The 70,641-nt window shown below is 48.0% G+C and overlaps 2 protein-coding genes across 8 annotated transcripts; both read right to left on the minus strand.

Moving 5' to 3' along the window:
• Positions 1-2,836: 2,836 nt before the first annotated feature.
• On the minus strand, positions 2,837-16,126 carry TTLL2 (tubulin tyrosine ligase like 2). Of its 6 annotated transcripts, XM_058435675.1 has the most exons (4): positions 15,991-16,126; positions 12,826-13,209; positions 5,950-6,099; positions 2,837-4,623 (listed from the first exon to the last, which is right to left on the minus strand). In XM_058435675.1, the coding sequence occupies exons 3-4, from the start codon at positions 5,959-5,961 to the stop codon at positions 3,046-3,048; spliced, it is 1,590 nt and encodes a 529-aa protein (XP_058291658.1). In that variant the 5' UTR covers positions 5,962-6,099; positions 12,826-13,209; positions 15,991-16,126; the 3' UTR covers positions 2,837-3,045. The 6 variants fall into 6 exon arrangements, with proteins under 6 accessions (XP_058291658.1, XP_032022006.1, XP_032021996.1 ...); XM_032166115.1 differs by lacking the exon at positions 12,826-13,209; XM_032166105.2 differs by lacking the exon at positions 12,826-13,209 and having other exon boundaries at positions 5,946-6,099.
• An 8,952-nt stretch (positions 16,127-25,078) lies between these two features.
• On the minus strand, positions 25,079-49,273 carry UNC93A (unc-93 homolog A). 2 transcript variants are annotated; one of them, XM_032166129.1, is made up of 8 exons: positions 49,012-49,273; positions 45,918-46,099; positions 44,710-44,939; positions 42,910-43,035; positions 36,826-37,040; positions 34,906-35,041; positions 33,201-33,332; positions 25,079-25,921 (listed from the first exon to the last, which is right to left on the minus strand). In XM_032166129.1, exons 1-8 carry the CDS (start codon positions 49,114-49,116, stop codon positions 25,656-25,658), a joined length of 1,392 nt encoding a protein of 463 aa, XP_032022020.1. In that variant the 5' UTR covers positions 49,117-49,273; the 3' UTR covers positions 25,079-25,655. The 2 variants fall into 2 exon arrangements, with proteins under 2 accessions (XP_032022020.1, XP_032022031.1); XM_032166140.1 differs by lacking the exon at positions 42,910-43,035.
• Positions 49,274-70,641: the final 21,368 nt, after the last annotated feature.

Below are 70,641 nucleotides of genomic sequence, written 5' to 3' on the forward strand. Positions count from 1 at the left end.
AATGAACAAGAAAATTCAACAGTTGCAGAAATGTCACTAGCTGTGGTTCCTCTGATCGCTGGATGGATTTTGTCCTGGATAGCTTTCTGAGACTTTTCTCTGGGTGCACTGTCCTCCTTTTTCTGGGTGCACTGTCGTCTTTTCTCTGGGTTCACTGTCATCTTTTCTCTGGGTTACCTGTCGTCCTTTCTCTGGGTGTGCTGTCTGTTCTCTGGGTGCACCGTCATCTTTTGCAGTCTTGTCACACTCAGTATCAAAGTGCCTTCCTTCAAGGACATCACCACTTTCAATATTTGCAATGACTGTGGCCAGTTTATGAACTGAACATTTGTATAGCCAATCCTTTGGTTGTTCGAGCACATTATTTAGGTATTGCATGAGCACAGGATCAGTAGTTACAAGCAAGGTGAGTCTGTACTCTGCACTCCAGTGAAGGCTTCAGATGGGTATGTGCTGTGCTGATATAAAATGCTATTGATACCAAATGGGAAGAACTCAGCCAGGATTCCACGCTCCTGCCAGGGTGATTCTCTGCTCCCGGGAGAGCTGCATCGCCTCAGCCAGGCCCACAGACTTTATTGTGTTGAGGTAACTTCTTTGATTCTACTTTGCTGAGAATTTTTATCATGAAAGGTTTTTGAATTTGTCAAATCCTTTTTTTTGTATGTGTATCTATCAAGATGACCAAATGATTTTTGCCCTTTGTTCTGTTAATATGGGGTACTATATTTATTAATTTGCCTATGTTGAACCATCCTCAAATCGCAGGGGAAAATCCCCTTGATTCTGATCCTTTGAAGTGCTGTTGAATTCAGTTTGCTAGTATTTTATTGAGGATTTTTGCATCTATGTTCATCAGAGATATTGATCTATAATTTTCTTTCTTGTAGTGTCCTTGTCTGGCCTTGTAAAATGAGTTTGGAAGTATTTTCTTCAGGTTTTTGGAAGAGTTGAGGAGTATTGGTATTTGTTCTTCTCTAAATATTTGGTAGAATTTGAAGTGAAGTCAACAGGTCCTGGACTTTTCTTTAATGAGCGACTTTCTATTATGGATTCAATATCCTTACTTGTTATTGGTCTATTCAGGCTTTCCATTTCTTCATGATTAAGTCTTGGTAGGTTGTATGTGTCTAGAAGTTTATCCATTTCTCTTAGGTTATCCAATTACTTGGAATGTAATTATTCACAACAGTCACCCAGAGGCTTGCAGTGGGTCTTGTTCCACAGCAGATGCTGACGGGACCCTCTCTTGGCTCTAGGCCCTCTCAGCTGTGACCCAGGAACCCTCTTAACAACACAGGGGCCTGCGAGGAGACTCGCTGGTCTAGGCCACCAGGATAGGGTTGCTGGCCTCCGTCCCATTGCAGAGCCTGAACAAGCCCTGAATGCTGACTCCAGCCCCATTCTACTGCCACCCAGGAGAAGTTCCAGTCACATAGGGAACTGCTGGAGTCTCACCCACCAGTGCCCCTGGATGGAGCTTAATGAACTTGGACCCTTGCAGATCCTGACACAGCCCTGGGGCTCGGGTCTAGCCCTTCTTACCAGGCTATGATCTGAGAGAGTTCTGCCCAGCCGGGGTCCTGCCAGGAGACACACCATTCCGTCCCCAGAGTAGGCTTGCCAACCTCTGTCCTACGGCAGATCTTCAAAGGGCCCTGGACCTCGGTCCTGGCCCATCCTGCCTGCAGACTGAGAGTGGTTCTGTCCACCTGGGGACCCTGGAGGCATGCGTCCAGCAGTGCCCTTGAAGGCTGACTTCTGACCTTGGTCCACAGTGGGTCTTCTCAACTGGCTCCAGCTCTTCTCAGCTATGACCTGTGACCAGGACTGCCCACCCAGGAACCCGCTGGGAGATATGCCTGTCTGCACTTCCCCATCCCTACCTTTTTTTTTTTTTTAAAATAAAAAAAAAATTTCTTTTTTTTAAGTGAGAAGAGTCTTGTTATGTTGCCCAGGCTGGTTTTAAACACCTGGGCTTAAGAGATCTTCCCACCTTGTCCTCCCAAAATGCTGGGATTGAAGACATGAGCCACCATGGCCAGCTTTTAACTTTTTTATTGTGGTAAAACACACATAACATAAAATGTACCATGAGTGATATTTAGTGAATTCCCCGTGCTGTGCAACCATCACCTCTATATAGTTCCAGAACATTTCTGTCACCCCAAAGGGAAGCCCTCTACCCATCAGCAGGCACTCCTCATTATCCTTCCCCTAAGCCACCAATCTGTTTTTGATGGATTTGCCAACTCTGACATTCCATATCAGTGGAGTCATACAACATGTGGCCTTTTGTGTCTGACTACTTTCACTAGAATAATGTTTTCAAGTAACCTACTGGAATTTTTATGTCTTAGGACTGCAGATGCTTTTTATGTGGCAGGAATGACAGCATACTTTGATCTGGGAGGCCGTGACCTCGCATGCTGTGATGGTAACCAAATGGTGACAAGGCCAAGGAGCCACTATTTAAATAGTGGATGCCCCCACAGGGAGCTCTTTGGTACAAAGTCTGATTTCAAGCCCAGGATTTGTAAACAACAGAGTCATTAGGGCTTTCAGTGATTTATCTCACTCTGAATGATTGTCTGATCTTTAAGTTAACAAAATAATTTTCACAAATAAATGGTTGATTAAAAAAAAACACAGAAAGTTAACTCCTGGCTTCTTTTCTACTGTTTTCACTTAATAAAATCCTTTAAAAATATTAGAATAATCTTTTTCTCCTGTTTAAATACATACATAGCATAATTGCAGTGTAGCGTATTCAATTACCGGTAGGAGGCTGTGTGGTATTTGCAGAATTCTTTCAAGACACCTGAGCAAGTAAACATGGGATGTAATGTAGTTTAATCACCACTGGAACATATTATGCTTTGTCAGAGCTGTTACATTTATACATATGGCCACATCTTCAGTCCCAATGTCGTAGTTAACATGCTGGTGGCACAGGTAGGGACTTGAACTATTGCTTTCTCTAGGAGAGGAATCCTTGGTTTGTAAAAATCTGTGCCACTTTTTCTTAATTTGATTTTTTACCACTTAGGAATGTTGCTTATTCATTAGTTTCTGGAGCTCTTGGATTATTCTTTTGACATTTAATCCATTCCTGGAGGCTCCGAGAGTCGCTTCATTGAAAGGAAAAACAAGAACAAAGTTGCCTGCTTGGGGGTCTGGAGCTTTGCCGTGGTCTGAGAGGACACGTGGGGAGGTCTTCTTCTTGCAGGAGTGCAACTGGAAGAGGGACGCATACGGCATGAGTGTCTTGTGAGGCGTGTGCCTGCTCTGTAACTTGGGCTTGCTTTGTGACATCTCCCTTGTTGACAGATGAAAATCCTGCCCACTCATCTCTCCTTCCAGCTGGGAGGCAGGTGCAGCTTCAGGACGCACACTCACAGCTTTCTCCACCACAGAGTCATCCTTGTTGTACATTCTGCTTGTGAACGAAAGAGAATCATAAGGAAGACAGTCATGAGCATCAAGCCCAACTCTGTCACTTTTTGCAGCGTCGATGTTGGAATTTCCATGTGTGGCATTACTGGCTTCTCTCCCCTCATTTCTTAGACCATTTAAGTAAATCAGGTCAATAATATCATGGACAAGTTTTCTCTTCACCAACACATCTGTTGAACAATCCAAGGTCAAGGCTGGGCTGTAGTTGACCTCCAAAAGCCATGGTTTCAGGTTGTCATCAATCAAAATATCAAACCCAAAGAGCTCAAAGCAATTGGCAGCAAAGGGGACGGATGGTGCAATCGCGAGAATGGTGAGAATAACCATGTGGTGGATTTTCTTCCACAAAAGCAAATCGTCCACATCCCAGCTACGAAGGTAGGAAAAAAATCTGCTGAGCGTCCACTTACAACCACGACCAATCACTTCTTTGATCTTCTCATAAGAGGCCCCGGATTTATTGATGCTGCTGTTGGTCAAATGGGCGTAATTGTTTTGCAAGTCACTGAGGTCAAACTTTTCCGTGGCAAAGCGAACCAACCCTTCCTGATAAACATAAATGGTCAAAGGCTTAAAGCTGGTAACACAAACATAGATGCGGAGATCACACTTATATCTGCCAATAAGTAAAGGATTGGAGATATATTTCTGCACTATGCACATATCATCAAAGATGAAGTCTTTAAAGTCACTGAAAATTAGTATCCCCCTCCCACGAGATAGGTCGGCAGGCTTGCAAATCCAATAGCTACGCTTGGTGCCCAGCATCTGCCTCTCCTGAAAGTATTCAGCCACGAACTTGGTGTAGTCGTTGGGCATGACGAACGTCAGGGGGATGAACTGGTACAGGGAAGTGCCGTACATCCTCCTCATGTGCTTCAGGTGTTTGGCCAAACAATCTTTCCTGGTAAGCTTGGTGGTTCCGGGGTGGTGGTTTAGCTGCTGCCATGGTTTAACGTTGATGTGTTTGGCCATTCGGAAAGAGGACGTCCTCCAATACAGGTTCCAGTCCTCCGTGTTCTGCTCCTGCTTATCAAACTTATTCCACCCCCGCTCCAGGAGGACGCTTTGCACCACAGCCGGGGTGGTCTCGTCAACGCGAAAAATCAGCGGCTTCAAGAGGGCCCCTGAAGGTTCATCTTCCGCCATCAAATGAGGTTTTCTTTTCTAAAAATGGGTCATTGAGAAAGGTTAGGAGAGTGGTCAAGACTATAACCTAGTAGATTTTTCTGATGAAAGCATGCACCTGGTGCTGCCAGCTGTCCTGCCTGTCCACCCTCCCACTGTGCAGTCTCACCGGACACCCACATCTCTTCACCAATGCACCCATCTCTGCTCCCTTTATTAGAATAAATCCATCTTGTCCTGGGAACCCCTTTACTCTTTCTTCAGATTTTACCCTGCTATTGCATCGTGTTAGTAACATGTTAAAAATGTTTGCAAATACTCCATCATACTTTTGAGGGCTGAGTCCCTGCAGACCCATATCTGCGACACATCCTGTTGGCCTAAAAAGTGAGCATGATTAAGAACAAAACACGAATGTCAACTTTCATTTAGTTAAATGAATTCAAATATATTACAAGAGGTGTGAAACAATGATGTCATAAAATTAGTAAGAGTTCTATTGGCTTGAGAAATTTAAGAAGGCCAGGCACCTACCATAGTTCCCCATGCACCCACTCGACCTGTCAGGCCCACTGGAGGGATTTCGGTTCATAGAGGCTTGGGTCACTGAAATAAGTGGTTATTAGTGAGAGAGAGAGTCGGAAAGAACAACTTAAGTTTTTAAAACCTATTCAGTACAAATAATAATGTGGAGATTTTGCCTCACATTTTAAAAGATAAAAGGCGGATTTGAAATATTCTTTTGAACTTCGAAGAAGGAAAGCAGAATAATTCTTAAGAAGATCGTAACTGATTATGAAGTGTGATGTTTCATTAAGATCTAGAGAAAAGGTAAAAATGTCAAAGACTTGGTAAAAATGTACATATTTCAAAGTCCTGAGACAACGTGCTCATCAAAATTTTCAAGTTAAGGCAATTTTGATGTGTATTGTTCATGCAAAATTGATCACATAATGATATAAATAACTTACTTGGTGGAAATTCTATAGTGTTTGAAAATTTCTGATTGATATAAAAGAAGTAAATTTTGACAGATGCTGTACTTTCAGTGAAGGTTTTACATGAAAGGAAGGAGGGAGGGAGGGAAGGAAGGAAGGAGGAAATGAGGGAAGGAAAGAGTAGAAAAAGAGGAAGGAGGGAGGGTAGGAAGGACGGAGGGAAGGAAGAAGAGAAGGAAGGAGGGAGAACAGGAAGGAGGAAGGGAAGGAAGGAGAGAAGGAGGAAAGAAAAAGAAGAAGGAAGAGGGGAGGGAGGGGAAAAAAGAAGGAGGAAAGGAGGAAGGAAGGAAGGAAGGAAGGAAGGAAGGAAGGAAGGAAAGAAGGAACAAACGAATGAACGAATGAACAACCTGGCTTGCCCACCCACCTTTTTCTCCATGTTGGGAGGCCTCGCCAGGGAGCGATGGAGACACCTGCTTCCTGTAGCCTTGCTCCCAGGCCTGCAGGCGGCTGCTCAGTGTGGTTTGCCTCAGATGGAATATTAAGGGTACAGGCTGGGGTGGTGGTTCTCAAAGATCTGTGAACAAAGCAGCATCGACAATGAACACACAGCATCTCCAGTGTTGCTGTTGCATTGACAAGGAACATACAGAATTGATCAATCCATCATGGTTATTAAAATTCAGTTGTCCTAGTTTACAATAATGCTTTCAAACTCTGTTCCATGCTATTAACAAGTGTTTCAAGCAGAGTGCGTATGTGTGTGTGTGTGACTATGTTGTGCCTGTTGAGTGTGTTTGTTTCTGTGTTGTCTGTGCATGTTGTGTGTATTGTGTGTTTTGTGTGCATGTTGTGTGTATTGTGTGTCACATGTGGTATGTGTTGTCTGTATGTTGTGTTGTGTGAGTGGATTGTGTGTTGCATATGGCATGCATGTGTGTCGTGTGTTGTGTTGCATCTAGCATATATGTGTGCTGTGTGTTGTGTATGTTGTATGAGTTGTGTGTGTTGCTTGTGTTGTGTGTACGTTGTGTGTGTTGTGTGTTGCATGTGGTATGCATGAGTTGTGTGTTGTATGTGCTGTGTGTTTATGTTGTGTGTGTATTGTGTATTGTGTTGTATGTATCGTGTGTGTGTCGTGTGTTGCATGTGGTGTGTGTTTTGTTTGTGCTGTTTGTTGTATGTTTTATGTTGTGTATGTGTGTTGTATTGCATGTGGTGTGTTGTATGTGCTGTGTGTGTATATGTGAATGTGTATTGTGTGTCATATGTGGTATGTATGTATTGTGTGTTTCATGTGTTGTGTGTTGTATGTGCTGTGTATGTTGTGTGTCGTGTCTATGCTGCTTATATTGTGTGTATATTTTGTGTTGTGTGTGTGGTGCGTTGCGTGTCTGTGTGTTGTGTGTATGTTGTGTGTGTTATCTGTGTGTATGTGTTGTGTGTGTGCTGTGTGTGTGTGTGCATGTGTGTGAAGGAGGAAATCCAGAGTGGAATAACCATGGATACTGGATTAAACAAAGTTAAAAACGCTTCTTTTCTATCGCCAAGAAATATGCTGTTTTCCAGACTTATCTGATCACAGCTCCCTCTTGAATCTTGTAGAAGCTCAGTCGCCATTTCACAAACCAGTGTGGGGACACTGCGCCAGACTGCAGACTGAATGTTGTCCAGTCTCTGGCACCCCCACCTTTTCCCAGCCTTGAGAATGTTGCATCAGAGGCTCTAGAAGGTTGGCGCGCCCTGGCCTGAGCCCTGCTTCCCCTGGAATAGGCTTTTAGGGCCTGGCCTGGCCCCTCCAGGCTCCACGGTGCCTGGTCAGCGAGTGCCGTCCGAGACAGGGCAGGTCTGCAAACCTCAGTTCCTTCTTCCCACAGCAGCAAAAGGAGTGGCCGGCCCTCCCTGGAGCAGTCCACAAGGCTTTGCCCCTTCCCAGGGCTGCCCAGGCAAGCCATACCAGGTTGGGGACCCCATTTCAACTACACATCTGCCTTCCCACTGGGGAATGTCCTCCAGAGAGCAATGCATACTCAAGAGCTTTTTCTTCCCAAAGTCCTTTTGGAACTAGCTCAGACATCTTGTATCCTGCCTTTCTCAGACTTGAAGATGCTGACCACAGCCAGCGGTTGGTTTGATTGTGTGTGGAAAGCACGTGCAGTTTGTTAAAGTCGGCTGGGACACGTCTGCAGCCCCTGGCATGGGAGGGAGAGCCAGCACTTTGTCTTGTGGCCGTGAAGAGGGCCCGGGTGTGGGCTGGGGTGTGGGTGAGGGTGTGGCCTGCTTGGCCATCATCCCAGGGCGGGGGACAGAGGTGGGGAGGAGCCCCCCAAGGCCCACACAGAGGGGAGGAAATGCTTCTTTTCAGTTAAATGGCTCCACCTCCCACTTCTGAAGGAAGCAAATGCTGTTTTTGAAGCTGACTGAGGACGTTCCGTCACCCTAGCTGTAGTGGTGGAGTTTGCCTGTGGGGTAGAGACTGCCTGTTTGGAACAAACAAGACCACATCCTCTTCAGTGCAATTTTTAGCTCTGCACGGGTGAGGCCGAGCCCCTGTTCTGTAACAGGACAGCCGAGCCAATGAGCAAAACCACTGTCTTGTCTCGGAGGGACTCTCGTGCCTATGGTAACAGGACAGTTCTCCCTGCAGATTTTCTTCCTTGATCTGTGCTGAGGGGGACAAAGACCCCGTCACTGAGAAGGGGGATGGGGATGAGCAGTGCCACCCACGACCCATGGCAGGGAATTGATTTAATTATATATTTATATGCTTAATTTATTTTCTAAATAGTATATTATTAATACCTAATACAAATTAGTATACAACAATATCTTACATAATATGCTAAATAAATATAGAGCACAGTGATAATACCTAGTTATATTAATATTATATCATAATCGTATATTATTATTTCTTCTTTCAGTGAAGGAGGCTGGCTGGTGAGGGTGTGGAGAAAAGGGGACTCTTATACCCTGTTGGTGGGAATGGAAACCAGTACAGCCACTGTGGAGAGCAGCGTGGAGGCTCCTCATAAAATTACAAGCAGAACCCCCCACGATCCTGCAGCCCCCCCCACACTGGGCATCTGTCGGAAGGAAAGGAAACAGTTCATCCAGGAGGCAACCGCACCCCGTGTTTCCTGCAGCACAGTCACAATAGCCAAGATCCGGAATCTACCCAGGGGTCCATTCAGGGACAGATGGATACAGGAAATGTGGTATCTACTCTATCAAATTGAATTTAGCCTAACATTGCCTCCTTATAAGTTGGGTCTAAAGGTTTCTTCATACACAGGGAGCTGTCAGCTAATGGGAGGGTAAAGAGACTGTAACTTACTGTTGTACTAGTCACCAAGTAGTGATTAGTACACTACTAATCAGCCAATCACAGGCAGCCAACTGCTGAAACCGTGTTCAAAGAAGGCAAACCCCGTGCTGTAACAAACAGCAGGTTCTGTACTTCACTTCCGTTTTCCACGCCTCACTTTCCTTTTTCCTCCATGAATTCTCACCCACCCGGACACACTGTGTGGTCTTTGAACCTGTTCTGGTTTGGTGACGTCCAAATTCATGCAGAGTTCCTTCTTAGTTAAACTCTGTTACAGTTAATGTATCTAAGGTTTTTCTTTTAACAATGGAATTCTATTGTTAAAAGAAAAACTGCAGCCAAATTAAATTTAAAGGAGTTTAGTTGAGCAACGAAAGATTCACGAATCGAGCAGCCCCCAGAATCACAGCAGACTCAGAGAGACTCCAGGGGTGCCTCATCGTCAGAACAAAGTTAGAGACATCAAGAGTAAAGCGGCGTATAGAAATCGGGAGTGAGGTACAGAAACAGCTGGATTGGTTACAGGTTGCTGTTTGCCTGATTTGAACACGGTTTGGACACTCAGCAGTGTATGAGTGGTTGAAGTATGGCTGCTGGGATTGGCCAGGACTCAGCGATTGTTACAGGTGCGTACTCCTAAGTTGGGGTTTCAATCTTGTCTACCTATTAAGTTGGGTTACGGTTCATCCACAAGGACTCAAATATCGAAGTACGGAGCCCTTCTCTCAGGCCATATTTACTTCACTTTAACACAATTCAGCCACAAAACAGAATGAAATCCTGTCATTCATGCCATCATGGATGGAACTGGAGAACATTATGTAAGGTGAAATAAGCCGAGAACAGAAAGTTAAACACCGAATGTTCTTACTCATAGGTGGAAGCTAAAAAAACAGTGGATCTAATTGAAGTGAAAAGTACAACAGAGGATTCTAGAGGCTGGGAAGGTTAGGAGGAGGGGGCGTAAGGAGACATTTGGGGAAGCACACAAAGTCACATCCACACAGGAGGAAGAAGTCCTAGTGTTCTATGCCGCTGCAGAGTGACCAGGGTTAACAGTAGTGTAATATATAATAGTTTCAAATAGCTGGAAGGAGGATATTGAACATCCTCAGCACAGGAAATGATAAATATTTGAGACAATAGATATGCTAATTACTCTGATCAGCTCGCTATACATTATACATAACAAAACTTCACTAGGTACCCGATGAATATATACAATTGATATTTTTCAGTTAATAAAATAAAATAATGAAAATAAAGAGAAAATGACACTCATTTGTACTGAATAGCTCTTAGCGAACTTGTGCAGGAACAGGAAGGGCACTGGTGTACCACGACCTCACCCTGTGTTCTCCCAGCACACCCGGGGAGCGTCTGGGTTCGGCTGGACAAGGAGCTGAGCTGCGCAGGCTTGCCTAGTCAGGCGCTGTCAAGCTCGCGCTGCAGTGTTGCACACTGCAGAAGGGATCATGGGAATGCCCACGCTCCCGTCCTGGGTCTCTGGCTGAGCCTCCGTCCCAAATGCTCTCCCTCACTGCCCTTTTTGGTCCTGGGGCCTGTGTGATTTGGGAAATGTCCACTGGCTGCCTTGCTGGCTGAAATACAAGGCCACGGGTGTCCTTTTAATCTGTGTTCCTGGACAGGGTGCCCTCATGTTTGTGGAATAAATGAATGAACCAACACACCAAAGTGCAGGGAGGGAGGGGCACAGGGATCTAGATCTTTTCCTTTACATTAGTGGAATAAAACGTTTTGTATATTGTTTTCTTTCTTTCTTTTTTTTGTTGTTGTTGTTGTGAGATGGATTTTTGCTCTTGTCCCCCAGGCTGGACTGCAATGGCACACTTGGCTCACTGCAACCTTCGCCTCCCTGGTTCAAGCGATTCTCCTGCCTCAGCCTCTCAAGTAGCTGGGATTACAGGTGGGCACCACCATGCGTGGATAATTTGTTTTGTATTTTTAGTAGAGATGGGGTTTCACCATGTCGGTCAGGCTGGTCTCAAATCCCTGACCTCAGGTGATCCACCTGCCTCAGCCTCCCAAAGTCCTGGGACTACAGGAATGAGCCACCGCACCTGGCCAGTACATTGTTTTTATTTCAACCATTGAAAAACTATACTGAGTACAAGTAATACAGACACACAATTCCCATTCCATTGCTCATATCTGCCTAAATTTTTTCCTCCATTTTTATAACATCTGTTTTCTAGGTCGGAAGCCAGGAGATTTATGGCTAACTTAACCCCTTGGCTTTGAACCCAAAATTCAGTGCGATATCTACTATCAATGAAAACAAACATCACAAAACCTGACATTTTACCAAAGAGAGTGAGTGCTACAATTTTACTCTCAGTGCTTAAATCAGTGTGTGTGTGCGTGCGCACGTGTGCGTATGACATCTGAGTGTATATTTATATATATACATGGAAACATTTATATAATATAAAATATGCTTTTGAATATTTGGACTTCTAGCCTATAATACATCAGATGTGCTGGTGGGGAATTGGTGAGATGGTGCTGGGACCAGACAAGAATGACTACTAGCGTAAAAAAATTCACAAAAGATACAAATAACACATAAAACCACAGTGGTCTGGGGCACTTGATTGCAGAGGCTGGGTCGTGGCTAGGCCCTGAAGGCATCCATTTATATTTGCCAAAGCTTATAATCAATAATTAATTATCTAGAGAAGAATAAATTATGTTTACAGTACTCAGATTTAAAAGGCAAAGGGACGTGTAATATGATACAAATGTACTATACAAATATACAAATATATTACAGCAAAAATATAATGTGAATTTATGAATTATGTAACAGTATTTGCCACTTACTTGGGGCAGAAGCTGGGACACCTGTCAATTTAATCAACCCAGTTTTAACCCTGAGCATAGACAGAACAGCCCAACTAAAACAGCTCTCTGGGCCTGCAAGCTTTATCTGAAAAGAAGTCATTCAACATAATCTCAAAATGTCGAAAAACTGTATTTGGGTTTTCAGGGCCTCAGTGAGGGTTTTCAGCCTCACTGGGCAGTCACACGGTTGAGTTATGGTTGTCTCTGAAGTAGCTAAAAGTGTGATTTTGCTGATAATATGTCAACTACCAAGGAACTTTCTGATTATATCAGCAACGTCATGATCTCCATCTTGCACTGCCAAAAGCTTCCTGAGGTGGGAGCCTGTGTTTCAGGTGTGGTCCCTGGGAGGGCTTCTGTGAGCAGGTCCTTAACAAGGTTGGGGGCCATAGAGAGAGGGTTGGGCCCTTTGAACTGCAGACACTGAAAGTGCTCTTTTGTCAATGACACCTGGTATATAAAGAGTCCCTGACTGGGCAGCATCCCAGGAGAGTACAGTCAGACCTCCACATGGAAGCTTCCAGAAGGAAACTAGAGCACATCTGAGCTATTCCCCCAACCAGTGTTTAGGAAGGGAGGTGGGAGTACACATCCAGACAGTGCAGGCCCTTGTGCCTGTTTCCATGGGTAGGGGAGGCCCTGCCCAGAATCTCGCTGTCACTGGTGAAGCACTCAGTACCGAAGATGTAACCTCTGAGATCCTGGAGATTAAACAGAGTCATTGCCACATCACAGCCTACAAGAGCAGGCAATGGAGGTGGATGTCCTCTTTGTGTATGTCAGACTCCGTTACTATGAAATGCCACCTGCTGAAAAATTCAAAGGTCAGAGTCCTCATCTGGAAGGAAAACACCACCCATCATTCAGTACTGAGCCACCATTTAACCCAAGTGCATATGCACCTAGAACAAGGAAACACACGGCATCTTCCACCATGCAGCCCACAGACAGACACTTTGAAGCCGGCACAGCTCTTCCCTCTTCAAGGGCTAGAACACCAGTCAATGTCATCAGGGCACAGACAGCATTCCAATGACCAGGAGTGACCCAGTTTCTCAGGAGCCACAGCCTCCTGGCGTAGGAAGGGGGAAGAGCCCCCTTTTTCCATACCTTGATGATATTCCTGGGTGTATGGGGTCCCATGGCAAGGAAGTCAGCCAAAAATAATGTATTCCATCACTGTGGGAATCCTGATCTGTAGATGAGGGCCCACTGGTTTGCCCGGAAGACTGAGGGAAAACAGGTTGCAGTAGGAGAGAGAGGCTCCCAGGGACGGCAGCCTCCTTAGCCAACAGCTCCTAGTTTTGGTGCTTTCTTCCACCCAAGACAGGCTCTGCAAAAATAACTAAGAGTCTTTCTCTTCACATTTTATCTTTTCTGCACATTCACTGCTTAAAGGACAGACAGCCCCAGAGCAACTTTCCATTTGACCCGGGATCCAGCTGAAGTGTTAAACCACGTGCTTCAACACCAGGAATTTCAGGTGTCACTGAACTGAAATGAGGAGAAAATATTTTGGGGTCAAGGAGAGGGGCCCTTCTTAAATGACCTTGATACCCGATGCTGTAAAAGGAGTTTTCACCAACGTAGAGAACAAAAGAAAACATCCGCCAATGAATAGGCAATGCTGCTCTTTGCCTCTTTCATGTGCAAGAGATAGAAAGAAAACTGTACATTTTAATATAAAAAGACCTATACTTTTATGATTTCAGAGGTTAATTACAAAAGCATTTCCCTGCTTTACTTGGAATTCCTGGAGATTCACCATACATAACCTGTATGTTTCCGTTTCTCTTGTGCAAATATGGTTTCCTTCACTTTTTAACTATTAATAGCCACCCCTCTAGCCAAGCCGTAAATATGTAAAAACCTATATGCCATCTTGGTGTGAATGTAAAATTCATACACACAGCTGTTGTTCCACATAGCTTAGCACAGTGAGTTCCGAATTTAGGAGTGACTTGTTGTAAAAGGAAAATAAATCTCAAAATCACAAACCCACTAAGCCAAAGGGAAAAGTCAAGCTGGGAACTGCATCAGGCAAACCTGCCTCCCATTTTACTCCTAAATAAGATGGCTGCAAAGACGAAAAAGCTACATAGTGACCTCCCTCACAAGGAAATTCCTGGTGGCCTCCAAGATCTTTACCCAAGATCAGTTCTGCTGAATTTCACCCTGACAATGTAAGATGGTAATTCATCTTCACAGGCACGGGACAAAGGACAGAACTCAAAGTCATCCCTCCACTTACCTGAGGCAAATGCATAGCTGATGGCATCCTCTGTCCTATGTTTATTTCATCTTATATAAAAATGAAGTTTCACTAAGCAAGACGAATGCTAAGTGACTGTTCCTCTACCAGCCCCACTTATAAAATGTGTATTCAGTGAATGCTGACCAAAGATTCAAAAAATTGCAACTGCTTCCCTCTTAGGGACCCTCCTTTTTTTTTTCTTCCTCTTTCCCCAATACCCACTCTTTTCCCTTTACTTATTAAGGTCCCCAGACCCTCTTTGGGGGAAAAAGCATAAGCCACAGCCTTTTCCTGTGGTTCTGTGTTCTTTTTCCTGGGTGCGTCCTTAACTTTGGCACATAAACTTCTTAAATGATTGAGACTTGCGTTGGTCATTTTCATTGATTTACATGGTCTACCAGAGGTGTCCAGTCTTTTGGCTTCCCTGGGCCACATTGGAAGAAGAAGAATTGTCTTGGGCCACACATAAAATACACTAACATTAACGACAGCTGATGAGCTAAAAACAAAATAAAAAAAAAACTCATGATGTTTTAAGAAAGTTTACATATTGGTGTTGGGTCACATTCAAAGCTCTCCTGGGTTGCATGAGACCCGAGGGCTTCAGATCAGACAAGCTTGGTGTAGACATAGAAAATATCCCACTTTTATTGGGTAGGAATGCACAGTAGTTGCAGGCCTTGTGCGTGATTGTTCTAAGTCATTGAAGACATTTGTGGAGATCAGTCGCCCTCAAGCACTTGGCCTGTAAATGGTCAACATTCTGCTGGTCACCTTTCCTGATGCATAGTTGATAGCTGTGGCTTATAGTTTATATGGAATGTAGAATGCTTCTCACCCCAATTATGAGACAGTCCCGTTTTTTGAGTTGACCAACTTAAAAAAACTTCCTACATAAATGTTCTCTTGAATAAAAATTTGTATGGCTTGAAACACAGAATAATTATTTTATTATCAAACCAGAGATCATGCACTATTTATTCTGTTAATTATCAGGAAAGTTCTGTTTTCTCAAGAAAGTTCTAAGGTCCTGGAGGTCAAAGATCACGTCCCATGTGTACTTTGGGCTCAGCCCCGAGACACCCAGAGTAGCCTCATTTCCAACAAACCCAGGGTAGACGGAGCTGCTTGAAACGCAAACGCCGTCACTAGCCCAAGTTGGGAGAGCTGACTTTGCCTCTTTGAAGACTGGAGATGGGCAGGTGTGATCTCTTTCCTCATCGTGACCTCTGCCTGCGGTGTGGAGGCCACAGGCCGGCACGCACTCATGGCCTTGCACCCGTCCTCGGCCGCTGTTCGGCCTGTCACAGCCCACTTCCTGCTCGTGTGTGACGACAGGAGCCCCGTGCTTTGGCCCACCCTCCTCAGCCTCAAATGCCCCCAGAGCCCCTGAGTTTCTGCCGATGGAAGCCCACCTCTCTCAGGAAGCCCAGCATGAATGCCCACTCCTTCTCGAAGCCCTTCCTTTCTACCCTGGGGGGATTTTCTTCTCCCCATGTGGGGTCCATACCACTTCACACTTACCCTATGGAAGCAATTACGCTCGGCCCTAAATTACAGCCATGTGTGTTTCATAGATGATCCCGTTCAGTCTCATAACCCTAGCATCTGTCACAGTTCCCGGAACACAGCGGCCATTCAATTGGCTTTGGTTGAATTCAGTTGAATTTCCTGTACCCACTATAGGATGCAGTTAATTTACACTCCTCCTTTGGTAACTTTAGTCTCAGAATTGGGTCTACTTCATGCACTCTTATATAATGGGCACCTCAGCACGCAGGAGGCACTGCGTGCACCATAGGAACTTTTTGGATTGAAAAGTACCTGACTTCCTACAACCCTGGACTGCTTTTCCTTTGCAGGAGTATGAAGGGCTGACTACCAATTGCCCCCGGGGGTCCCAGTGCACACTTGCTGCTCCTAGTGACCCCGGCCCCTGTGCTCTCGGATATGGGCTGGTCCTGGGACGGAGGCGTGCTCAGGGCCACCCTCCCATCCTGCATGTCACCTCCTATGCTTACCCCAGCGCCTGGCTTGGTGTAGAGGAACACAGGTCCGGCCTTCTCATCGGGCGCTGGTTCCGAGGGTGGCTTCTGTAGGCCTCTGTGCAGCAGCAGCAGCGCCCAGCTGAAATGAGCGGAGGCTGGAGGGAGCGCTGGTTGCTGATGATGTAGGGCCTACTCTCCTCACAAAGGGGAGGCCAGTCATGGACTCAGGGCGGGGTCCAGAGTGTCAGGACCCCTTAGGGACACGGACCCAGGCTTCATCACACCTTCCTTCCTCCAAGCTTCAGAGTTTTCTCTCCGCCCCAGTGGGCCTCCTGCCAGTCCCCATGCCTGAGGCCTCAGAGGCCAGCACACAGGGGGCAGGCCTGTTGGGCTGCCTGGCAGGGTGGCATCTGTTCTTGCCAGGTTCTCCCGTTGCTTCACCTGCATGGAATCTTAAAATATTTAATGTGGGCCGGGCGCGGTGGCTCATGCCTGTAATCCTGGCACTTTGTGAGGCCGAGGCAGGCAGATTACAAGGTCAGGAGATGGAGATAATCGAGTTGAAATCTCGTCTCTACTAAAAAAATACAAAAGTTAGTTGGTCGTGGTGGCGGTGCCTGTAATCCCAGCTACTTGGGAAGCTGAGGCAGGAGAATTGCTTGAACCCAGGAGGTGGACATTGCAGTGAGCCAAGATTGCGCCGCTGCACTCCAGCCTGGAGACAGAGCAAGACTCCATCTCAAAAAAAAAAAAAAGAAAAGTTATGTCTACACAAAAGCAGTTGAGATTCCAAAACGAATTATGTATCTTTTTGTTTAAGCCATGTTTGTGTCAGAGATCCCAGTTGGACCCCTCCTTCCAGCACAGCCTGTGTCCTCGCTAATCTAACGGCCTCCGCCCACCACCCCTGAGGTTCAGGAACTGCAGGAACTAGAGAGGCCTTGCCAGGCGTCTCAGAGCCGTAGACTTTCTATCCTCGGCCCATGTTGGCTCTGGCAAGTGGCTGTGTCTGTGGATGACAGTTGAAGGCTTTATTGCCATCTATTTGATTACAGGCATCGCCACCATCTTCCAGGAACAATCAATTGCTTCACGTAACTCTGTAAAAACTGCACAGCAAGCCGCTGAAGAGATTGCTTAAGTTCTGTCAAGCACAGGGAAACATGGCTAATCTCCTTATCTGCAAACCAAGAACAAATTCATTCATAAGATATCTGAAAGGCATTTTTCTTTTTCCATTTGACATGCTCATGCACTGTTAATTATTTATTGTTTTCCTCCCGGCATGTGTGAGGGTAAATTTTGTAAAACTGAAGTGAAATGAGGTTCTTCCACAGGGACTGTCTTCCTGGGTGTGCGGGGAAGGGTGGCTGGGTGGGTATTTTATCTGGGGTTTCCTGCACTCCCAGGGAAGGCAGTCCAGGCACAAGCAAGAGCACCTGGGCTCAGATGACTGGTGTGTCAATTTGTCAATCATGCATTTACCCAGCCATGTTTCATCTGTCCCTTCCACTGGAGATGTGACACCTGCACCTCTGAGACTTCGTGCTAACTCTCCGCTTGGGTATCTGGCAGAAGAAGGGCAAAGCTATCAAGATGAGAGAAGACTGCTAAGGGCACTTCGGCAAGAAAAATATGCGGTGTGCATTTTTTATAAAAATGTATTTTTTTCTGAAGTGAGCACTAGGAGCAAACACATTCCCCCAAACCATTTGTTGTTCCCTTTGATTATTTCCCTGATTTCACATGGGGCTCAGTTTTCTCCTTGGCTTCAGTTCTCCATGCGACTCCTGGTTACTGGACATGGAAAGGCTTGAAGATGGGCTTTGCACCTCCTAGGGACTGACCACACAGATTCTGGACTTTGATGTCAGAGACCCAACCCAGAGGAGTGCTGGATCCCACCACGGTGTTGGTCCAGCGTCTCCTCCTGCCCTGGCTTCGTGCTGCAGTCAACGTGCTTGAGGGCTCTCTATGTTCTGTTGTGTGGACCTCACAAATGCCCACTATTATGGCATAAATCTATCCCCCGCTTCCCACTGTTGGCACCAGAAGACAGTTATTTTACGTGCCCTCCTGATGGGATCAAGAGGAGGTTATATTCATTATGATGTTTACATCTATAATTTTGGCAAAGTGCAAGAAAACTCTGTACCAATACGTAGGATTTCTTCATTTTATGACACCCCTATCCTATCCCTCAACCTAGCACCAAGACTCACATCCCAGGTGGTTGATGGAAGGAGAACCCTGTCTATCCTCTACCGAGCCTGAGGGAGAAAGACTGAAAAACAGCGTGGCTTAAGGGAACTCGGGGGGTCTTCTGAGGCTCCCGAAGATCTTCCCAACCCGGTGGCCAAAGCCTAGACATTTTTCCAGTTAGCATTCCTCAAAAACCCCACAACGAGCACAGTACCTGCTTCACTGGGGGAGATGGTCAATATTAACTGAGATTGGACTTTTATTACCGTCTTTACTTCAGTACTGCTTGAAGGACTATAATGAACATGATACACTCATAATAAACGTTAATGAAGACAGAGATACCTCAAATTAAGTACATAAAATGAGCCTCCAGTTTTGGAAGCTGTTGCCTTGGGGGAAGTGGTGGTGATGGGTCCCAGGGTCTCGGCTGCTGCTGGTGGCGTTCCATGACCTGCTCTGGGTGCTGGTTACGTAAGTGTGTTCCTTTTAAAATGCTTCTTGTAGCCAGAATGATTTTTTTATAAAGAAGTCACTTCATGCCTGCCACTCTTCTGATCAAGGCCTTCTAGCGGGTTCTGTACTGGGCTCAACAGTGTCCCCCAAAATTCATGTCTTCCCAGAGCCTCAGAGTGTGACCTTTGGAAATGGGGCTGTTGCAGATGTGGTTAATCCAATACGACTGGTGTCCTTCTGTGGACGCCAGTGACATGAAGTTCCTCTTCTTAGAGGAACTAGACACAGAGACACAGAGAGGAGAAGGCTGAGCAAAGACACAGACACATGGGGAAGAGGTTACGTGGAGATGGCAGCAGAGATTGGAGTGGTCCATCTACGGGCCAAGGAACACTGGGGATGGCCCGCAGCTCCGGAAGCTGAAGAACCAGGAAGGACCCTCCCTTAGGGTTTTCAGAAGGGCCTGGCCCTACTGCCATCTTGATAGAATTCTGGCCTCTAAGCTGTGAGAAAATGAATGAATTCCTGTTGTTTTTGCCACTCAAATTTGTGGTGCTTTATTATGACACCCTAGGAAATGAATACGGGTTCCCATGTGGCTCGGAATAAAGCTTAAGGGCCTTACCTTGGTGCTGGGCCCTGCGCAATCTGGGCCCCCTCCGTGGGCCTCCTCTCAGACCCCAGCCCCCCTTTACCTCCCTGGCTTTCCCGCTGGGTGCTCCAGCCTCTCCCACCACCTTGTCAGAGGGAGCGGTGTTTCCACCCTGCAGACGGCTGTGCCATGCCTGTCCTCATGCGCTCGCCCAATTCCATTGCTCTTCCTGCCTCTGGCCACCCACAAACTGATTTTACATTTTTTCTGTAGAATAGAAACTTATTGAGAACAAAACATTGCTGTTTAATGCCTGCCTGATTCACTATATCTAGGTCAATGTGTGGCACTTAGCAAATGCTTGATATTAAGTACATACTTGTTGGATGAATAAATAAATATCCTAATTTGCTTATTAATTTTCTTGCGTGATGAGAATGAGACCTGCTTGGAATTTGTCGGGGTTAAGGATGGAAGTCGAACAGATAGATGAAGTCTCAGGAAAGGTTGCTGCAAAAACAGAAATCACAATTGCCTTCTGCAGGGCTGGGCAGGTGAGGGCGCAGTGAGGGGAGGGCTCTCGAAGGGGGCTGGCCTGGCGGGAAGGCCTGGGAAGGAGGGACAGGCATGGTGGGTGGGGCTTTCTCCCGCACTTGGAGGCCGAGTGAGATCCGTGGCTCAGTATTGAATGTGATGTTCCCAAATCTGCTTCTTTTCAAGGCCGCTGGGCTCCCCTCGGAGCTGAGTGTGTGACTGTGCAGCTCATCGGATGTGCCCACACACACACTGGTGCCCACGGGCACACTTCCCAGTTGAACAGGTAAACCCTCTGGGTTTCAGGGTCATATTTTCAAAGGCCCACCCTGTCATTGGTGCCCTTTCAGGCCATGGCTGGACATGAAGCAAACCCTGGACTGCCAGCAATGGGCAGGAAAGAACTATTCCCTAAGGAAGGAGGCTTCCTATCGCCCACACGCGTCAGGACAGGCAGACGGAGGCGTCATGGGAGATAAGTAACTTGCTTTGCGTTCCCGGTGTGAGACTTTACCTTCCAAAGCAGTCTGGTCGAACGCCTCTGTAGATTTTTGTTTTGTCTTATTTTTGCAAACAGAATGACTAAGGAAAGGGATGGAGTCAGGGACTCAGGGAGGGAGCGTCGCGTTGGGAGTTAGACAGACGCACTCCGGACGGGGATGATGAGTCAGGCACAGGCCACAGGGAGCAGAGAGTGGGACATTTGCAACGTGGGTAGGATGGAGGCTTTATAGTCACCAGGGGCAACCCACGGTGGCATCTGTCTTTCCCCATTGGAGACTGTTCTCTGCCCATGCACGTTCCTTGAGGCCAAGGTGACAGCCCCTGTCCACCAGGGCACCACGTCCCTGGCCGCTGCTCCTTTGTGTGCTGGTCTGGCCGAGCAGGGGCCTGGGCAGGCGGTCTCGGGGGAAGGAGGGTGGCTGGCCCCATGGCACCCGCAGCTCTCTCAAGCACCATTCCCACCACACACGTGCTTCCTTTTGGACTTCCTGCCTTCCAGGGTGCTGACCCCATGGGAGGAAAGGGGGAAGGAGGAAGGAAGACAAGTTTCCTGATTTTTTCCCCAGACTCAGATCGTTTTTCAGCTGGCGTGATCTGCCCTCGGGGCGCTAGGAGAAGGTGGGCCGGGAACTTCTGAGAGAAAGAACATTCCAGAGGGACTGGAGTGGGGCCCCAGGGACTCAGGCAGTTTTGACTTGCGCATGGAAATGAACTTGGGAAGAAAAAGTAATGTCTGTTTGTTATTTGGGTGTGAAGCTGGAACAGACTCAGGTACCTTGACAAAGGCCAGACACCTCAGTGCTCTGGAGCTCTCCTGTGGGGTTACCTATCTCGGCATCATGGCTTTCACTGGGGTAAGGTAGCCATGACTCACTGACTAAACAGACCCAGGCTAGGGGGGTGCTACAGAGGCCCCAAGCCCAGGCGTGGATGGCTCTCATCTCAGGAGGGTGCACGCTCCTGGTCTCATTAGCAGACCTTGCTCACACACGTTCAGAGAATCACGTTCCAATGAGATCATTGCTGTTATCAAAGATCCCAATCACCAAACAGCCGTAACAACCCATCAGAGAACAGTGTCCACTACACTTGCTCCATGTTTTTTTGGCTAGGGACCCACATTAAAATCCCCTTACATTTTGGGACCTAGAAAACAAAGCTCTTTCTTGATGCTGGCAGGCCTCTTTTTATCAAAACTGACTATTTTATAATTTGCATTTATTTTTCTGCCGTGGCTGCCAGCAAGCTCAGGGCTAATCTTAGAATGCCATACTAACTGCAGACAGGCAACAGATCTGGGTCAGCGGCACCCTCCCTGGCTCTTCATTATATGCTCTTAACTTTTAAATTTCTATATTTAAGGGCTTTCTTATAGATAGATCTTTAGATTTTACAAAATTTTGTACAATATATTGTGGCATACATTATATTTTTTAAAATCATTGCCTTCATTAAATCTCTGATCAAGTAAAAACAGGGCATATTTGTCTCTGAGTCCTGGGAGTTGGGCCATGGAAACTTAAGACTGACGAATGAAATGTTATGAAAGCTTAGAAGAGCTCACTGCAGTTCAGGGATTGACAGAAAAGCACTGTATTTTAAGCTCGGTCTAGGGGATGGCTGTTCTTATTGTTCTGTTGTACAGCTCTTGATAGCATTTTATGACACACTGTTTTAATTTTTCTTTGTGAAGTAGGAATATTCCCATTTTACACACTGAATACTGAAAAAGAGCAAGGTTAACTAACTTGCATTGACACAATGGAAAGTGAGGCTCCTATTAAGAGTTTCGTAAATTGGACCCTTAACCTGGAAACTGGTTAGAAAGGTTTTGTGATCAAAGTGACCTGGATGCACTAGCAGTCATGCGAAAACTAGAGAGAGAAACTATTTTTTCTGTAGTGTTTAGATGATCTGATTGAAATAAATGCTATCTGGAGACCCCAAAAACCAAAAATTTGCTTTGAAGTCCCATTACTGTTTAACTTTCCCAACTAAACACGTGCTGGGCTGGCAATACTGATATGACCCAGGGACCCAGCCATACATCCTTACCCCTGGGACCAGGAAGAGATTAGAATCTGGTTTGCTCTCCTTCTCTAGGCTCTCACCAGGGCACTTGGGCTTCAGTTCCAAAATGCAAAGGATGAAGAAATCAGAAAAGTCCCCAATGCCACCGGCCACCTTCAGGGAGAGCCTGGCTGTCCAGACAAGCCACTGGTCAGGTGCATAGCAGTGGGGTAGTGCTGTGTGTTGAGGGCGTCTGCGTAGCTCCAGCTGGCCGCTCCCAACAACCAGACCCTCCGTCCAGCTAGATGGAACCCCCCCAGTGACTCGGAGGAGGCTCGGGCTCCTGTCACACAGACCCTCCGTCAAGCTCAAGTGAACCCCTCCAGTGACTTGGAGGAGGCTCGGGCTCCTGTCACACAGAGCCTGGCACTTTCCTGTGAGCATCAGCAGTAGCAGAACACGATCATGGCGAGTCTCCGAGCAGAATTCTGATGATCCTGCAACCTCAAGAGGACTGTTTTAAACTGGCAAGCTCTCTGTCCCAGGAGCACTTGGAGAGGCTGCCCTGCTCCACCTCACTTCTGAATGGCCGGCTGGAGCCACACAGACGCACACTGGTTTGGACACGTGCACACGCACTCCCCAACTCCTCTCAGCTCTGGGTCCTCCCCTCCAGCCTTAGGCCCAGGGCTCACTCCTTAGTGCCCCCCACACCTCATGAGCAGGCCTAGTTCATTGTCTCCAAGACATTCTGCAAAGGCCTCACTACCCCCGAAGGTCTAAGGAGTTCCTCCTGACTCAGGGTCTACAGGGTTCAAAATGCTCTGAGCAGACTGAAAAACCAAAGACCAGTTCCAAATAAGACTCATCCTGAGGAGCACCAGGAGTGCCCGTCATCAATTCACAAAATCCTAAACCTCCACATGGAGGGGACGTGACATGTCACCTCACCCTCGATGAACGCCCTCTACACAAATACCCTAGCCAGTCTTGACTCCTTTTGACATGACCCTATTGTGGGAGCTTCAAAGACCATCATGGATCCCACAAACAGGCATGGCGCTGGGCAAGACGGCCATGGATCCCACAGACAGGGATGGCGCCAGGCAGCCCGTGGTGCATGGCAGGAAAGGGGGGGGCAAAGCAGGGCAGGGATTAGAGAGTGCAGAGGCCCAGCTTTAGGAAGATGGTTGAAGCCTGCAAAGAGTTAATGACATTCCACTGGGTCTGGGAGGGTGAACATAGTTTGGATAGAGACAGAGGAACAGCATGAGCTAAGGGCCCACAAGGGAAGGACCTCGGTATTTAACAGAAGCATTGGATAGAGAAGTCTGGTGAAACAGACGGAAGGCTAGAGAGGCAGCTGGGATTAACTCACGGAGGCCTGGACTGTCCCAGCCAGGGGGTAAGATTGTGCTCTTTAGAAGGGCGCTGGAGGTTAAAGTGTCCTGTGTTTAGCGAAATTCCCCTCTCAATAGCCCGGATGGAGGACAGGACGAGCCCTGCAGGGAGGACAATGAACCAGGAAGCAGCCGAGAGGGAATGGAACGGAGGCAGAGAATCGGAAGACTGGGGGAGGAATGGCAGGGCCTCCTCCCTGATCAGCCAGGCTGGGGAGAGAGTGGCACATGAAGGGCACCTGAGCCTGGGTGACAAGAAGACGGCTGCTGGTGTTCAGAGACACTGGGCTATCGGGGGAATTCTAACAGGTGGGAGAAAATGCCCAGCTCGTCGTGGGGCAGCTTGAGAGGTAACATTCGAGAGGCCAGGAAGCATTAGCTCGTGGCAGCTGCACTTTTCCCTGCCTTTGGTCATCGCCTGTCTGGGCACCTGGCTGACACTGACTGGCAGTAGAAAGGGCCAGAGCCAGGTGGCATTTTCTCCCCCTCCCACGGCCAGAGGCGGCCAGCGTCCTAATGAATGCGGGGGAGTGAAGGAAGCATTTGGAATTCCACGGAGACGCCCATTTCCTTCGGCACATATGAAGCACCTGCTAGTGCTGTGCACTAAACACTGGAAAGCTGAAGTTCCAGGAGGAGGAGATGCTCGTAGAAACAATAAATGAACAACATGCAGGTGGGAGAGCCACAGACAGGACACAGAAGGTCTAGAAGAAGCCTCAGTGTGAACCAAAGAGGAAGGGGAGGAAGAGGAAGGGGACGGGGAAGGAAGCAGCTTAGGGTTAAAGGACAAAAGAGACCCCAAGCTCCAGGCACACAGGCCAGGGAGGTCCCAGGAGTGAGGGGGTGGGGTGGGTCCAGGGGGTGCAGGGCAGGTCTAGGGAGGGAGGGTGGTGGGGGGGGGCAGGGAAGGCAGTTGGCAGGGGCAGGGAGGGCACGGGAGTGGGGGGAGGGCGGGGGGGTGCCAAGGAGGGTAGGAAAGGGGCAGGAAGGGGTCTGGGGAGGGGTGGGGGGGCAGAGGTAGGGCCGGGGAGGGTGGGTTGTGGGAGAGGAGGAGCGGGAAGGTGAGGGGGTGCCGGGCAAGGTGGGTGCTAGTAATGGGGGAGGGCTGGGGAGGGCCTGAGGACCTGAGTGCAGTGGACAAGAAAGAAGCCTTGGAGATGGGCAGGCGGCAGCGCTGCTAGGAAGAACAAGGGAAGGAAGACACCAGGTGCCAAGGAACCAGACAGTGACTGAGATGGGCAAATATCACCCAACCCATGCCCGGCACCATTTTCTATGTTAACAGACACATGTAGCATCTCTGTGTGAAATGCTCTTGAAGGTCTGCGAAGGCCACAGCACACTAAAGCACTGATGTGATGAAGCGTGTGTGTGTGTCCATGTGAGTATTTAGCACAACAGCACTTGGGCAGGAGATGAGTCCGTGAAATAACTGCCTTTATTTAGAAACACAGACCCCACACATTTCAGAAATCCTGAGCCCCAGTCTGGCTTTGTCACCCTCTGACTCTGTGAGGTTGAGTCAGCTGAATTGTCAGGACCCCTTTGTAAAATGTATGAGCTTTTAATCCAAGTAGAGTTAGAAGTTTAAAAGTTCGCCCATTTGTAAAATTATGGGGTTAGACTATAACGCCATAATAAACCCATTGTTTTAAGCAGTCTTCCAATTCTTAAAAACGACTACAGCAATAAAACTAGGGTGAGTCTATGATTTCAGGCAATTTCTAATTGGCTGATTATACTTTTTTCTTTTGTATCTAAAATTAAATTGACAGATACCTTCATGTGTACACTTGATCTCTGTTAATAAGATGGTGGACTAACAGTCTGTTAGAATAGAAAAAATACATAAAGAGTAAAATGATATGATATCTTCACAATGGCCAAATTGTGCTGAGATGGTGATGAGGAGCCGCTCTATGTCCTGAGGTATCTTCTAAGAAAACTCTCTGGCTGGTGGTGCCTTCTGAGTTCATCCTCCTTGGACCTCGCTGCTCTCACATTTTTGTTTGTATTTCTTCATCCTCTGCCTGGTTCGCCTGTCCTGGAGCGTGGGGTCTGATCGGGTTCTTGGACTCCACCCACTCCACAAGCCCATACGCCGCCATGGTCAGGCTCAAGACCCCCAGCAGAATGTGGAGCTTGACGCGCACGCACAAAAATGTGCTGTACCCGAAGGCAATGACGAAGCCCAGGGCCTCCCACAGGCGGTAATTGGCGAAGGCAGCTTCCTTGCTCTTCTCAAACAGAACGCCGTAGAGAGCTGCGGAGGAGAGAGCGGAGTGAGAGCTCTGCCACGGGCCCCACAGTGACCCTGTTCATGAAAACAGCACAGCTTTCCCACTACCCCATGTTCTCAACAAAATCAGGACATTTTTCTTTTTTCACAACAGAATGATTTTACATGCCAGATGATAGCATGAACCCCGAAAACCTGAGGCAGGTCTCAGTTAATTTAGAATGTTTATTTTGCCCAGGTGGAGGACCGGTGCCCGTGACACAGCCTCAGGAGGTCCTGACGAGATGTGCCCAAGGTGGTCAGAGCACAGTGTAGTTTTATACATTCTAGGGAGACATGAGACATCAATCAACATACGTAAGGTGAGCATTGATTTGGTTAAGATGAGCATTGGTTTTGTCCAGAAAGGCAAGACAACTCCAAGCCAAGGTAGGAAGACTGGAAGCAGGGAGGGGGCTTCCGGGTCACGGGTAGATAAGAGACAAATGGTGGCATTCTTTTGAGTTTCTGATTAGCCTCTTCAAAGGAGACAATCAGATCTGCATTTCTCTCAGTGAGCAGAGGGGTGACTTTGAATAGAATGGGAGGCAGGTTGGTGCTAAGCAGATCCCAGCTTGACTTTTCCCTTTAGCTTAGGGATATTGGAGCCCCAGGATTTTCTGCTTGTGATTTAAACACAGGGCCCCTTTTGGGGCTCCACCCAGGCTGCTGGCCACAGAGACCCAGGAAAACCCTCCACAGCCTGAGGCCAAGTAGGCAGGTGGGGAGCAGGGACAGGAGCAGGGACAGAGGCAGCCTGAGCCCCGGTGAGGCAGGGTGTGCGTCAACCTTAACTGCAAGGCAGCAGGGCCTGAAACCAGGGGCAGAAGCACATGGTTCCCCAGGGGGATTCCAGACTGCCAGCCATGGGGTCCTTGAGGCAGGGAGGATGGCGTTTAATTTTGTAAACTCCACGGCACCTGGTTCAGCGCGAGACACACACTGAGTGCGGAGAGAACCGTCTTCCCGAAGATTCGCTCTGCCCACCCCTCCCTTAGTGCTGGAGACGATGCCATGTGCAGGGAAGCCCAGCACAAAATGTGTTAATTAGTTTTATACAAAACAACTCACATCATGAATGTTCCCTCTACTGCTGAAGACCAATGCAGATGTGCTTACAGCAGGGGAGTACCCCGCCTAGAGCCCTAAGATTCACACTGTAAACAGCTTATGAATGTTTGGGAAACAAGAAGCTCTTTGGAACCCTCAGGACAAGGTGCCCTTCTTGTCCCACAGTCCCTTAATAAAAGTAATGACCAAAGAGAACTAAATAACCAAATTTTGATTTAGTTGGCTTCTGAGACTATTCTAAACACCTCTTGTCTGTTTTTTGAGGGTGACTGTTAGCGTGGGATCCAAAACCAAGGTTCTAGGGAAGAAAATCCAAGTTGAGACACCATGGCTATAAGTGGTAGATCATGCCATGTTCTGTGGCTAAAAGCTCTCAGCTACACCCTGGGCAGGTCAGAAAACCAGAGCCAATGGACCCAGGTTATAAATATTCTAGTAATACAGGCAACTCTAATTTTAAGCTAACTTTTTGGGAATATGGGTTGCTGTCATTCAAGAATTTCAAGATGAAATTTATATTGTGCTGCCATGATTAGAAATCGCTGTCCTCCAAGAGAGGGGGTCACTCGGCTCCCGCAGTGCCCCCACCATCTCCCTTCATCAAGTTCTGGTTGGTTCAAGGCCAATTCAGCTTCTTCATAAGTAGCTATGTTCTCCTCAGCCCTCTGAGCTTTTCCATAAATACAAACTTTCCGGGCCCTCAATGCCTCACATGTCACATGAAGAACCTGACATTCTCTGACTCTGGTTCCAAACTCTGGACCTAGTGAGGAGAACCACAACAAAGAGAGAAAGAGCTAGACTGTCTCCTAGCTCACATACTTGTGTTCAAAATCACCTAGATGTGTTTGGGAGACAGTAGGGTCCCCAGAATGGAGGACTTGGGGACCCAGAAGGTGGCTGGAAAGTTGGCTGTCCCCTGGCCACAAAACAGAATGGAGGAGGCCAAAGAAGACAGGTGTGGCCCCAGACAGAGGTGACACCCTCACTCCTGCCTGTCTCCTAACCCAGCTCTACCCACAGAAGCAGGGTCCACACCCACAGAGGGAGATGCCTAGGACCCAGACGATGCCGCTGGAACTCCCTTTAAGAAACACGGAGGAAGAATCAGGGGAAACCGTTTGTCCCGCTCGGGAAAGGGGAGCCCACAGTGTGAATGACATGAGCCCAGACTAGGGGAAGAGAGGCCAATGCCAGTGATAATTAAAGTCAGGCTTTTCAGGGAATTACTCAAGATTTGGTTCCTATTTTAATCCAAACATAAAGAGAGCAATGCACTTATTGTTTCGAATTGCATGGAACTACCCACAGCTAAGGATATGGTGGGGAGAGACATTTTTTAAAAGGGGAAGTAGACTGAAAATGGTATTTCAACAATTCTGAAATGACTGTACACGTGTACGAGATTGAACACATAAGGAAGCGGTCATACCTAGTGGGAACCAGGCTTCTGGCTGCCGGAGAAAGGAGTGACAGCTACACAGTGGGGGCTAGAATAAGCCCCGTGGCTTACCACCTTAATAAAGAAATAATATGGTGTTGGATGGTGACCCAAAGTATAAAGTAAATATACGAGCCCATGCTGATGCAGATCAATGATTGAGTAATAAGTACATCGGGGAGAAGGGACAGGTATTTTTTATGGAGGAACTACAGTGTACACATAGACATTCCTCAGGGTGGAGATTAGCTGCTCTCTTCCTGACTGCTGGCTCCCTGGGCACTCGCTCCCACAGAACCGCGTGTGGAAAGGGAAGGCGGTGGGTTTGCAGTGGAGAGATGTGGCTGGCACCACGGTGCCCACGGGATCAAGGTTAACATTGCTGGTGAGGAGGCCTGTCCCTCTCCTGTATCCCCCATATGACGGGATAAGAAAGCGCCTCACCAGGGAGCTGTGCTGCGCAAACCCACAGCCCCAGCCTAATCATGAGAAAACAGCAAACAAACCAAAATTAAGGAACAGCCTACAAACTACAGTGCTCTTCAAAAGGGTCCAGGTCATGAAAAACAAGGAAAATGAAAAGCTGTCACAGAGCAGCCAGAAGATACGATGACTGAGTCCAACAGGGAATCCACGACAGGATCCTGGCACAGAAAAAAGAACCCTCGTGGGAAACTTGGAGGAACCCAAATAAAAGCTGTCCCCCTACTAACTGTCACATGGCAGCGTTACTTCCTAGCTGTACGAATGTGCCGTGGCTCTGTGAGATGCTCAGCATTTGGGGAAGCTGGCACAGGGCCTACGGGGTAAATGCGTTGGGTCTATAGGTTGGTACCTTTCAAGGGGACTCTCTGTACTACATTTGCAACTTTTCTGTAAATCTAAAACTATTTCAAAATAAAAGCTGTATTTAAAAAGACAAAGCATTGCTCTCAGCCTGGCCTGTCTGCCTCCTCTTCCCAGGTGGCCCAGGGTTAAAGAGACCAGGATGTTGCTCCCGTCCTCAAACACTGGGATGTGGATGAGAAGTCCAGGAATCTTGTTTGGTCAGAGAAGACAGGTTAAGTGAGTAGGGCATTGAAGAAGTCAGATTTTCTGAGTTTATCAGCCTGAAAACAGCCAACAGAGCAAAAGAGTATTTTTAGACCAGACATTCTGTATCTTCACGGCAGTGCATTGGCGGGGAAGGGTTGCCATGGCAACCGCACCCATCTTTCCTTAGCTGTCAGAGGGAATAAGCAGAGAGGAGTGCCTGGCACAGATCTCCCCTTGCAGAGGCCGGGATCGCTGGAGCACGGTGGGACAGTGACCCGGGGATCCTCAATTCTGGCCCAGGAAGGAGGGGCTCGAATGGTGAAGTCCTCTGACCTGCTTCTAAGTGGGAGACTGTAAGGACCGGTCTTTAAATTGAGCAGTGATGACTGAAAGGTGAGGACAAAGTGCATTGGGTTTTATTCAGTGTCGTTAATTAGGAACATGGGTGGCCCACATATGTTCTTAAAGGGAAGCACACATTTGGAGAGAATAGGATTAGAAATCTAACTTGCTACTTAGAAAGACAAAAATGAGGGAGAGCTGTTCTTGAGATGTAGCCAAAGCTACATAAAATTTCCAGTTTTTTCAAAAAATAGAGAACAGAGACCTTATGTGTGTGTGTGCTGCAAGGAGAGCCAGCCTGCCAGGAGTGCAGGAACGCGGTACTGAAACGCCACTCCTGCATGACGATTGCGAGGACAAAGTCCACAGGAGCTTCTCAAGTATGTGAAAATATTTTCCCCAACATTTTTTTTTTTTTTGTGAGACAGAGTCTTGCTCTGTCGCTCAGGCTGCAGTGCAATGACATGATCTCAGCTCACTGCAACCTCTGCCTCCCGGGTTCAAGTGATCCTCCAGCTTCAGCCTCCCTCATAGCTGAGACTACAGGCATGTGCCACCACACCTGGCTAATTTTTGTGTTTTTAGTACAGATGAGGTTTTACTATGTTGGCCAGGCTGGTCTTGAACTCCTGAGCTTAAGAGATCCGCCTGGTTCATCCTCCCAAAGGGGTGGGATTACAGGGGTGAGCCACTGCACCCAGCCAGTTTGGTTTATTTTTGAAAAAAATTACTTTTTCCTGTACAGAAAGACAGAAATAGTTTCAATTTAAATTAGCATCCCTTATTAAAGGGAGTCTTTATTCCAGTCATTCACTGGACTGGGACATTCATACTCTTTGTTTGACCTTAGGTAACTTTGTTTGCACAATTCAACAAGGCTTTCCCTGAGAGTACCGTGTGTCCATATAAGGAAAAGGAGAGTTAAGTCCACTATTCACATAGCCCAGGAAGAACAAAAACCAAAAATGAACGATCCCATTCATTGGGAGCATTTAGAGAATTATTGTATGGAATATTGCGGGGGTATTTGTCCCAGTGTGTTCCTTTTCGTTTAATGTGTAAATACATTTTAAAATTCATATAAGTTCAGATAAGTCACTGTGCACTTCTGCTAACGGGATGTGCATTTGGGGAGCTCAGTAAAACACTGGCTCTGCCACACAACCAGGGGACAGTTTAAACAAATGCTGTTTGATACTTGTTGGTAAAGTAGCTAAGAGCCCTACAGGCGACGTGACATGCCACTAGCTTATAATTTTGCACTGCCAAAAACACCAAAGTGGGTTGCTGTTTGTCTCCCCTCCATTAAATCAGTACTTGTTCTGTTGAGCAATGCCCCGGCCTGGCCTCGGGTCCAATCTACCCCTTCCAGCCTCCAGGCCTTGATCCCGACAAGCCAGAGTGTGGCGCTGGGCCAAGTACACACGCATTTTGGTGAAGAGCTTCACTAGGTCCACCTGCATTACTGGGGCAGCAGAAAGGACTGTGACACATGGCTCCTGAAATCCAACAGTGTGGGTTTGTTCAAAGGTGATTTTCAGCTGTCCTGCGGACAGGCAGCCCACCAGGAAGACAAGAAAGGAAGTGGCTGGAGTGTTCAGTCCGCGATCGATGAGGTCACACGTGCTCTTTATCCTCAGTGCAGGGACAGAATCCAGGTCTGTCATCTTGGAAACATTGGCCTGTAGTTCGTTTGTGGGTTTGCTTTTTCCATTTTCTAAGCCCCGAGTGTTTGCCAGATAAAGGCAGAATGGTGCAGTCCCCCCTGAAGGGAAGAGGGCCTCATGTGAGCCATGCTCACCTCTGAGAGGACCCTTCATCTCACCTCATCAGCATCTCTTAGACACACAGACTTGCCTCTTTGGGCTTCTGACACCCCTCGGGGCCGTAGATGGGATTTGTGGGAATCTCGGGGTTCCCACCCTAAGCCCTCATCTGTGTCGTTTTCAACATCGCCCAGTAGGCACACCCTCCGGCCAGCAGCCACACACACTGCCCCAGCTTCCTTCTCTCCCTGGTGACCTTCCTCCAAAACCCTTTCATGCATCTCCTTGTGGAAAACACGGCCAGCCAGCACAAAGCACCTCAGAGCTCAGCAGAGCCTGGCATGAGTGCAGTGGTGCGGTCTCAGCTGACTGTGACCTCTGTCTCCGGAGTTCAAGTGATTCTCCTGCCTCAGCCTCCCAAGTAGCTGGGATTACAGGTGAAACGTCCATGTCCTCTTCCAGCTCCCCTGCCCTTAGGCCTCTCTGGTGCGGCTGCCTGAGCCTGGGGCCCTTCCTCCCTGGCTCCTCTGGCTCCTTGGTTCCTGCTCATCTCCCACCCATGCCCTCACTGCCCTGCCTGACCTCCTGGCCAAGCCACCCTATTCTGTGAGGACTTTGGCATTTGGCTCCTGCCATCATCACGGGATGTCACCTTCCATCCGACAACCAGCCCTCCCGGCTCCCCGCAGGGCCGCACCTTGGACCTTGTCACCTGCCTTTTGGAATTGATTGTTGTGACATGGGGCAGACTCCACATAGCTCCCGCTCACTCCTGGGTGTCAGCGCTTTCTGCTGCTTCCAGTGACCCTAGGTGCATCTGACCCTCCCCCGCATGCCGGCGCCACACATGGGGACCCCATCCCTCTGCACTCCCCCAAGGCCGCCTTCTCGGGGACCCCAGCCCCAGCAAGACCTTGGAGCACCCCTGCCGCCTCCTGCCCTGGTTCCTCCTGCACCCCACCCCACCTGGACAGTGGTCAGCCCAGACGTGATGCAGATGTGGCCTCTAGGACGAAGCCCACCCTGGCCTCCCCTGCTCCCCCACATCCACAGGGCCCCCGCCTGCTGCTCCCAGCAAACCCACCGCTGCCCAGGAAGCCCCAGAGCCCCCTCCACAGACACTGACCCTAGTGACCTGCGACGTGTGTGGCTTGTGGTTCACACTGCCACCTCCCATCATCTCGTCGGCTCCTTGGAAGGACCTGCGTGTTTACACCCCAGGCCCAGGTACACAGGAGTGGGCCTCTGCTCACAAGCACGTCTGAATAAAGGTTTTCAGTCATGAAGAGATTGCTGTCCTAGGGGTAGAGAGTCTCGCACCCAGGCTTGAATGGGCGACTTGACTTAAGCAAAACCACATCATCCCGAGGGACTGGTGCCCAGAAGGAACCTTGGGTGGTTTTCCACTTTTGCATCATGAATCTGAATAAATGCTCAGAGAAAATACGTCAGACTCAGAGGCGACATCAAAGCCCCCTTGGCCCTCCCGTCTCTCCCAACTCACCTCTCTTGGCTCTGGCCCACTGGACTCTAATGAGCCCCCACAGTTGCCTTGGCCAGGGACCGCCCCCTGCTGCCACAGAGGAAGGGGCCTGGGCTGGGGACTCACCGTTGTTTTGTGTCTGCCAGACGGCATCTGCCACGCCCCACAGGCCTGAGAATACGAAGAACACTGCCAGCTGGTCAGGACGAGGTCTCCACAGCAGGAGGGCGATCATGCAGGACACATGGGTCACCGCGCCTGGGGGTGCAGAGGGGAAACCGCCGGGTGATGAGGGTCATCATCATGGCCTGGAGGGGCGTGTAGGTGGGTCAGCGCTGGAGCCACCGTCTCAACCATCCTCTGGAACCGTCTCAACCGTCCCCTGGAACTGTCTCAACCATCTCAACCGTCTCAACCGTCTCAACCATCCTCTGGAACTGTCTCAACCATCTCAACCGTCTCAACCGTCCTCTGGAACTGTCTCAATGTTTGCTTCATGCTCAATGTTCCCTTAATGCTCTGGAAGTCGTCTTTTTGGTTGGAACTTTGACATTTAATTTGTGAGCTGATGTGTATGCATGCTGCCAGCTCTGAATCAATGCTCTGCACCACACACCTGCTATGTGACCCCCAGCCTCAGCCTGGAGGGCCCTGGGTGTGGTCTGGCATCACATTGGGAAGGAAGGTCACCCTGTCTGGGCCTGAGGTTGCCCATAAGCTAAGAGGCTTTAAAGTCAGAAGGAGAAGGGCCTTCTCATTAGGTATAAGTTGAAGTATCCCAGCCCCTTTCTGAGTAGCCAGGGGATAGGACAAAGTGTGCCCATGGTTTCATCTGAGCCTTCCAAGTGGGGGCATGGGGACAAAAGGGAGGAGGCTACAGATCTCCCAGGCAGGTGGCATCTGTGGGCCCCACCTTGGGACTCGTCCCAGCAGGTCACAGATTTGGGACCCCAATTTCCACAGGCTGCGGATTCTCTAGGATGCAGTAAGGAGGCTGCCCATTGATGCTCAGGATGCCACAGAGGAAGAGCAGGGTCTCTGGCAGCGGAAAGGCGGGTCCACACCGCATGCCCCAGGGCTGCACCACCTTGGGCAAGTCCCTCCACTTCTGCGCTCCATGATTTCCTGTTTGTAAGGGGACACTGTCTGCTTCACAGGGTGGCTGTGAAGATGGATGGGAAACTCTAGGCAGGGCCTTCAGGCTCATGGCCCTGGCGGATGCTCACCGTGTGCCCTTCCTCTGGCTGCGCCCCCACACCCAGCCCTGCCTGGGCATTGACATGCCAGGCGCTGTGTTTCTTAGTGCCCGCGTTCATCATTGTTCACGTGATCTCTGACTCATCTCTCTCCTTCCCTTCCCAAGAAAAATGGAAGGTGCTGTGTGTTTAGGGAGGAGTCTGTGGCCTTAGAAATCTTGTCCTTATCCACTGTGTGAATAGATGTGGAGCAGAGCTGACCCAATCCCAGCGTGGCCTTCCGTGACCCCCATGGCCTCACCACTGGCTTCGTGTCCCTCATTTGCACCTGCAGAGACCCTGCCCTGCCCCACCCTGGCCTGGTCACCACACCGAGTACCTACTCGGAGCAGGCACTTGCTGTGTGGCCTCATGCCGAGCACAGTGCCTGCCCAGAGCCAGCTTGGGGAGAGACCTGATTCCTGCTTGTTGAGGGGGTGAAGAAAGGACTGAAAGAATGAATGCATCTTACAGGGCGTTACTGATTTCAAAGCAGTTTCAGGGGCACTTTTCCAGCCTGTCCTGACTGTGAGCTGCGTGCTTTCGCTACTGCAAATCGTTATGACGGCTGGGATGGGACCCACGCTGCTACCTACCCAGCACGTAGAGCACAACCCTGCCCGTGTACTGCGAGACCTTTCCATACAACACGGAGCACAGCGCATCGGTGGCCGAGAAGCAGATCATGACGTAGCCGACGAACTGGATGCCCAGGGCGCAGGTGACATAGGACTGGGGAGAGGGGTGCAGAGCCACGTCACGGACGCTCCCAGGCCTCCCGCGCTCAAGCTGAAGCTGCAGTCGGGTACTTAGGACATCTGCTCTGAGATGGCCGGCAGGCCAGTGTCGCCTACACCTTCCTCTAGGCTCTGTGGCTCCCGTGCAGGAGAAAAGCTGGTGTTTGTAAGAAAATCCTCTTTGGGGAAGAACTAAAAGGAGGCAGTTTGGACAACTCTGGACAAAATTCTTTCTCATATATTTCTTGCTATTTGCTGTGAAATGTGCATTATTTTATATGGAAGCCAATACACCCTTTCCTTGCTGGGGCCAATCATTGCCTGTTAGGTCTAAAGAGAGTTAAAAAAGAAAAAAGAGAAAACGAAGCGGTTGCCCTGCCACCTCTTCCAGGGCCTCAGAGCAGCCCAGCAGCCGGCTGCACATGTGCTCTCATGCCCACCGCACCACACTCCCATCACGGGCGGCCTCAAGGGCGGGCACACAGAACAGGGACTGAGACGAGAAGACCAGCCACAGCCACATCAGGGGTGACAAGGACAAGTCCAGTGGAGGAGCAGGACGGGCTGTCCCCAAAACGCCAAGTGGACTTTTCTGTTATCCTGTTTCTACCCTTTTAAGCCCCTAAGATTCTCCATCAAGGCTGTCCTAAAAGTAGCATTGCCAGATAAAATTGAGGACACCCACTATTGCCTGGGCATACTCCCGGAGAGGCATTTGTGCTTTATCTGAAATTCAAATTCTACCTGCAGAGGTGCTTTTTATCTTGCTAAGTTGGCAGCCTTGCCTGGGAGGGATCTGGGGTGGGGACAGAGCAGGGAAGGTTCTTCCGGAAGGAGAGCTTCTGCCAGACACAGGCCCATGCTGGTCCAGCTCTGGCCCCCAGCTCTCAACAGCCTCCGAGAGAGGCTTCTTTCTTTACGCACCCTGAGGTGGGGCACCGCCTCTCTCACCGTGAGGGGAGAAGGTGGCAGGAGTGGATGGAGCAGAAGCTTGGAGAGCCACATCAATTTTTAGATTGTGAAGCATGGTTTGAAAACTAGAGGTGCCAGTCACAGTGGTTCACGCCTGTGATCCCAGCACTTTGGGAGGCTGAGGCAGGCAGATCACCTGAGGTTGGGAGTTCGAGACCAGCCTGACCAACATGGAGAAACCCTGTTTCTACTAAAAATACAAAATTAGCCGGGCGTGGTGGCACATGCCTGTAATCCCAGCTACTTGGGAGGCTGAGGCAGGAGAATCGCTTAAACCTGGGAGGCGGAGGTTGCGGTGAGCCGAGATGACACCACTGCACTCCAGCCTGGGGCGACAAGAGTGTTACTCCATCTCAAAAAAAGAAAAAAAAAAAGAAAAGAAAACTAGAGGGATAAGGAATTTCGGCGGTATTCATGGACTTAATGCTTTTCCTATATGTAAACTCTAAAGTAAGAGTGCAGGGTGAGCTCCAGGCAGGGATAACACCAATGAGCGTCCGCGGGGTGAGTCAGCGGCAGCTGCCCATCCACGTGCTCTGGCTCCTTCCCCAGGAAGTCATGGATCCAGCAAGAAGCTCTCCCTTGAGACAAGACGTGGAAGCTCCTGTGAGTTGGAAGTTACTTGGAGGATGAGACCTTGAACCATAAACTCAGCTATGGTAGCACTGGGAGCACAGGACCCCGTTCCCTCCAGCCCCAGCCCTGGGCAGGTGGCCTGAGATACTCTGTGGTCCTGCAGGTACAGACACAGGTGAGGCAGTGGTGCCACCCATGGCCTGAGCCACGGGCCCTCGCTTTCGTTCATACCCTTGTGTATTCGCTGGAGAGGAATCCTTGCTGCAATCCACTATACAGCGGCAGCAGAATTAAGAGGCACAGACGTTTGTCTCTGTATAGCTTGAAAGTCGACAGTAAAGTGGACCAGAAAGGCGGTGATCTCTTCTTTCCTCCGCTTTCCCGTTGAACACCTCGTATGGGTTCGAGGAACGCAGCTACCATTAGGACAGCCAGGACACCACTCCCTGAAAGGACATAGCAAAGGCTTTGCTTTCACAGGGGCCCAGAGGCAGGGGGCCTGGCAAGGAGTTGTTTCAGTCACTCATCCTCCTCTCGAGAGGAGGGCTCACTCAGATCCAGATTTCAGGTGACATTAGACACGGCACGCTTAAGGATCTCAGGTGTCTAGTTGCACTTGACTGTGCTGATTCTCTGATTACCTCATGACTCACCGGCTTTCACATGAAACCTGACACAATAGGTCAGGATTGTCCTCACCGGCAGAAAATACAAAAAATTCCGGAGAGACCCAGAAGTTCTGAGTGTCCTTAACCATTGACTCTGCTTCTCATTCTAATCCCCAAAGCAATTTCTAACAGCAGCCAGCTTTTTACTGATTTTTTTTTTAGGATAATGATTCCCACAAGGGTACCATTTGCTACACTTTTGTTTATTTCAAATAAACAATTTTGTGTAAAAGTCCTCCAATAGGAACTGGTTAAAGATATTAAGGGGTGGGTATCCCAACTACAACGGAATGTTGTGCATTTGAAGAAAATAAAAAAGAAGCTCTTTATACACGGATGGGAAAATCCCCCACCATGAATGGTAAAAAGAGAAAAAAACAAGCAAGATGCAGAACTTTGTGTAGAGTGTGCTACCAATTGAATTTAGTAAGAAAGGACATAAAGATGTGCTTGTTTATATGTGCATTAAATATGTCTAGGAAATAAAGCAGACACGGACTTTTTATGAGTGCAGAACTGGGTCTGAGGACGGCAGTGAGAGGGAGACTCCCCACCGCACGCCCTTTTACAGTGCATTGGTTGCCCACCCAAAGGGGTTCATTTCAAGCCCCCAGCGGATGCCTGAAACCATGGGTGGTGTCAGACTCTACATGCACCACGGATTCTCACTCTGACAGCAGAGGTGGCTACTGAGAGACTATGGCCCGGGGAACGTCTATGGTGGGGACACGCCGGACAGAGGGAAGGGTCACAGTCTGGGTGGGCTGGGCAGGATGGCAAGAGATTCCATCACGCTGCTCAGAACAACTGCAACTTAAACCTTATGAATTATTTATTTCTGGAATTTTCCACATAAGGTTCTCGGATTGCAGCTGGCCTCAGGTCACTGAAGCCACACAAAATGGAATGGGGACAAGGGGGACTCCTGGATTTGCATTTTGAACTATATAAATGGGTTATCTATGCAAAAAATATTTTAACTATTCATTTCATCCATGAGGAAACATCCTGTACTTTCTCATAATTCCAAAATATGACTAAATCTCCATCTGTCCACCACTTTATTATTTGATTAACCTTAATTTCTGTCGATGGAGAACTGATGTTTATTTAGGCGTTTCTCACTTTACATAGAAGCCCTTTCGTCCCCTAATGATTCTAAGTGCCTTCTGTGATACTGTTATATCTCCACTGTTTCTCTCCCACCTGGCAGTGGGAATGATACACAGTGTTTGGGGCACCACAGATCACTCAAGAGTGGCGGCGATCCTTCCCTTCTCTCTGGGCCAGAATCTTTCAGAATGGTTCATTTCTACCTCTGAGAGCTTAGACCCCTGCTCCTCTAAAGACGACGGGAATTATCTCATCTTACTGTGTCTGACCAACCTTATCTAGTGCTTTCTCTGTCTCTCTCAGCGTCAGGGTCCTCGTGTGACCCATATGGTGGGCTTGCTGCAGCGCTGTGCCCCGGCAGCTGAGCGTTCCTGAAACTGGGAGGTTTGCAAAGCCAGCTCTCTACCAAGCTGTGTACAGAAACAGCAGAATCCTAGCACCTGTCTCAGAAAGCACCATTGTTAATGCAGTTCCAGCCAGAAATGCAGATTTATGTCTAGGCTTTACTTTCCGTTATCTGGCTACTTTCCATCTTGGCTAAACATATTCCCCTTCCTATTTCATGATAACTCAAGATTCTCATGAAGTTTGTGAAATTTCATATGAAAGTGAGACTCCTGCTGCCACAGGTGTTTCTCGGTCACCCTTGATTTTCCTCTGCGTTGTCCTGGCCACCATGCGGTCTGGCACGTTGTCACGCCTGCACAGGAGGCCGTAGGGTATTTACAATTATCAGGGCCCCCTTCCAAGCCGACACCCTGAGCTGACTGTGTGTAGACCGTGTGGAAAAGGCACAGTTTTCCTCCACTCACTGAAGGCAGCGCCTTCTCCACGATCTCGTCTTGTGGGCCAGGACTTCAGTGTCAAGCAGCCCAATAGGACACAACCTACAATCTCCCCGAAAGCCTCTTGGGAGGGGGAGAGGCAGGTTATGAACACAGAAGCCACACCTCTTTGTTCAGAATTATGTGTGTCCGAGTGTCATGCGACTCAGAGCCTTGTGTGGGGCATGAATTGGGAGATGCTGCACAGCTGTGTCCTAAATTCTAAAGAGAATGGCTCTTTGCAAGAAACTTGACTCTGAGTGCAGTGCTCAGAAACCCAGGAAAGTTATGCAGGGAGAGGGTGTTCCTGTTCTTTTAGGTCCATTTTTCTCTCTTCCTATGTTTTTCTTTATGGTGACACGGCCTTGCTTTATAGAAAAGGACACACATAGGATCCTGCAGGACTGTTACGATCACAATAGTAAGACCACTTCTTCATTTACGTGTGTGTGATCTCTGCTATACATCATCACTTCTAGACTTGGACTCCCTTAGGCTGCGGGATTCCGTGAACCGAGACAGGGCTGTGGCCAGAGAGCACCCTGGGGGTGCCCCTGCAGGGGAGGTGCTGCAGACAACAGCCACCTGCGGAGGACAGCTGGCAACGAAGGGCCTGGAAGCCACGGAGAAGCCTGTGCTGTTCCTCTAGAGCAGGGGCCAGCGAACTATGGTCTGCGGGCCAAAGCCTGCCCACTGCCTGCTTTTGGAAATAAAGTTTTATTGGCATGTGGGCATGCTCATTGCTTACATGTTGTCTATGGCTTTTTCCCATTACAAAGACAATGTTGAGCAACTGCAACAAGGACCATGTGATCCTCAGAAAGATATTTACATGTAGGAATATTTGCTGTCAGCCTTTCACAGAGGAAGGCTGCCAGCCCCCACTCCAAAATTCTGTTCTTTTGTAGATAGGAGACGTCTTTGTTGGTGGCTGCCTGACTGGAACTGGTGGAGCTGGAAGGAGACCTGAGGGTCTTGACTCAGCTCAATGTCCCCGAGTCCCCCAGCCTCCTAGTTATGTAGAGGAGGTGGTGAGGGGAGTGTGGGGGAAGCACAGGCCTGGCTGGTCCCCGGGACCACGTTGATGGGAACCTCGGGGCCCGCTGGGAAAACATGATCACAATTCCAAGTCAGCAGAGACTTGCAGACCAGAGCAAACCGTGGCTCCTCCTGACTCCCTGTCCACACCTTCCACTCACTTTTAAAACCCTCAGTCTGGGCCTTGCACATGAGCAGCCTCCCCAGGTTGCTCTCCTGATGGGCATCAACAGCCTCTCACTGGCTAAGAGCCTGGTCCGGCCTCCTCTCTGAGCCTCCTGGGGGCCCTGCCAACTCAACACTCTCAAACCCCCTCACCAGCTGCTTCTGCAACCCTGGGTGTCCTCCAAGACCCTGCTTTGGTTTTCTGTCTCCTTCCAAGGCTCCAGTTGTCTGCCTGGCCCTCAGTGTTGCTGAACCAGGGGTCTGGCTGTACTTCCTTCTCCGTAACAATTCTCTCTGCTTTTTCTCCCTAAGAGCCTCATCCTTGTCATGATTCCAGTCATCACCTCGGAAGATGCCTCCACGTCCACACTTGCATTGGCCTCTGGCCTGGGCCCTGCACGGCGTCAGACTGCCCATTGGACACTACACAAGAGTCCCACTGTGTCCTCAAGCCAGGTGTTCCTGGCCTGAGCTCATTTCCTCTCAACCCCAGAGCTGTCTTCTCTTCCCCACACCATGTCCAACCCACACAGGCCCGCTGGCCTCTCTCAGCCCCTCTACCTCTGCCTCCCCCTCCCTGCCCCCTCCTCTGGACTCAGCACTCCATCCTCAGTGGGTCTCTGCGCGCTGTCCCTCTGCACCTCTAAGTCACGCTGGCATGGGGTCTGTCAAGGAGGCAAATCTACACTCGTCCAGAGCCTTTGGCACAACATCAAGGGCCACAGCTAGTCCTGTGCCCCATCTCTGCCCCTCCACCTTGCCCCCAGCCCTGCGGGCTCTTCTTGGACATCTCGCCTCCAGGGACCTCTGGCATCACTTCCCTGCCTGGCCAAATCTTGCTCATTGTCCAGACTCGGCTTAGGGATCAACCGCCCTTGGAGGCTTTCCTGAAACTCCGTGCTCCAGGGCGATGCAGCTGCAAGCCAGCTGGGAACTGTGCTCACAACACTGTCAGACCGGGTCTCGGTTAGTTGGGTGTGTGTCTGCCTCCTTCACTAGGCTCTCAGCTTACTAAAGGCGAGCTTCTAGTCCTCTGAATGTCTGGACCAAGAAGGCCTAGCATGGCCTAGCATGTGCTCAGTACGCTTTGTCGACTTCCAGCGATAGCTTTACAAGTGCTCACTCAGAGCCTCTGATGTGGAAGTGGCCTGAGGGGACCTGAAGGTTGGTGCCACGCATCATCTCAGCATGAGGAAAAGCTCTGCAGTGCCCACGAACCCTCCTCACCTCTGACCCCGGCAGAGTGCAGGACTTGGTGCCCCCAGAGCTCACAGGTGCCAGGCCCTTGATCTTTAAGAAGGACCCATTCCAAGGCCTTTATGAATCCCCAAATCCAAGAATGACAAAGAATATATATATACTCATATGTGTATATATATATATATGTACATGCATATATAAATATGTGTGTGTGTGTGTGTGTGTATATATATATATATATATTTTTTTTTTTTTTTTTTTGTGATGGAGTCTCGCTCTGTTGCCCAGGCTGGAGTGCAGCAGCGCGATCTCGGCTCACTGCAACCTCCACCTCTCAGGTTCAAGCGATTCTCCTGCCTCAGCCTCCTGAGTAGCTGGGAAAACAGGCACATGCCACCACACTCGCTCAGCGAATTTTTCTATTTTTAGTGCAAATGGGGTTTCACCATGTTGGCCAGGCTGGTCTCGAACTCCTGACCTCAAGTGATCTGCCCGCCTCAGCCTCCCAAAGGGCTGAGATTACAGGCGTGAACCACCTCGCCCAGCCAAAAAAGAATATATTTAAATTCTTTACAAAATGGTTTTAAAAACTCTCTAAATATATCCCCTTCAAAGTTGTAATAAACCTTTGACTATAACACTAAAGTCACATATGAAACTATTACATAACATTCTCTATTAAAATGAACTTCTAAGAATGAGCCTCATCATGACAAGTAACTTCCTTTGGGCAGCCATTTCATCATGAGCTTGCAACGTCTCCAGCTAAGGTGCAGCCAGCCCTTGGGAGCACTCGCCCCTCTAGCCTTTCCACAGAAGGCACTCAGCACATTTCTCAGAAAAAAAAAAAAGTGGTTTATAGCAATTATGGATGTTCAGAGCCCCTTGGCCACAGCTGAAATACACACAGTCAATCCCAGTGCCCTAGTTGGCCACCAAGCTGTCTGTAATGGTAGCCACCAGCCCCCTGTACTGCTGAGCACTTGCAGTGTGGCTGGGAGACTTAGGAACTGAAACTTTAATCGGTTAAGATGTAAACAACCACAGTGCTTAATGGCTGCTGTGTTGGGCTCTGGAGATGTATAACAATCTCATCACCCCAGGATCCTCTGTTAGACAGCACGGGTGTACTGCATTTGATTCATAAGAACACCGCCTGCATGTAATCCAGACCAATACATTTTGCAAGGATGTTTCAGAAGAAGAGAGATTACTTCTACATTGGGGGAGACGGTCTTTGTCAGCCCAGGAAGGAGGCTTGGCTCTGCTTTGCTGGGGACCCTGCCCTGGGCTGGTGGAGCTCCTACCGGTGTAGATGCCCAGGAGGGTGTAGACCAGCTGCTGGGAGGGCCTCTGGGTGCTGTTGGTGGTTGCGGTGGCCATCAGGCAGTCACTGGCCCCACAGGACGCGAGCTGCTCTTCTGGGAGGGTCTCTGTGAAGTCAGAGCAGACAAGAGACATGAGATGACCACAAATGTAACAAGATGTAGGTTCTTGAGAAATGAAAGTGACAGTGGAAAGGACATTGGACACCTGGGGGGAGGCATCACTACAGATCACGTGGAAAGACCCAGTGTCTCAAAATAGATTTACCCCTAGGCACGTGTCCCTAGACTCGATTTAAGACACTTTGGGAGGTGGAAGATCCTATTCGTGGTCTGCAAAGATTCAGGGAAGAATCAATTTGGAAAAGTGCTGGTTACTTGTTATACTACTTTTCTGACATAATTACAATTTTTCAAGTTTTCAAAATTAGTCAAAAAGAAAAAAGTACATGAGATTGGGTGCCAGGAATGCTGGATTCTCTTTCAGATTCATCTGTTACCAACTCCATGACTTCGGGCAGGTGATTTCATAACTTTTCTGTTTTTGAAAACTAATGTTAGTTCTGCGATCTCTTAGAAAAATACAATTTGAATTAGCAATGACTCTCAGTCAGAACTCCTGTCAGAATCTCTGGAGAAAGGAGAAAGGTGTTGTGGGAGAAAGAATATTCAGTGCTTTTATTATATTAATGACACAAATTATGTAACGGACAGCTTCACAAAATCTTCTAAGCGGGTGAGATGTGCAGCTGATAAGAGAAGGCACAAGAAGGTGGAGAAATGCACGACGCCCTCCAAATCCCTCCAGCCCCAGATTCTGTGTCCTGTGCTTGGAGAACTAACTCACCTGCAGAAAGGTCTTCCAAAGAAAAGCCTGTTCCTCCACTTAACTGGCCGTGATATGCAGACTGTGCTGTAACCCCAGTTTCTGTTTCATTGTTGCTGACACCAACAGCAATAATGAGTAAAAATTGCTAGGCATCCACTTCACGGCTTCCCTTCTTCAAATGCACTCAGCAGGCGTGACATCGCATGAGAAAAAGGGAGAGGGGTTTTGGCTACAGAGTTGCCCAAGGGCGGGATTTTTATGGGATAGCAAGATGGAGAACCTTGACGAAGTGATAGAAATAGTTGTGATACTAGTCAGGAGGGCTGGATTAGTTTTTACCCCATTGGGAAAGGTTTCCTGTAAGCATGAAAGAGATGTATGTCCTCTGCCCTGTGCTTAAAGCCTCAACATGGGCACTAAGAGCATGGGCACAAATGAGATATGCACTTTATATTTATACCAGGGCAAGGTCAGGTAGAGACAGAGGAGCCAGGGCATCAGCCCATCCAATGTCCACATCCGTCATGGGATGAGGGGCCTGGCATGAAACATTTGAAAATCCGGTCATTGTATCAAGTCACAGGGAAAAGAAATCAGGCATCCCCGTCCTTAGTCTAAAAAGGACAGTTGTGCGGTTGTGACTCCATGAACCCAAATTCTACTGGCGTGGCCCTTAGTTTCCCCATGGTGCCCTCTCCCAAGGGCTCCCCTGCTCCTGTGGAGGCACCTGTGGAAGACACAGATCTTCTTCAGTCCCACCTGATTGTCCAGAAGAGAGCAGGTAGCAGGTGACTCTGAAGCACAGGCAGGTTGAGAATCTCACCTGTGGGGCCTGACTCACCTGCTCAAGTTACAGAATCAAGGCAGGTGTGCAACTGAAATCAGGAACCCTCTCCCCCATCACTGAACCCCTGCTCCACTTGGAGACAATTGCTTGCCCCTTTTTGTTTTACCTTGGCTGGGAGTCTGGCCAAATATCAGTGATGAGATCAAGTTGCCCCATACACCGGACGACTGGAATATGAGGAAGAAGATGCCGAAATACTGGTTCACCACGTCTTTGCTGCGCTTTCCTGCCTTCTCTGCATGTGTGTTTCCCATGATTGTGAGGTATGTGCACTGCGCAGACCACAGCGGGGCGGCCCCGAGTCCCAGCAGTATGGAGGTGGGGATCAAAGTGTACCTGTGGGTAAAAGGCAGACCCACAGCACCGCCTGTGACAGGAGACGCAAGCCCATTGCACCCGTGTCCCTGCAGTTCTTTAGTCTATCTGGGAGAAGGAAACACCCCCTGGCCCGTTGCAAGCATGGTGATGAGTATTGCTGGTTGAATGGATGGATTCACCATTAGACTCAGAAAAATGAGCAAAATCAGTGCATTTCCCAGCTTAGACTGATTTGCAAAAGTGAAATTGAAGGCCAGTGAGGCTCCTTGTATTTGATGCGACCACAAATAACAAGATGAGGAGCACGAGGAAGGCCGAGGGACAGCCCCGGTTAAAAAGACCAAGTGACCGGCTCGGGCCTGGGCGGCGGCATGCCATGTGAGACTCTGCAGCTACCGGGAAGAAGGACGTGCAGCCATCGTCAGCAGCATGTCCTGGCACAACCAGCGTCCCTGGAAGACAAGCTCCATGGCTGTGTTCCCGGGGCCTGGGGTGCAGCCCAAAGCCCTCAGAGCTCGGTCTCTGTGGTCCATCTCACCAGGGAGCAGGGTGGCCTCCCATCCCTGTGACCTGCCCCGGCCATACCCACCTCCTAATGGTGGGTGAGATGCAGCTTTTGGTCCATTGGTGACATCTGCCTAGGTGCCCACGAGACTCACCCTCTGCATTGGAGTTAGAGTCCCCTGTGTTACTGGAACCCTCGCCCAGCCAGGGGAGCGGAGGACCGGGATGGAGGCCAGGGAGAGGCCAGCATCAGGGATCGGGAGGAGGAGACGGAAGCAACTGGGGGGCACAGAAGAGCCTTGGCGGGAAAACAGGAAGGAAGCCTAGCACCGTCTGTCACCAAAGCGAGGCGGGGGTGCCGGGGCAGCAGAGCTCATTTTAAAATGCCTGCAGTGAACAGTAATCAGGGCAAATGCAAGTCATGTGCAGAGTGAATGTCCCTAGCACAGGGAACAGCTGGGGTGGGGTGGTCAGGGAGTGGGGGCTGCATACCAGCTGGCGAAGAAGTTACCCACGGAGAAGGCCACGTAGCCACACATGGAGAGGATGATGGTCCCCTTGCAGCCCAGCCTGTCGATGAGGAGCGGCGGGAGGAACATGGAGGACAGGAGCATGCCTCCGTAGAGGGTGCTGAGTGCTGTCACACCCAGGCCCTCCTCGCTGTACAGGCTGCTCTGTGGGAACAAAGCCAGCCCTGTCAGAGCACAGGATGGACACAGTGGGATGAGGCACCAGCAGGTCCTCAGTGTCCCCCAGGCTGGAGGCCACCACAGCTCCCAGGAACCGCCAGCCACAGGCTTGCTGCCCTGGGAGCCTCCTCTGCAGCTGGTGGGAGGAAAGTGCAGGTGAATTGGGAATAAAGCAGTTCGTGTGTGTAAACATCAAGGAGTGAAGGCCCGGCACCCCTGTGAGTGCTTGTGCCGGGGCTGGACGGCTATCAGAGCCGCTCGCGCCTCTGTGTACGCCTGTGTGAATCTCAGCTGAGAATGGGACAGTGTGGCAGGATGGGGTGGGAGACTCTGCCAGAACTCATCTGTGAGGGGCCTGCATGCTCCCGGGGAAGGTAAGGGGTCCTTCAGCCCATGGGGAGGCCCCAAGGGTATGAAGCAGGTGAGTGCGCATGAATGATTTCTTCCTTCACCAAATATCCATCTCCCGTCTCTGAGTGCCCGTCACTGTCTAAGGTTTGAGAATGGACCAGGGATGTGGCCCTCGTGTCCTGGAACCTGCAGGCGACCGCCACTGGTGGAGACGACACGGGCAGGCACATGCCACCACGAGGGTGCTGGGTGCCCCACCCAGACCTCGGCTCCAGGGCAGGGTGGGGAGAAGGAGGTGGCCTCCTAGTTGAGAGCTGAATGAGAACTTGGGGGCCTGCAGCCAGAAAGGGTGAAAGGAGGTGGTGGCTACAGGGGAGGTGCCACAAAAGAGCGTCCTTGGTCCTCAGACGAGGGGACATAGTCCAGACCAGGGCGAGGACCCAGGAGAACTCTCTGGAATGAGGCCCTGACTTCTCACTGGGGCTGCTGAGCTCTGAGGAGGGAGCCCGGGGATGCACGTGCCTTGTTGGGGCCTGAGAGCGAAGCCAGCCGCGTAGAAGCCTTGGGGTTCATGGAGAGAGGTGGACTCGGCTCCTCGGCATGCTGGGGCAAAGCCATTCCCGAGTCACTTCTATCTGAACGCTCTGTGTTGCTCACGCCAGTCCTGACTAGCAGAGACAGCTGTCCCGGTTAGAGGGTTAAAGCACGTCCGCATGCTCAAGGTCAGCTGCTGACAATAGGCCTGGGTGGGGCCAGGAACCAGAGTGGAGCCGGAGGTGGGGGGGACCCTTCCACAGACCTGGGACTCTGCAGAGAGGGAGGGCTGGCTCCCCTGCATCTCCAGTCTTTTGAGAAGGAAGGGAAGGATGGGCTGACATCATGAGACAGCAGCTCCCACTTCCACCAGCCCAGGAGGAGTGGGAAGTGCTGGCAGGGCATGGGAAATCTACTCCCCAGGCAGCGGCTCACAGCTGTGGAGCTCATCCAGATGCCACCATGAGTGATTCCCCGAGGCATCCCCAAACTGGGGCCGCAGAGGCAAAGGGTTGTCTGCCCACATTTGCCCACAGCCTTGGGTCCTGCCATCACAGCCTGAGAGGAGGGACCCCTGGAAGCTCCCAGGCCCCTCCAGCCCCCTTCCTCTGGCTTCCAAGTCCAGAAGCCAATTCTCAGACAGTGGCTGAGCCACAGCGGATCCACCAGAACTGGTTCCTAGGAATGCTGACCCCAGGGGAGCTGCTGTGCTAGGAGGACAGCAGGGTCTCCTTCTGCAGGCAGGTGAGCTTTCTAAAGAGAAAGGGCTACTGACCAGTCCACATCCTTGAGACTCCCTCCTTCCGGAAAGTGCACACCAACCACATTCAGCATGCACTCACCTCAACCCAACCAGCATTTCACTCACACCAGCATTCTGTGACAACAACACAAAGTTCTGGGCAAAGCAAGGACTCCAAAAGTAATGAACCATTGCAGCAAGAAAAGAGACTGTGTTCCCTTCCACTTGACTTCGAGAGTCACTGTTGGCTGCCATTTTATCCTCTGTAAGCCTGATCAGAAATAGAACCAGATAGGAGTTCAGCAAAAGGAAACATTACTTCAGAATTCAGGACTGAATTCCAGCTTCCTTGGCAACCCAGGAGTTCCAAGTGTTTGTACAACAACAGTGAGAGGAGAAACCTCGGATTCTGAGTTCCCAGGTGTGCTTTTCTGGTTCCATACTATGCACACAGTAGGTGCCCAATTCTTGTTCTTCATTGACAAGCCGTGTAAGACCACACTAATTTGTCATCAGAAGCTCTGAAATGTTTTGTTATGTGACCACCCCAGGCCGCAGGGTACAACACTGTGGCAATGAATAACCCGGAGGAGTAACAATAGCCCTACTTCCTGACCAGCCCTTGGAATTCCCTGGAATTCAGACTGGAATCCAGGTAAAGATCAGACTTGAAACGTAACCAGCTTGGGAAAATGTGTCAGGTCTATGTCTAGGTGCACATGATGAATGCTGCAGCCTTTCAGAGAATGTGGTTTGGCTTTTTCACGGGCTCACAGACCTATGGAGGAGAGCATGCCATAAGGCGTTCAAAGTATAGAGAGACCGTGTTGTCAAAGTTCACAGTTTAGCTTAGAGTAGGCTTGGAATCTATAAGGTCTAGTGACATTTGATAAATTCACATGGCTGCCCCTAACCACAAAGCCAAGGGCATCCAATCAATCCTAGAACTCACAACGACTCTTCCTGTGTCTCCTTTTAACCACCCAAAGGCAAAGAATGTCCCAACAAATCACAATCCCAAGACCCCTGCTGTCCTTGTCCAAGAGCGACGCGCGCCTCGCTGTTGTGCAATCCTATTGAGATGTGAGTGGGAACTGCACACTGTAGGACCGCATCTGAGAACCACTGTTTGTTTTAGAGGATTTGGTGGAGGGAAAAAGAAACACCAGGTGAATTAGATTTTTCAAATTTACAGTTCATTATTGTCTGTGACCACAGAGATTCTTGGAGGCCAGGAAGTTCAGGTAACTTGACGACCAGACACACATACCTGCAGGCTCTGCAGACCTCCATAGGCTGTAAAGAGAAGCAGAAACCCAAAGGAAATCACAAGGACGTTCCTTAGACTTCTGTCCATTGTGCTGGATGAAAACATCAATCATCAGTGGACACGTAAATTTGTAGCTCCCTAAAAGAAACCAGTTGAGGCACAGGAAAAACAGTCAGTACCAAGAAGTCCCATTCTCTCTTTCATCTGAGCTAGAGATGAAATGTTAGAGGTGTGTTAGTCATTAAGCCTGTCACTCGTTAATGAACTTGGTTATCACTGACCCCATGAAGCATACGGGAGTGCTGTTACTCATTCACCTTCTCTGCGATCTGCAATGTCCACTTTGTATGGGGCAAAAGATCATGACTCTTACCAGCTTCTAGGTAATTGTGCTTTTTTCCTATTAAATTCTAATAGACATGGTCCAGATGGTAAAGTGATACGTTTCACTTTTTATATGTATATAGAATAGAACCTTCCACAGTAAGAGAAACTGTCAGAAATTGTCAGTGGTGCAGAATGTGGACTTCAGTCTTAAAGAACAAACCATAAATGTCAACTTCAAGATACATAGTTCAACTTCTGAAAAAGCGCTAACGTGATTATAAGATCCTAGGGCCAAAGTCTTAGTATTGCAAAGACTGTACAGTTTCACAACACTGTACAGCAATTATTAAAAGAAAAAACAACTTACAGGAGTGTAGCTCTTTACCATATGCAAAGTATTTCATGCATTATTTCATGTTACCGACAACACTGCTATGCTAATGATCATTAGAAATCTTAGACCCATGATAAGACAGGAAACAGCTTCAGAAAAGTTAAGCGATTTGGTATTTTGCTCTGGGGCAGTGTTGTCCAGTATGGTAGCCACTCGCCACATGTGACTATTGAGTTCTGAAATGTGGCAAGTGCAACTGATAAAATGAGTTCATAACTGCATCTCCTTTTAGTTAATTAAAATTAAAATTTAACCACATGTGGCTAGAGACAATTGTGTTAGACAGGGCAAGTCTGGAGCTTTAAGCAACTTACCACAAATGTCATAGCTAATAAGCAAGAAAAATTGTTTTTATTCAATTATAAGTAAAGCTTGATGTCTCCAGATTGTTTCCAAAGTTCTGTGAAGTCAGCCATTTGTGTCTAGATTAGATGTATAAGGCAAATCTCGCAGGTAAGTCTAGCATCCTGGCAACACTACTCAGGGAAGCTTGCCGGACCATGAGAAGATCAGGGCCAATGATAAATGGGGTGAAGTTCTCATCACTTAATGTATTCCAGTGAAAATGAAAGTTTTATGAAAACAATAGCTTTTTATATCGACTAAACATGGACTATCATGCTTACGTAGACATGAGAGCCACGAGTCTAGCAAAGGGATTCTGAGCACAGGAACAGATGAGCTCCATGGGTTCACACCCTAGCCCTGTAATTTGTTAGCTAGATGATCTCAGGTGGGTCACTGAGTCACCAAACCTGTTTCCTCTTTAAAAAGGAGGGTTGCAAAAGTTCAAGACTTGGATAATTTTGAAAGCCCCTAGAACAGCACCTGATATATAGCAAAAATGTTAACTTCAAGATACATATATGGTTCAACTTCATCAATACATGTTATCACCAATAAATGTTAATTGACTAAGATGGTATTTTGACTTTCAGAGACAATGCAAATTGGAATAATACGTAAAGAAATTAGCACAACGCGGACTTCTTCATACTAACCGTGTTATCGATCAATCAACTTGGACCTTATTTTTATTTTTTGGCAACACTTCAGTTTACTTCAATTCTGGCCTGTCATTAATTCCCACAGATGACCTGTATTTTGATATTAGAAGACCTTCCTGATGTTTTATTGCACTGTCTGCTGGTCTTTCTCCCTTGGTTGCTTCAACTCACCAGCCCCATCCTCTAGGACTCGCTCTCTGGCTCTGGGGGCTGTTTCCGGAGGCTGCTCTTCCCCTCCCCTTCACCAGCCTGTGTCTCCTGAGGAGCTTCCCTTTGTGCACAAATAAACCTGGTCTGTTTCCATCCTTCCCAGCCACACCCTCCCTGTCCCTCCAGCACTTCTACTGGGACTGAATTTCTGAAACTGTGGCTTCAGTTACATCTGCTTTTTCTCCCCTTTCTTCCCAGTTCCTCCCCTTTATCTATGTTAAAAGGGATTTTTTTTTAAATGAACAGTATATTTCACTCTCTGCCTTTTCTCTGTAGCAGAATAAAATGCTTCTTACAGGAGATAGCTCCCAGCATCCCCCAGTATTCCTGTGACCAGGGCAGGTCTTAGGACGAGACCACAGGGCAGGTCACCCAGTGGTCTCATCATAAGCAAAGGGACGCTCTTATCTTACCCGACCCCGGAGGCTGCCTTCCCGCAGCCTACACATTCCTGCAGACATGGAGTTGCCCGAGGGAAGAGAATGCACTCTCTAGAGACCCAGAGCTGGCTCGGCTCTCAGAGCTGGTTTTGGGGTTATGAGCTCTGTGTGTGCACTGGAGCCATGACCCGGCCCAGGGCTGACCTCCCAAAGGCCAAAGACGTGTACGTGTAAAGGATTTAAAAGGTGTCAATAGCCATTTCAATCCTTAAAATTAACATCTGGGCTCTATCAGCTTGAGAAAAGAGGTGATTCTGTAGGTCTGCTCGAATCTGCAGGTCACTCATTGGACGTTAAAATGACAGATGCCCTGGGTGATAGAGAACTCAGAGCACGCGTGTTCTGGAAAACCGAGACTTCACCAGCCACTAGATGGCACTGTTTTGCTACCACTGGGTTCACCGCAGGCTCCTTGGGTACTCGCGCTGTAGAATCACGTTTTAAATCCAAACTTCCTGCCAAGAAGCTAAAGATTAATTTAAGGGAAGTCTAATCAACGGTTTGCTTTTTCAAGGAACGTACTCGTGTAAGCAAATTAATATCAATTTTCTTGACATTTACATCTGAAATCTTTGTTAATAGAAGCAATACCAGATAAATTCAAATGTATCTTATACCTTTTTATCCACATAAAGATGAAGAAGGTATCTATAGGGAGTAGAACGAGTTCGTGGCTACTTTAGGGAATTTTACACTTTGGAAATAAATGTACTCATGCTGTGTGTGTGTGTGTGTGTGTGTAAGAAAGAACAATTTGTGTTAACACAACCATGGCTTGATAAAGTGTTTTCTCTTAGCAAATGTTCCAAAGCATGTTAAATCTTGGCGGGGGCTGACCACTCCGCCTTCCCCTGGCTAGACAGGCCACCTCCTGAGCTGAGCAGGCATTCGGGGCTCCGGCTTCTTCCTCGGCCAAGGCGAACCCAGAGAGCCACTCAGATAAAAAGGTTTGGGGCCAGTTGGCTGTGTCAGGCCCTCAGCCAAGACCCTTAGCTAACTTCCATTACTTATCACAGAGGGCAGAGACCCCTCGTGTGGCAAGCCTGGCTGGAAATACTCCCGTCCTAACACCATTTGTGAATCCTCCCAGCCTCCACCGTGTGGTTGAAGCTGCTGGTGATGTCCTGGGATCCTGGGTCTTTCTCTCAGCCCACGTCTCCACCTGGGACATGTGAGTGGCCTGACTACCCAGCCAAGACCGTCGAGGCTCTGCAGGGCCCCTGAGCAACAGCATCTGATTGGGCTAAGGCACCCTCATTTTGCACCAGAGTGAGGGAGAGCAGCAGCTCTGTGATTGATCACCACCTTCCACTCTCCCTGTCAGGGCGGCAACGCTAGGTGAGCCCGAGTGCAGAGAATCTGGCCTGTCTCTCTCACAGTCAGGGGGATCATGTAGGTCCTGGTTCAGAACACACTCATGTGCATAGTGCACATACACACACTCACACACGCACACACGCATGCACACACACACACCCTTTTTATTTTCCAAGTTCCTAGGTCCTTTTCCTTTCCCGTGAGCCCTCTGTAGCCTGGGGTAGAGCACCCACTTCTACAGTCGTCCACACTATTTATCGAGCGTCTACCCTGGGCCAGGCATCCTTCCTAAGGCACTGGGGTAACACACTGATAAAAGGGCCGGGGGTCTCCATTCTCAGAAGCCTAGTTCTAGTGGAGGAAACAAACAGTGAACAACTAAGCAAAACAGAGAACTGAAGTTCCCATGGAGAGAAGAAGTGCGATCCCAAAACTAGAGCAGGTGGGACGATAGGGAGTATGGGCAGGTACACACGCTATCCACAGCCCATCTCCACACGGGTGGCAGAGCAGTGCCCGGCTTTGGAGAGAGCAGCTCGGCTGGACCCAAGCATCGCCAGGTCTGCAGCTCAGCAGCCATTTCTATGAGCCCCGCAAACTGGAGCAAGTGGCACTTTGGGTGGAAAAGATCCTGCCCGGTGCAGTGAACAGTGGAGGAATCCGGGCTATGATTGGACAGCTGAGGGCCAAGTACGGCTATGATTGGACAGCTGAGAGCCAAATACAGCTGTGACTGGATAGCCGAGGAAGCCGGGCTGTGATTGGACAGCCAAGAGCCAACTACGTATATGTCTTCTATGCCTGGATGAGGGGCAGAATTCACTGCCTCCGGTTCAACAACTCTGCATCACCTCCGATACTGGACTACAGGCACCCCACCACCCCGGCTAATGTTTTGTTTCACTGTGTTAGCCAGGATGGTCTCGATCTCCTGACCTCGTGATCCGCCCACCTCGGCCTCCCAAAGTGCTGGGATTACAGGCGTGAGCAAGCAGAACATTTTTAAATCTACCTATAAGCTATTAATAGCAACAGGCCCCCCAAACCTCCCACCCGCACTTCAAGTTGTCCCACCTTACTGGACCAAACCACTGTATTTCTTAAATGTATTTGATTGAAGTCTCATGTCTCCCTAAGATGTATAAATCCAAGCTGCACCCCACCACCTTGGGCACATGTTCTCAGGCCCTCCTGAGGGCTGTGTCACAGCCCAGGGTCACTCATACTTGGCTCAGAATAAATCTCTTCAAATATTTTACAGAGTTTGACTCTTCGTCAACAGGCCCCTTGCTAGGCCTAATGCTCAGCTGTCACCACCTGGAAATTCTTCATCATCTTATCTTTGAACGTGTGTTCTAAACGTCACTGGGACCAGGATCGGGGCTGAGGGCAGAGATTTGTGCCACCTGCAGGTCTGCCACTGCTCCTGGTCTCTCCATTTGCATAGAACATTCTCAATGCCATGGGGGATTCTGAGGCAGCCATGATGGTGGGAGTTCAAGGTAAGTAAAGAGCAGCAGAGTCAGCCACCCCCAAAGATACCACTTTGGCATAAGGATTATTTTGAGCTGAAGACAATTTTTAAAATGTAGGTAAAAGTGAAGCTCTCTCTCCTGCCCCTCTTTGCCTAAAAGCAGGACATAATTTAGTGAAGGTGTCCCCACTCCCGTCTCTACCAGGAAGGACAGAAGCCAATCACTGGGGCAAGAGTAGGCCTTATCAGCCTGGAGACAGCACTGGAGGAATCTACTCAGCAAACTTGACTACTAAGAACTAGCCCTTACCCTCCATTCATTTCCCATGGATTTAGCTGGCTGCAGTTTGCTGCCCTAGAAGCTCAAAGGTCTTCTCCTTTGTTGTGTCACTCCTCTAAAACAGGAGCTCTATCAGCCCAAGTTCTAATAAGCCCTTGGAGTGACTCATGGCTGAGTGCTCCCATGTGTGTGCATGAAGAGCGTGTTAATAACTTGTTTGTTTCTATTTTGTCGACCTGTCTTTTGCCATTCTAATTTATAGGACCTCGGCCAGAGAAGCTAGGATGGGTAGAAGGAAAAGGAAATTTTTCCTCCCATATGTGTGTCCTGCTTATGACAGATAAGTGGGTGGCTAACGAGCCTGTAAACCAAAAATACAACTGCCCTGAGAGGCCATGCCACCTCCTTGAATCAGAAGTTTACAGACAGAAGGCAGGAAACACAGGCAGCCACGGAGCCCATCCCACGTCTCATCTGTGCCGCTTCCTGAATGGCTCTTTCATTTATCCTGGAGATGATGGCACAGAAGGGCAGGCAGAGGGCTGCAGCCTGGCTCCTTTCCTTCAGTCCTCCTGACGAGGTTCTCTGTCTTAAGCTCTGTCTTAACTCTGACCCTCAGCAGAAGCCCCTGGAGAACTTGCTGAATTCTGCACAGCTGAGCCCCACCCAGAATTGCAGTTCCCTCACTTGCTGCCTAATGACTCCCAGGTGCTGCGACGCTGCCAGCCAGGAAAACACCTGTGGGAACCCGTGCCTGGCACAATCCTTCCCATCCAGGCCTCCGCACACGTGGCAGCCCATCCCTGCAAACCTGTATCCTCCTGGACAACTGAGTTCACATGCCCCTTTGTGTTAGTTTCCTGAGATCACCACAACAGGAACTTCTTGTGTCCCAGTCCTGGAGGCCAGGAGTCAGAGTCTGCACTCACGGTGTCAGCAGGGCCACGCTCCCTCCGCAGGCTCCACAGCAGGAAGGCGCCCAGGCCTTGCTCTTAGCGCTGGTGTTTGGGGAAACCCCTGTTTGTGGATGCGTCACCCCAACCTCTGCCTTCGTCCTCACGTGGTCACCTTCTCCCCCTGCTCCCCTCTCCTCCCATGAGGATGTTGGTCACGTGGAACTCGAGGCTCACCCTGCTCTAGTGACCCCAGCGTAACTTGATCAGTTCTGCAAGTGAGGGCTCGTTCACAGTCACCAGCTTAGGGCTTCAACATACCTTTCTGGGGGATGCAACTCAACCCACAACCCTTTCTCCTCGGAAGGTCTGTCCACATCCCCCACACCGGAAGGTTCCCCTTCCCCCGACCCCCCGTGTCCTTCATGACGGGGCCCTGCTCCCTCATCTCACGGAAAGCTCCCTGACAACAGCGCTCATCTTGTTCACCTCTGGGCACCCCACAGCCCTCGGCATTGCACGCTCGGCATTGCACCCTCTGCTCATAGTTCGGGCCAGTTTGTTAAGAGATGGCATCGGTGATTATGACGCCTGGCTGACCTGTGACAAGCTCTGTCTTAAGAACTCGACACAGAACTTCACAACAGCCACTAACAGGTATGTGCTGTCATTATCCCTGTCTTAGGCATGAAAAAAGAGAGATGCAAAATGATTAGGTGACTTTGAGAGCCCATGGTCAATAGATGCCACAGCCAGCCATGAACACAGATGGATGGATGCTCCGGACCGTGCCAGATATAAACGCGTGGGGTGGGGACTCCAGACCATGTGAGCGCCACTGCCCCCGCCATCCGCCCCCCTGCCCCCCCGCCCCGTGCAGTCTCTGGGCAGTCCTTTGTTCTGACTTCTCAGCTTTCTATCAGGGGCAGCTGCAGAATTTAGAGGCCCAGGACAAAACACAAATGTAGGGCCCCGTGTACAAAAAGCAGGAAAAAGTGCCATTATGATACTAAAATATAAAGCTTTTTCCTTCCCTCTGCAGTCTCTTTCCCTACTTTTCATGGGTTCCTTTATTTGCCACATTGTCATTCTAAGAAGGAAAATTAAAAATTATTAGTCAACTTATTTTGTGCAATGCCAATTTCAAATGCAGATATAGGACCATTTATCTCATTTGCAAAATCACCAAAATTTCTCAATTTGCAGTTTGTAGTTTGTACATGTTTTCTTCTTATCAGAACAGTGAGGCGCTACACAAAACTCCCTCAACTGTATCCACTACAGCTCCTGATCCAAGACTGGGTCTCTTGGCATCGCTCACCGTGGTCCCCTCAGCACAGAGCCATGATGTTCTGGCTGGAACAGGCGCCTCATTCACCCACGTAAGCCCTGCACAGCCGGCTGGTTCCCCCGGCCTCCAGCCACGCTCATCTCGCTGGGTTTTCCCAGACTGCTCACCTCTCAGCCTCGCCACGGCCGCCCACACATTCCTCTCTCAGTCACACATTGGGGCCCCTCCAGCTGCCTCGTCCTGGTCCCACTGGGCCACCAGGTAAAACTGTCACACTTGTAAATGTTCAATTGATGCAAATTCACATTTAAAGTTTGTTTACTCTGTCCCTGCACAAAAGGGTTGTTTTCAAAGTTACATTGATTAGACAGAAGTGGACCTTTGTCCTGGCTGAGGCCCTCTCATGGGTACCCACCCCCTCAATGGCTGATGCAAGACGGCAACAGTGTTGACTGAATCCAGGCAGTTTCAGGCCACAGCCAACTGGGGAGACAGCAATGAGTGTTGAACGGTCGGGGTCCTCTACGCCACGCCACGAAACCTGAACTAACTGGACAAGTTTATCCAGAGCTGGACACGACCCTTTGGGGGCCATGCAGCTTTATCATTATTATTAGTAGTACTAGTAGTAGTATTACTATTTTGTAGAAATAGGTCCTCAGTATGCTGCCTAGGCTGGTCTCCAACTCCTGAGCTAGAGTGAGCCTCACTCTTTGGCCTCCCAAAGTGCTGGATTGACAGGCATCAACCACTGTGCCTAGTCCCCACACATATTTTTTAGTCATCACTGATGGGGTTTGGTCCTGGGTCTGTTGCTGGGCCTGACGGGAACTTCCTCAACAGGTTCCTGATGTGAAACCCCGTGTTTCTCCCTTGAAAGGGGGCGCCCAGCTTCTGGGTTGCTCTAATCTCTGAGACAGACCTCTGAGTTTCTTCCCTTCTGCTATCACCTTGTTGAAGAGGGTCCTGCTCTGAGGGCTGCCAGAGAGGCCTGGGCCTGCAGAGATGCTTTTTCTTGGAAGCAAAGGCTGTGTGCAGCCATTCTGGCCACCCGTCCCTGGTAGGAGTCCTCCCGTGCTTCCGGGAGCCGGTGCCACAGCTTGCCTCTGACCGAACGCGCACTAGCAGAGGCGTAGAATGATGAGCTCTTAGAGTGTGACTGCAGTCCGGGTCCAGCCAGGGAGAGACTTCATCCTAATTATGACTGTGGGACTCAGGCATGTCTGTCATTGGGTGGAGGCTTGATCGACCGGCTCAGCCGCCCCGGTGTTCTGACTTTTGTTCCACTCACTGCACGAAATGAAGCTGGAGGAATATTGCTACAAAAGAATGATCATAGCAGGAGGTGGGGTAGAGCAATGTCAGGTCACGGCGCTTCTTGCACTGAAATATTAAGGCAGTTGTAATAATCTTTATCTCACAGAAAGGAACAGAGTGATGAAGGAGGCTCAGAGAAAGGCAGCTGAGAAGAGCAACAAGGTAGAAAGGCTGACTTAAAGTAGAGAAATAAAAATTCATCCAGCACCTCCCAAGGTCGAACATTGGTCAAGAAACGCCCAAATAGTTCAGGTCATTTCACTTGGCTCAAATGCCTCAAGGCAGGTATCACGACTCCTCCTGCTTTAGAGGTGAGAATGCCAAGGCTCCGAGAGCTGAGGAAGGAGCCCTGGTTTGAGTGCAGCTAACACAACAGGTGTTAACGCCCAATCTTCAGCGGCTTAATCCAACAGCAGTTAACTTTCGCTTAGAAAAAGTTCAGCACCAGAGTTCCCGGTGGATAAGCGACTTCCCACAAGGTCATTCCTAGGCCATCTCTGTGTCTCCCCATCCTGTCCACCTCCAAGGGCTTCAAGTCCTCAGAAGGTTCTGGATTCAGCCTGCATGGAACAAAGGGCTCCTCTGCTCATTTCCATTGCTGAGCCATACGGGAGAGGCTGGGATTGGAGTTCACCTTGAACCTAGGGTGGAAGGGAAGTGCATTTTGTGAACACATAGCACCCAGGCCAGGCACCCAAAGCCACACAGCTCCAGCAGCAGCCTACCGTCCGACGCGGGTCAGGCAATGGAGTCCAAGCTCACGCGTTCTCTGACTTGAGTTTTCTGAACCTCAGAGTCCTCTCCTGTAGAACGGAGAAAACGTCTCCTTCACAGGGTTGCTGTGAGGATGAGCAGAGAAAACGCCTGCAGAGGACATTCCTGGACGCTTAATTATGGACAGGGCGCCAGGAGAAAGGGTGATGCCGGAGTCTCTCTTTAGTTCTTAGGGAGCATCAACAAAGAGGGTGTCTCCTGAGTCAGAAATCACAGCAGAGTGTCTGAGAGGCCACCTCTCACCTCCCTCCCTGGCCTTGCACACGCAGTGGGACTGGACTTCTGATGGCAATTCAGGGACGCACAATCGAAAACCAGCAGGGCAGAACGGGAGATGGGAGCAAACTAAGCTACCGTTTCACTACCTTCACAGAGGAGCCCGACACAGAAAAATGTATACATTGTTTGCCTTAAAGTGAGCAATAGGGAATAACTATCGTATCTTCAAAGCAGCTTTCCAAGATCAACTCCGTTGCATCCGGAATGCTTTTCTTTGATCTTGGAACCTCCAGGAGTGGCCAGGGCTCCCCACCAGATCCCATGCAGCGCTGCCTAGAAGCCGGTGGCTCTCCCGTAGGACGCTGGGAAGCAGCCAGCGTGCATTCCTTTGTCAACGTCCCGCAAGAAAGAAAAGGCAAGAACGTCAGCGATGACTTCACTGACTGATTAAGGCGAAGAAAGTCGCCACAGGGTGTGATCACCCAGGCTACGATGGACACAAACAGGGCATTTGCCCAAGTCCCCAGCAGCTGTCTTTGTTTCCCACTTTGATTTGCTAATGGGCAATGGGGCCGGAGCTCCCTCTGCTCCTTCAGGGAGTGGCTTGGAGACCAGGTAAGACTTCAGTGTCTCCAGGAGCCTGTGAACCCGGCGCAAAGCTCTTCAGAGTCAGGGAGGGTGGCACACGGTCTTCAGACACAGAACTGAGGCTGTCAGTGGTGGGGATTAAGTGAAAAATCCCACAGGCCCTGCACTGTGTCCATACATGTTATTAATCTTAGCAATGTGGCCCAGAGAACACAGAACGCAGCCCAGGAAGCCGTCAGGGATGAGTGATTCCCTTCCCTTCCCAAGAACCTGAGATGGGCACAATTACCTCCATGGCTGATAACCACTGTTCTAATCCCATGCTTGACTTAAAATCATCGTATTTTTGACTTAAGAAGTGTGGACCCAGCTGATTAATCAGCCTTTCCCAGGAGCCATCTGCAGGGCAGAGTCAGAGGAACCCTGGAGATTTTCTGTTCAGCTTGAATCTCTCTATCCTGTTTTCCAAAACTGCTCCCACTAGAAATAGAAGTTTCCTGATAAAAATGCTCACCCCCTGAGAATAGTGACGCTGTGAACAGGGCGTTGATAAACACAGCTTCAACTGTCTCAGACCCAGCACCCCACTGTAACACATATTTTATAATGCTCCTTTGCTGCTGTCTTCTAATAGAACTCACAGATAACATAACCTTTTAAAGAAAGCAATATAATGTCCCCATTTTTATGTGATGAAGAAGTAAAAAGGAAGTCACTTAATAAAATAATGGATCTTTTGATATATGAATGCCTGTGTACTATAAGCGAATTCTGGTAACTAAGCTAGAGACATTGATAAGATGGCAAGAAGAAAAGGGTTTATGTGATAAATGTTGTCATTGTTTTCAGTTCATTTGTTTATGTTTTTAATTGCCATAGTCTCAGTATGCTCAAAATCCTTTAGCTAGCACTGTGAGTACTCAGGGAATATGTCTCTTCTGGGCCAGGGAGGGCATGTGTGTACACATAGTGCTCTGTTGTACTGGTCTTATAGCAGGGAGGCGACGACGTCTCAACTGTCTGCCAGGGAACTAAAGCTCAAAAAACATTTGTAAAAGGCAAAGTACCATAAAATTTACACATCCATTTGCATTTCTATCACCAGACAACAATGAGATGATGAAATTTGTCTCATTTAGATGTCAATTTGTTTCCGGACTTTTTATAAGCAAAAATGGAAGTATTTTAAACTAAACTGTAACTTTCTTTAGGCGATTAAAATAAAGTACACTATTCAAACTTAATATAAAATAAAAAAACATAAAAACAGATAATATTCAAATATGAATTAGCCAGGCACGGTGGCGTATGCATGTAATCCCAGCTACTTGGGAGGCTGAGGCACGAGAATCACTCAAACCCAGGAGGTGGAGGTTGCAGTGAGCCAAGATCACACCACTGCACTCCAGCCTAGATAAAAGAGCGAGACTCTGTCTCAAAAAAGAAAAAAAATTCAAATATGATTCCCGTTGTCATAAAAGATCTTCAGTAGAAAAAAAAGTCACTTCGCTCAAACAGGATGTGCAGAATGTGCAGGTTTGTTCCATAGGTATACATGTGCTATGGTGGTTTGCTGAATCTATCAACCTGTCATCTAGGTTTTAAGCCCCACACGCATTAGATATTTGTCCTAATGTTCTCCCTCCCCTTGCCCTCCACCCCCCAACAGGCCCCGGTGTGTGATGTTCCCCTCCCTGCGTCCATGTGTTCTCATTGTTCAACTCCCACTTATGAATGAGAACATGCAGTGTTTGGTTTTCTGTTCTTGTGTTGGTTTGCTGAGAATCATGGCTTCCAGCTTCATTTATCTCCCTGCAAAGGACATGTCCTCAGTCTTTTTTATGGCTGCATCGTATTTCATGGTGTATAGGTACCACATTTTCTTGATCCAGTCTATCATTAATGGGTATTTGGGTTGGTCCCAAGTCTTTGCTATTGTAAATAGTGTTGTGATAAACATAAATGTGCATGCAACTTTATAGTAGAATGATTTATAATCCTCTGGTTATATATCCAGTAATGGGATTGCTGGGTCAAATGGTATTTCTGGTTCTAGATCCTTGAGGAATGATTGCAATGTTTTCCACAATGGTTGAACTAATTTACATTCCCACCAACAGTGTAAAAGCATTCCTATTTCTCCACAGCCTCACCAGCATCTGTTGTTTCCTGACTTTAATAATTGCCATTCTAACTGGCGTGAGATGGCATCTCATTGTGGTTTTTTATTTGTATTTCTCTAATGATGAGTGATCATGAGCTTTTTTAAATATGTTTGTTGGCCGCATAACTGTCTTCTTTTGAGAAGTGTCTGTTCATATCATTTGCCTACCTTTTTTGATGGGATTGTTTGTTTTGTCTTGTAAATTTGTTTAAGTTCCTTGTAGATTCTGGATATTAGACCTTCGTCAGATGAGTAGATTGCAAAATTTTTCTCCCATTCCTTAGGTTGCCTGTTCACTCTGATGATAGTTTCTTTTGCTGTGCAGAGGCACTTTAGTTTGTTTAGATCCCATTTGTCAATTTTGGCTTTTGTTGCAATTGCTTTTGGTGTTTTCGTCATGAAGTCTTTGCCCATGCCTATGTCCTGAATGGTATTGCCTAGGTTTTCTTCTACGGTTTTTATGGTTTTGGGTTTTACATTTAAGCCTTTAATCTACCTTGAGTTAATTTTTGTATACAGTATAAGGAATAGGTCTACTTTTTGTTTTCTGCATATGGCTAGCCAGTTTTCCCAGCACCATTTATTACACAGGGAATCCTTTCTTCATTGCTTGTTTTTGTCAGGTTTGTCGAAGATCAGATGGTTGTAGATGTGTGGCATTACTTCTGAGGCCTCTGTTCTGTTCCATTGGTCTATATGTCTGTTTTGGCACCAGTACCATGCTATTTTGGTTACTGTAGCCTTGTAGTATAGTTTGAAGTCAGGTAGCATGATGCATTCAGCTTTGTTCTTTTTGCTTAGGATTGTCTTGGCTATACGGGCTCTTTTTTGGTTCCATATGAAATTTCAAGTAGTTTTTTCTAATTCTGCAAAGAAAGTCACTGGTAGCTTGATGGGCATAGCATTGAATCTATAAGTTACTTTGGGCAGTAGGGCCATTTTCACTATATTAATTCTTCCTATCCATGAATGTTTTTCCATTTGTTTGTGTCCTCTCTTATTTTCTTGAGCACTGGTTTGTAGTTCACAAACCACAGAGGTCCTTCACATCTCTTGTAAGTTGTATTCCTAGGTATTTTTTCTCTTTGTAGCAATTGTGAATGGGAGTTCACTCATAATTTGGCTCTCCGTTTGTCTATTGTCGGTGTATAGGAATGCTTGTGATTTTTGCACACTGATTTTGTATCCTGAGTCTTTGCTGAAGTTGCTTACCAGCTTAAAGAGTTTCTGAGCTGAGATGATGGGGTTTTCTAAATATACAATCAATGTCATCTGCAAACAGAGACAATTTGACTTCCTTTCTTCCTATTTGAATACCCTTAATTTCTTTCTCTTGCTTGATTGCCCTGGCCAGAATTTCCAATACTATGTTGAATAGGAGAGGTAAGAAAGAGCATCCTTGTCTTGTGCCGGTTTTCAAAGGGAATGCTTCCAGCTTTGGCCCATTCACTATGATATTGGCTATGGGTTTGGCATAAACACCTCTTATTATTTTGAGATGTGTTCCATCAATACCTAGTGAATTGGGAGTTTTTAGCATGAAGGGATGTTGAATTTTATCAAAGGCCTTTTCTGCATCTATTGAGATAATCATGTGGTTTTTGTCATTGATTCTGTTTATGTGATGGATTACATTTATTGATTTGTATATATTGGACCAGCTTTGCATCCCAGGGATGAAGCTGACTTGATCATGGTGGATAAATTATTGATATGCTGCTGGACTCAATTTGCCAGTATTTTATTGAGGATTTTTGCAGTGATGTTCATTAGGGATATTGGCCTGAAATTTTCTTCTTTGGTTGTGTCTCTGCCAGATTTTGGTATCAGGATGATGCCGGTCTCATAAAATGAGTTAGGGAGGAGTCCCTTTTTTGCTGTTGTTTGGAATAGTTTCAGAAGGAATGGTACCAGCTCCTCTTTGTGCCTCTGGTAGAATTCAGCTGTGAATCTGTCTGGTCCTGGGCTTTTTTTGGTTGGTAGGCTATTAATTACTGCCTCGATTTCAGAACTTGTTATTCGTCTATTCAGGGATTTGACTTCTTCCTGGTTTAGCACTGGGAGGGTGTATGTGTCCAGGAATTTATCCATTTCTTTTAGATTTTCTAGTTTATTTGTGTAGAGGTGTTTCTAGCATTCTCTAATGGTAGTTTGTATTTCTGTGGGATCAGTGGTGATATTCCTTTTATCATTTTTTATTGTGTCTATTTGATTCTTCTCTCTTTGCTTCTTTATTAGTCTAGCTAGCAGTCTATTTTGTTAATCTTTTCAAAAAAAAAAAAAAGCTCCTGGATTCATTGGTTTTTTTGAAGGGTTTTTCGTGGCCCTATCTCCTTCAGTTCTGCTCTGATCTTATTTCTTGTCTTCTGCTAGCTTTTGAATTTGTTTGCTCTTGCTTCTCTAGTTCTTTTAATTGCAATGTTAGTGTGTCAATTTTAGATCTTTCCAGCTTTCTGATGTGAGCATTTAGTGCCATAAATTTTCCTCAACACTGCTTTAGCCATGTTCCAGAGATTCTGGTACGTTGTCTCTTTGTTCTCATTGGTTTCAAAGAACTTCGTTATATCTGCCTTAATTTCGTTATTTACCCAGTAGTCATTCAGGAACAGGTTGTTCAATTTCCATGTAGCTGGATGGTTCTGAATGAGTTTTCTAATCCTGGTTTCTAATTCGATTGCACTGTTGTCTGAGAGACTGTTTGTTATGATTTCTGTTCATTTACATTTGCTGAGGAGCATTTTACTTTCAATTATGTGGTCAATTGTAGAATACATACTGTGTGACACTGAGAAGAATGTATATTCTGTTGATTTGGGGTGGAGAATTCTGTAGATTTCCTTTAGGTCTACTTGGTCCAGAGGTGAGTTCAAGTCCTGAATATCTTTGTTAATTTTCTGTCTCGATGATCTATCTAATATTGACAGTGGGGTGTTACAGTCTCCCACTATTGTTGTGTGGGAGTCTGAATCTCTTTGTAGGTCTCTAAGAACTTGTTTTATGAATCTGGATGCTTCTGTGTTAGGCGCATATACATTTAGGATAGTTAGCTCTTCTTCTTGCATTAATCCCATTACCATTACATAATGTCCTTCTTTGTCTTTTTTGATGTTTGTTGGTTTAAAGTCTGTTTTATGAAAGACTAGGGTTGCAACCCTGCTCTTTTTTGCTTTCCATTTGTTTGGTAAATATTTCTCCCTCCGTTTATTTTGAGCTTATGTGTGTCTTTGCACATGAGATGGGTCTCCTGAATACAGCATACCGATGGGTCTTGACTCATCCAATTTGCCAGTCTGTGTCTTTTAATTGGGGCATTTAGCCCATTTACATGTAAGGTTAATATTGTTATGTGTGATCCTGTCATCATGATGCTAGCTGGTTATTCTGCACATTAGTTGATACAGTTTCTTCATAGTGTCATTGGTCTTTATATTTTGGTGTGTTTTTGCAGTGGCTGGTACCAGTTTTTCCTTTCTATATTTAGTGCTTCTTTCAGGAGCTCTTGTAAGGAAGACCTGGTGGTGACAAAATCCCTCAGCATTTGCTTGTCTGTAAAGGATTTTATTTCTTCTTTGATTATGAAGCTTAATTTGGCTGGATATGAAATTCTGGGTTGAAAATTCTTTTCTTTAGCCAGGCAAGGTGGCTCATGCCTGTAATCCCAGCACTCTGGGAGGCTGAGGCAGACCAATCACAAGGTCAGGAGTTCGAGACCAGCCTGGCCAATATAGTGAAACTCCGTCTCTTCTAAAAATACAAAAATTAGCCAGGTGTGGTGGCACATGCCTGTAGTCCCAGCTATTCGGACGACTAAGGCAGGAGAATAGCTTGAACTTGGGAGGTGGAGTTTGCAGTAAGCTGAGATTGTGCCACTGCACTCCAGCCTGGTTGACAGAGTGAGACTCCATCAAAAAAAAGAAAATTCTTTAAGAATGTTGAATATTGGTCCCCACTGTCTTCCGACTTGTAGGGTTTTTGCAGAGAGATCCACTGTTAGTCTGATGGGCTTCACTTTATAGGTAACCTGACCTTTCTCTCTGGCTGTCCTTAATGTTTTTTCCTTCGTTTCAACCTTGGAGAATCTGACGATTATGTGTCTTGTGGTGCTCTTCTCGAGGAGTATCTTAATGGTGTTCTCTGTATTTCCTGAATTTGAATGTTGGCCTGTCTTGCTATGTTGGGGAAGTTCTCCTGGATAATATCCTGAAGTGTGTTTTCCAACTTGGTTCCATTCTCCTCGTCACTTTCAGGTACACCAATCAATCGTAGGTTTGGTCTTTTCACATAGTCCCTTATTTCTTGGAGGCTTTGTTAGTTCCTTTTCATTCTTTTTCCTCTAATCTTATCTACACGCCTTATTTCAGTAAGTTGATCTTCAATCTCTGATATCCTTTCTTCTGCTTGATCCATTTGGCTATTAATACTTGCGTATGCTTCATGAAGTTCTCGTGCTGTGTTTTTCAGCTCCATCAGGTCATTTAAGTTCCTCTCTAAATTAGTTATTGTAGTTAGCAGTTCCTGTAACCTTTTATCAAGGTTCTTAGCTTCCTTGCATTGGGTTAGAACATGCCCTTTAGCTCAGAGGAGCTGGTTATTACCCGCCTTCTGAAGCCTACTTCTGTCAATTCATCAGTCTCATTCTCTGTCCAGTTTTGTGCCCTTGCTGGAGAGGAGTTGTGATCATTTGGAGGAGAAGAGGTATTCTAGCTTTTGGAATTTTTAGCACTTTGTGCTGCTTTTTCCTCATATTCATGGATTTAGCTACCTTTGATCTGTAAGGCTGATGACTTTTGGGTGGAGTTTTTGTGTGGGAGTCCTTTTTGTTGATGTTGATGTTGTTGCTTTCTGTTAGCTTTTCTTCTAACAGTCAGGGCCCTGTTCTGTAGGTCTGCTGCAGTTTGCTGGAGGTCCACTACAGACCCCTGAACCTGTTTGCCTGGGTGTCACCAGTGGAGGCTGCAGAACAGTAAAGATTGCTGTCTGCTTCTTCCTCTGGAAGCTATGTCCCAGAGGGGCACCAGCCTGATGCCAGCCAGAGCTCTCCTGTATGAGGTGTCTCTGTTGGGAAGTCTTTCCCAGTCAGGAGGCAGGGGGGTTAGGGACCCACTTAGGAAGCAGTCTGTCCCTTAGCAGAGCTGGTGCACTGTGCTGGGAGAATCCCTCTTGTCAGGACCAGCTGCTCTCTTCAGAGCAGGCAGGCAGGAATTATTAAATCCACAGAAGCTGCGCCCACAGCTGTCCCTTCCCCCAGGTGCTCTGTCCCCAGAAGATGGGGGTTTTGTCTGTAAGCCCCTTACTGGGGCTGTTACCCTCCTTCAGAGATGTCCTGCCCACTGAGGAGGAATCTAGAGAAGCAGTCTGGCCACAGCTGCTTTGCCACACTGTGATGAATTCTGTCCAGTCCAGACCTCCCAGCCTCAGTACTGTTAGGAGAAAACCACCTACCAAACCCTCAGTAATGGTGGATGCCCCTCTGCCCACAAAGTTTGATTGTCCCAGGTCAACTTCAGATGGCTGTGCTGGCAGCAGGAATTTCAAGCCAGTGGTTCTTAGCTTGCAGGGCTCCGTGTGAGTGGGACCTGCTGAGCGAGACCACTTGGCTGTCTGGCTTCAGCCCCCTTTCCAGGAGAGTGAATGATTCTGTCTTGCTGGGGTTCCAGTGACCACTGGGGTATGAAAAAAATCCTGCAGCTAGCTCAGTGTCTGCCCAAACAGCCGCTTGAAACCCAGGGCCCTTGTAGTATAGGCACAAGAGGGAATCTCCTGATCTGCAGATTGCAAAAACCAGGGGAAAAGTGTAGTATCCGGGCTGGGTAGCACAGTCGCTCACGGCTTCCCTTGGCTGGGGGAGGGAGGTCCCCCAGCTCCTTGTACTTCCCGGGTGAATTGATGCCCCACCCTGCTTCTGCTCCCCCTCTGAGGGTTGGGTCTACTGCCTAAGTCCCAGTGAGATGAACTGGGTACCTCAGTTGAAAATGCAGAAATCACCCACCTTCTGCGTTGGTCTCATTGGAAGCTACAGACCAGGAGTTTTCCTATTCGGCCATCTTGGCCCCTCCCCTTATATTTTCTTACTTACAAAATCTGGTTACCTGGAATCAAGATAGAAATTGATAATACATTAAAGGTAACTATTTAAAAATCCACGGCCAAGAAGAAAAGGAAACCCCATTAATAAAATGGAAGTTTCAGTACTTTAGTAGGGATATGTAGGTGCTACAAATTTATTTTTAACCTTTCAAAAGTCAGGTTGAATAAATATACTGTAAGAGGCAGGGTATATGTCTGTGTGTATATTTATACATGTGTGTGTGTATATATATATATATATATATAAAATTGAATAAAATGATAACCTTCTGCACATCTGATTAGAGACCCATCCTAACCAAATTTAAGATAAAAGGATTACTGGGAATGCAGCATAATACCATTGCTTGAGAACCAGCCCTCTCTTCCCAGCCAGCTGAGCTCACAGCACAGTTCTGAACCATGGCAATTGCACGGCCAGTTCACAGGCTGGTGTGAGAATTAAATGAGACAACATGTTTACAGCACTGGGAAAGATTCAATAGTTTGTTAGTAATACTGGGGTGGGTGGGGAGAAGCATCTAGTAAGTGTTTTTGTGTATTGCTCAAAAGTGTAAATTGTCACAGCCTATCACAATGGCAGACATACATCTGTCCCTATGTGATGTATACAGTTTCACGTGCCGTTCACTACAGCACGGTGTGTAATAGCAAGATCGGAAACAACAGGTATATCTTTCAGTTGGGGATTGGTTAAATAAATGTCACTTCCTTACAGGAGAACATTGTACAAGTGTTGTTTTTTTGTTTGTTTGTTTTTAAGAAGAGAAAAACAAACAAACAAAAAAACAACCCTGGCTGGGCACAGTGGCTCACACCTGTGATCCCAGCACTTTGGGAGACTGAGGTGGGTGGATCACCTGAGGTCAGGAGGTCGAGACCAGCCTGACCAACATGGTGAAACCTCATCTCTACTCAAAATACAAAAATTAGCCGGGCATGCCTGTGATCCCAGCTACTTGGATGACTGAAGCAGGAGAATCGTTTGAACCTCGGAGGCAGAGGTTGCAGTGAACCGAGATTGCACCACTGCCTTCTGGCCTGGGCAACAGAGACTTGGTCTCAAAAGAAAAAAAAAAAATCCCTCCTTATATATTAATGAGAAAAGTACTCCATGGTAAATTGTTGAGAAAAAAGCAAGATATGGAACAGTATATATAGTATGCTACCATTTAAGTAAAAGAATATATATAAATATATATTCAAATATATTTATTTGAATATATTAAAGCAAATCCTCTAAAAAGTTATACAAGTAATTACTAGTAATAATTAACTACTGATGATGAAAGCAAAAGAGTGCCTGACATATGGTCAACCCTCAATAAACGGAAGCTGTAATTGTTCCCTCCATCAGTAATATCATCATCATGAAAACATATCCTTAGACTACAGACAACATATCCTGAGACTCCAGACAACATATCCTTAGACTCCAGAAGACATTCAGGCTAAATCCATAAGGGGGCAAAAAGCTCAATTTCAGTTTTCAAGGGCTGTGTCACAGATCTGAGCCCTGGATTCCTCTTCAGAGGTAAGTAGCTTTTGGCCATTGTGTTGTTGGCCACCACCTCCTGAAAGCAAGACAAAGGTTCTTCAGAGGCAAGCTGAATCCTCGCCACCTTGCAGCTGGAAACCCCAGAAAGCTGGACCCACCGAGGACACACTGCACCTGCTCACGGTTCTAATGGCTCAAAGTCCAACACCAGGAAATGAAAGACACTCGGGTCCAGCGTGGCACTGCCTCAGTCTCAGGTGAGTGTGGACAAGTGACCTACTGTTTTACATTTAGCAGCATCAGAATAACTTCATGTTCTTGAGATATATTCTCATTAAAAGAGGGTAGTTAGATGTAAGTGTAACTGGATTTCCCGGTGGTAACAATGCCTATGGAGAAATAGCTGCCTGGACTATAATGCCCCCTGGTGAGAGTGTATCTTAATTGCAGGCAAAGTGTCTAGGTGATGAACGATCCCTTGAGGGACACACTTACGAGTTTCTTTCTCCACTAAAGAAAAATGACTGCTGTGGTCTGAATGTCTATGTCCCCTCAAAGTGTTTATATTGAAATCTGATACCCAATGTAATGGTGTGGAAAGGTGGGCGTTTTGGGAGGTAATTAGGTGATGAGGGAAGAACCTCATGAGCGGAATTAGTTCCCTATTACAAAAGAGACTGGAAGGATGCCTTTCGTCCCTTCTGCCATGTGAGGACACAGCAAAAAGGCTACATTCGCAAATCAGAAAATGGGGCCTTATTAGACACCAATTCTTCCTTGACCTTGGACTTCTCCAGAACTGTGAGAAATAAATTCCTTCTCTTTATAATGCACTCAGCTTATGGTATATTATTACAGAAGCCCAAACAGACTAAGGAAGTTGGTATTGAGGACTGGGGTACTGCTGTAACCAATACCTAAAAGATGGAAGTGGAACTGGGTGATGGGGAAAGCCTAGAAGAGTTTTGCTGGAAAAAGCCTGCATGGCCACAAATAGATCACTAAAGGGGATTCTGGGGGGGCTCTGAGGAGATAAGGAGAGCTGTAGAAAAAAGCCCAAGTCTTCTGAGAGCTGGTCCAAGTGGTTGTCATCAGAGTATTCGTAGAAATGGACAGTAAAAGCCATTCCGAGGAGGCCTCAGATGGAAATGAGTAACACACTATTGGATACTGGAGGAATGGCAATGCCTGTTACAAAATGGCAATGAGCTTGGCTAAATTGTGTTTGTGTCCTGGTGTTTTGTGGAAGGTAGAACATGAGAGCAATTAAATAGAATACTTGGCTGAAGAAATTTCTAAGCTAAGGGTTAAAGGCATGCCTTGGCTTCTCCTGAAATCTTATAGTAAAAT

Source organism: Hylobates moloch, unplaced genomic scaffold (assembly GCF_009828535.3).
Source record: "Hylobates moloch isolate HMO894 unplaced genomic scaffold, HMol_V3 SCAFFOLD_2, whole genome shotgun sequence".
NCBI classification, from domain to species: Eukaryota; Metazoa; Chordata; class Mammalia; order Primates; family Hylobatidae; genus Hylobates; species Hylobates moloch.

Excerpts from the sequence above, each read along its gene's own strand:
- TTLL2 (XM_032166105.2), bottom strand. The coding sequence starts at position 16,037 with ATGAGAAGGCCGGACCTGTGTTCCTCTACACCAAGCCAGGCGCTGGG. Across the intron at positions 6,100-15,990 it reads ACACCAAGCCAGGCGCTGGG|ATCTTTGAGAACCACCACCC; the intron begins GTAAGCATAGGA and ends CTTTGTTCACAG. Across the intron at positions 4,624-5,945 it reads CAACATGGAGAAAAAGGTGG|AAAAGAAAACCTCATTTGAT; the intron begins GTGGGCAAGCCA and ends ACCCATTTTTAG.
- UNC93A (XM_032166129.1), bottom strand. The coding sequence starts at position 49,116 with ATGTTTTCATCCAGCACAATGGACAGAAGTCTAAGGAACGTCCTTGTG. Across the intron at positions 35,042-36,825 it reads TCTCCAGCGAATACACAAGG|TCCTATGTCACCTGCGCCCT; the intron begins GTATGAACGAAA and ends CCCTCTCCCCAG. Across the intron at positions 25,922-33,200 it reads CTGGCAGACACAAAACAACG|CTCTCTACGGCGTTCTGTTT; the intron begins GTGAGTCCCCAG and ends TCTCCTCCGCAG.